Source organism: Haliotis rubra, unplaced genomic scaffold (genome assembly GCF_003918875.1).
Source record: "Haliotis rubra isolate DU_JTF1 unplaced genomic scaffold, ASM391887v1 Scf643, whole genome shotgun sequence".
Taxonomy (NCBI): Eukaryota; Metazoa; Mollusca; class Gastropoda; order Lepetellida; family Haliotidae; genus Haliotis; species Haliotis rubra.
This window is the reverse complement of record NW_025767350.1, coordinates 258,402-330,490: the sequence shown is the minus strand read 5'-3', so window position 1 is coordinate 330,490 and position 72,089 is coordinate 258,402. Positions and strand designations below refer to the sequence as shown.

Sequence of the window (72,089 nt, the reverse complement as noted above, 5' to 3'; positions counted from 1 at the left end):
AGTTATGCTCTCTGTCAAGTGGATGACACGATAATTGGCAAATTGGTTTAGTTGCAACAATTCCCTCCATGTTTGAATGGGTTTGGCAATACAGAGGTAATCCCGGTCCAATTTCACCCATTCGCTGCACATCAGAGATAATCCTTCTCCAGATGTCATTCTTTCTGGCCAACAACTCAAAATTGCCTATAACATACATTCCCATCCTTGCTCTTGACAAAGCCACACAATCTCTGTTTCCAATCCTTAGAAACCCAACTTTTTCCTCGACATTATTCCTTACTAGTGACAGGAGGATAATATCATTCTCTTCAGCTTAATAATTGTCCACAGTCGTGACAATGACGTCATGAAACTCTGACTGTGGGAATTCTTTTCTTATTTTAGAAACTTGACCCAAATACGCACTTAGAATAGTTATCTGTGACTTCTGATAGCCTTGCAGGAGGAGATACCTGCAAAGTCTAACTAGGTAGTGTACCTCAAATTCATTGAAGTGACTCATTGAATCTTCTTTGTTGCCTTCGTTTTCAGAGTGACTGATGAAAAACAGGTTCTTGGCATTACCTTTTATGTTTTCAATGGTGGAAACTTTGGGATGGTCATCAAGACGAAGGTAAATGTGTCTCATCAGTCTCGAAATACAGGGCCGCATTCGATGCTGAATTGTTAGACAGTTGATTCTGAGTCCATTGTTAACCATTCTCTCAAATAATGAAAGTTCAAGTTTGTATCTTTTGGCTAAAGTATACACATTTGGATTGGGACGAAGCTGCTGGTGATCTCCAATCAGAATAAGATGTTCACATCCCGGATGTATTGATGTAACTGTATGACTTTCAAGAACTTCTGCCGCCTCTTTAATGACAACAATGCGCGGCTTAAGCAACTCCAATAGTTCATAGTTCTTTGCGGCCCCTGTTGTAGTCATTCCAACTACCTTTGCTTCTTTCCAAATATCCGCATCAATCTTTCTTTTCACATTTTCGTACTCTGTCACCGTTTCTTTGAACTGGCAAAGCTTGTCTTTCAGCTCATCTATCTTCCTTGTTGCAAAAAAATCTTGTAATAACTGTACCCGGTACCAATATAGATGCCGTCGGTCGTTCCATTTCAGTTTCCAAATGGTGATCACAAAATATTGGACAATTGCGACTGCAAGGTGGGGTGTATGTGCCTTTAATTTCACTCATATGCCCGCAATCAAGCATGCATTTGTGTTCCTTTGTGCACTGGATATGTAAACGTCCTCCCCAACATTCAAAGCATGACCCATCACAGGGATGACCACATTTCAGGTTCGTTTTGCACTTTGCTTCGCACTGAAGATTTAGGAGATCTCTATCGTCACACAGAATGGACTTTAGATGGCCACAACTCAAGAGCTTGAGTATGAATGTTTTACACCTACACTTTGTGCCACACCATTTGCTACATCTGTGTCCGCACGGTAAGATTTGCTCACAGTTTGTCTTGCACTGTACACCTATAGGATCAGCAGAGCACTGAACGTATTGTTCATGTCCACATTTGGGAAGAATTTTAGGAACTAAGACTAAGCATTTTCCACAGATTTCATGACATTTCTTCTTGCATGGATGTCCTTCTGGGCATACTTTCTCACAGTCGTGTTTACATTTGATAAATCTTGAATCATGGTAACACTCAGCTTCTTGTTGATGACCACACTTTGGCAAAGTCTGAGATACCATAACTTGGCACAGTTCACATCGTTCAAAGCATTTCAGTTGGCACTGGTGACCCCACCTACAAACTTTTTCACATTGCATTTGACATTGTTCTTCTTCAGGAGGTACACAACAATATCCCTCCTTAGGATGGCCACACTCTGGCATCACTTTGAAGACCACAAACATACATTTCCCACACGTGTCAAAACATGGCTTTGACAAGGATGTCCAGCTGGACATTTTTGGAGACACGCTTTCTGGCATTCATATAAGTTATGCTCTCTGTCAAGTGGATGACACGATAATTGGCAAACATGTCCACAATTAAGTCGGTATCACACCTTTGCAGGCAACCTCCATCAGGAGCAGCATTGAAGTCCTCTGGTTTAGTTGCAACAATTCCCTCCATGTTTGAATGGTTTTGGCAATACAGAGGTAATCCCGGTCCAATTTCACCCTTTTGTTTCACGTCAGAGATAATCCTTCTCCAGATGTCACTCTTTTTGGTCAACAAATCAAAATTGCCCATGACATACATTCCCATCTTTGCTCTTGACAAAGCCACACAAACTCTGTTCTCAATCCTTAGAAACCCAACTTTTTCCTCAACGTTACTCCTTACTAGTGACAGGAGGATAATATCATTCTCTTCACCTTGATAATTGTCCACAGCTCTGACTGTGGCAATTCTTTTCTTATGCTAGAAACTTGACCCAAATACGCACTTAGAATTGTTATCTGTGACTTCTGATAGCCTTGCAGGAGGAGATACCTGCAAAGTCTAAGTAGGTAGTGTACCTCAAGTTCATTGAAGTGACTCATTAAATCTTCTTTGTTACCTTCGTTTTCAGAGTGACTGATGAAAAACAGGTTCTTGGCAATACCTTTTATGTCTTCAATGGTGGAAACTTTGGGATGGTCCTCAAGACGAAGGTAAATGTATCTCATCAGTCTCGAAATACAGGGCCGCATTCGATGCTGAATTGTTAGACAGTTGATTCTGAGTCCATTGTTAACCATTCTCTCAAATAATGAAAGTTCAAGCTTCTATCTTTTGGCTAAAGTATACACATTTGGATTGGGACGAAGCTGCTGGTGATCTCCAATCAGAATAAGATGTTCACATCCCCGATGTATTGATGTAACTGTATGACTTTCAAGAACTTCTGCCGCCTCTTCAATGATAACAATGCGTGGCTCAACCAACTCCAATAGTTCATAGTTCTTTGCGGCCCCTGTTGTAGTCATTCCAACTACCTTTGCTTCTTTCAAAATATCCGCATCAATCTTTCTTTTCACATTTTCGTACTCTGTCACCGTTTCTTTGAACTGGCAAAGCTTGTATTTCAGCTCATCTATCTTCCTTGTTGCAAGAAAATCTTGTAATAACTGTACCCAGTACCAATATAGATGCCGTCCGTCATTCCATTTCAGTTTCCAAATGATAATAATAATAATAGTGGGTATTTGTAACCGCGCCTATATCCGTGCATTCAATGCTCGCTCAAGGCGCTACATCACACATATTATTACCCCGGATAACCAAAGCTGCCTGTTAGGCGCTAGAAGGTTATAGTCACATGACTTATCCCACCGGGTACCCATTTTCCTGCTGGGTGAACAGAGACAATGTTGAACAAACTCACTTGCCTAAGGTGAGACCACATGTGTCACATGTGCTTCGTTGTGGGGCAGGACTGAAGTCCTAGAAACTCTCAGGAGCCAAACTGCCAAGCACAGTCACCCATCCAAGGACTCTCCGAGCTCGACGGTGCTTAACTTCACCTGATTTGTGACCTGAGCTTTGAGCACAGGACCACGCGCCACCACGAATTGGATGTCCAAATATTCATCCATATCATCATATGTTCCATGCTGCTTGTTTTTTCTGAGGAATGGTATGTTTCTCATGTTTAGATCTTCCTCTCTTGGAAACACAGACAAGGTCCGGAAATCATCAGGTGGTTTGATTTTCTTTCGCTGCTTTTCAGCCTTTTCTTTTTCGTTGTCAAGCCTGTTCAGTATTTGTCCTTTTATATCTGAAGTTATTTTCATTTCTTGAGAAAGATCTGTATTCCATATTTCTGTTTCTGCAGTTATTGTTTGAAAAACGTTCTGTATATGCATATCCAGACCCATTGTCAACATGACACTACTTGGAATGCGACTACTAATATGTCGCAAAACAATGTATAAATCCTTTAATGTATGTGTCGCCTCCTCTCTAGTGCAGTCTCCATTTGACATTTCAGTCAGCATATTCGGTACAGTCTCATTCAAGAAATTGGAATCCTTCACAGCAACCAGTATCTTTGAGACATTTTCAGATGAACTACTCCTGCATCCTTTAGCTTGAGTAGAAATGATCAGTGCGGTTCTGTCTAACTATTCGTATTTGAGCCTGTCTGAAACCACCCCCAAGTATTTGCTGTGTAGTTCGCGATACTGTCCGAGGAGCGACAGTTTAATTGTTGAAGACTTTGAAAAGACATCTTTTCATTTCCGCAAAATCCAGAATCATTATCAGCATCTTCAGCAGCATCACTGCCAGTCATTTCTTTCTCCACACGTGAATCCGAATCACCTTCTATATTCTTAGCTAAATTCCTTGTTGCCTTATTTCCATGATCATTGTTTGGTACCTCATTGATTTCAGATTTCTTGCTGTTTGTTTCAGTGGGCGCCTGTCCTTTTTGCTCTGTGGGAAGTCTGTAATCATCCACGCCCTGTTTACTTATTTCACAGCATGGTTTTGACACAAGCTTACATCTTTGATATTTTTCATCATGTTCATGCACCCCAAAGGTATTGAAACAACCCGATCCCTCCGGTACGTCATAAAGCCATTGATTGTATCCTCGAGTCTTTGTGCAGTACTTTGAGTAAACCCTGGTCTGGCCCTATCATTCATCCTAATATCATTTAAGCGATAATTCACATCAGATCTCGTCATGGATTCGTGAGGAACTTGTGTTGAATGCCTTTTTTGACATTCAGATCTTTCTCTGGAAGAATTGTCATTGGTCTGGTGTTCTAACAAAGGATTCTCACCTAATCCACACCTCTTTCTCATATCATCTTCATATGCCACGACTTCAGACTCTGCAAAAGATGAACCGAGAGATGTTTCTGACTTTGTTTCGCCAACGTTTCTTCTCCTTTCTTCCTGATATTTGATCCTGCTGTTGATCTTCTTCATGGTATCTCAAAGCCCTGTTTCTGTCCATTGCATGACATCCGACGTGGTACAGGAATCACCTGCAGAAAATATTTTTCATTAATTTCTTGTTTCTGTTCCAGGTGATGGGATGTTATATGCTACTTTTAGTCAAGATTACCGGAAATGGCTGTTGGATTAAAAGCAACCCGCTTACGTGCTCAAAATGTAGTTGGACAGATTTCTAGTATTTGCACTTTCGACAAATCACCCGCGTCAGATCAGAGAAAAGAATGTCTCGAATTTTCTATGGTACCCATCAGCAGATCCAACTGGCCAGATCTAAAATGTGCCATGTTCTGAAATTTGCGTAGACACTTTTAGCAAAGAGTGAAATAGTCTGGAATTTGCATATATATCTTGAGCAAATCACCCCAGTCAAATAGTCAAAATCTTAAACATGATATTCATTGCGTTCAATTAAACAAATTAGTTGATATCAACACATTATCTTTCTGAACAATATACAAATTTTACACAATCTGTATCTCAAAATGCGTGCTCAAAATGTAGTTGCCCAGATTTCTAGTATTTGCACATTCAACAAATCACCCGCGTCAGATCAGAGCAAAGAATGTCAGGAATTTTCTATGGTACCCACTAGCAGATCTAAAATGTGACTTGTTAGTGCAGGGGCTTGTGTAATTCGGTGGGAATTACATGTTAATTTTTGGAACCAATGATAATTGTAATCACTGTTGTGTGTGGATTCAGGAAATCATGGTTCCATTTTTTCTGTTTGCTATAAGTGACATTGTGGGGTGATTGAATATGAGTTCCCAAAATTGCTCGCGACACCATTTCCAGAAAAAACATGCTTTCATAAACCTATCACAACATAGTCATGTAGCATATCAAAAGGCAGCTTATAATGTATGACATTGAGATAACCACATAAGATGCTTCTAATTTCAATTTGGTGACAAAAAATATGACATAATCAAACAGATTAATCAAATATTGTCTTTCGTTCATCTGACACCAACATTGTAAATATTGGCGTATTTTAATGGAAACCATTTATTCAATCAATGTATTCTTCAATTTCATAATATATACTACCATGACACACATATGTACGTAGTAATTATAGTTCCCAGATAAGGTTAATGTGACTATCATATAGTCGTGCACAAGAGTCAAGTCAGGCCTACCAGTACAGTCCGAATTGACATACTGACACTCGTGCCTGGGTAATATCACGATAAACGATAACTACATAATACAAGTGGGGTATGCAAGTGCAATAAATAATGTGCACTAGTATATTTATTTTAATTTTCACATTGTTAAGTAACTTGCATAGTCAATGAATCCGTCATTTACCTGCAAGAACAAAATATGCTGTTGAAATACAAGCTTCGACATTATTTGTCATACAAACACAAGCATGAATTCTTTTTTCTCTTAATTTGGAAACTAGAAGGGCTCTCGTTAGAGAACATGCCTCCGCCTTGCACAGCAATTTCCTTTCACTATTACATTTTTTAAAGTAATACTATGTACTTGTACTTTAATGTACTTTCACCAATCCGTATGCAGATAGCCCTTGTGTCATACCTAACATAACCACCAAGATTCATTCAAATCCATCCATAACTTTATTAGATATTATTCATATTCTCCATTTATTCAACATTGCGAAATTTCCAAAGTACCTCTGGGTACATGTACTTTAACATACACTCTTAAAAAAAAAAGAAGAAACGCAAATAAACTTTGAAAAAATGAAAGTTTGTACGCAAATGTCAAATGATTGTCATGATGAGCTTGACTGGTATGGAACACAATCAAAAGCCGCAACTATTGCTTTTTCGCGTGCAACCTAAGACTATAAAAGACCCAAATGCCATCGTTCCGCCCGGGACAGAGCACCAGAACGGTTTGGAGCCCGGAGAATGTCCGACCAGACAATCAGGAACCGTCTCCGAGAGGTAGGTATGCGTGCCAGACGTCCACAATTTGCCCCCTCTCTGACATGATTATATCAACGTACGCTAGTCAGGTGGTGCAGCACGGTGCAGCCATGGAACCTTGGAAACTGGAGGCAAATGTGGTTCAATGGTATCCCCTCAAGCAACGTGACGGAAGACAACAGACCACGCAATGAATATTTTGCATCCAACTGCATCAGGCAAGTGGACAGATTTGGTGGTGATGGTGTGATGATGTGGGGAGCTATCTCATGTACCTGCAAATCGGAATTGGTGCTCGTCCAAGGCAATCTTACGGCCGCGAGATATACCGACCAGATTCTCTGTCCTCACGTGCATCGTATTGTCGACCGCCAGAGGGAGCTGTACCAACTGGAAAAGGCCAGACCTCACACAGCACGTGCTACAGTGGCCTACCTGGACAATAACAACATCAATGTGCTCCCCTGGCCCTCCAAATCCCCGGATCTGAAACCAGTTGATTACCTGTAGGATTAGATAGATAAACGTGTACGTCAACGTCGTAATCCGCCATTGAAGCTTTAACAGTAACTGTTGTTCAACATGCTGCAGGAGGAATGGAGAAGGATTCCACAACGAAATATCCTGGTTCGATCTGTGTCAAGGAGGTATCGTGCAGTTCTAGCAGTAACAGGTGGCCATACAAGGCAGTAACGTCAACGTCACCTCGTGGACAGCAGTAATGACTATGATGACTATCATTCTTGCGCAATGTGCACGCGATACCAATGTATTGCTCTACATAATTTCAATGTTGTACCGTTTATTTACATAATTGAATAAGACTTCATTTTTCAATGATATTTTGCTTTTGCGTTTCTTTTGTTTTGAAGAGTGTACTTTTTCAACATCTAATTGATTTGTCCTGGGGACATACTCAAGAGATTCAGAAAGTTTCAAGAAATCCATCAAGTAGTATTTGATGAGTAAAGATGGTCACACACACACACACACACACACACACACACACACACACACACACACACACGCACGCACGCACACACGCACACGCACACGCACACGCACACGCACACACACACGCACGCACGCACGCACGCACGCACACACACATCACATGGTACATTTTTACATACTACATGCCTATGTTGTGATAGGTTTATAAAAATATGTTTTTCTCACATTCGTGTTGCAGCTCGATTATGGGTACTGAAATTCACTTACCCCAGAATGACACTTATAATTATCACAATTATCAGTGGTTCCAAGAATTAACATGCACTTCCCACGGAAAGCATTTTTGCTACATAAGCCCCTGCACTATGTTCTGAAATTTGCGTAGAAACTTTTAGCAAGGAGTGAAATTGTCTGGAATTTGCATATAGATCTTGAATAATCACCTTAGTGAAATATCCATGATCTCAATAAGTACATTTGTAATGCGCCAAATCCAAACACAAAGTGTATGCTCATAGCGCTACATATATAAGAGATTCTGACATCACAAGTTCAAGAGATTGCGACTAGAAATGATTAGAGTCTATAGAGCGGAGTGTAGAGAAATGTTTTGAGACTGTCTGGAGTTTATTCCAGAGAGTGGTGGCATTGTAAGTAAATGATCTCTGACCACATCGTCTCAGACGTACCGTTGGAACAGAGAAGAGATGTTGTTGGGCAGATCAGAGGACACTGGATGGGTGGTAGACTTGTGTGAGTTCTGACAGGTAGGAAGGTGCTGACTGGTGATAACACTGATAGGCCAGTGCCAGTACTTTATACTGAACACGTGCATCAACAGGTAGCCAGTGCAGTTTCATTAGTATGGGCGTGATGTGAACAGATTTCTTAGATTGTGTAACTATCTTTGCGGCAGAATTCTGAATGCGCTGAAGCCTGGACATCTGTTCTTTGGTGATGTTACATAAAAGACTGTTACAGTAGTCCAGCTTGGATAGCACTAAACTCCTGACAAGGATATGGACAGTATCAGTAGACTGCAGGTGCCGGATGCTGCCGATGTTGAAATACGGAATTTACAAGGGTCTTAGAGTCCCGTACACCCTTTCAAAACACCTTGTGACGAATTTATTACCCTTAAGATCTTTTTATTTACCTGATCTTTAAACAACAACATTCAGTCATCGGCAGAATGAGACGCAAAACGTTTGGCCACGATTTTTTCATGAACGGTCATAAAGGGCGATAACTCGGGATACCTTAGTTTGATGATAAAAAATATTCAATTTGAGGTTTTGTTAAACGACATTTTTTTTAATATATCTATTGACACAAACAAAATTTTAATAATACATTATGGCAACAATTTTACTACTCTGTTTATACTCATAATTGTATACGCTTAAAATTTCGAAGCGATCAACCGTTTGGCAGTCACATTCATCTAGGATCAAGTTCATTCGTACAACCCGTGTATAGTATCACATGACGGGGTGTACGGTTCGTACACCCTGGCAAATCCACCTACATGGTTTGGTATGCTTTGGCTATCGACCGATCAGAATTCGACAAATTTATCTTAAGGGTAATGAGGTTTGGTATGTTTTGGCTATTGACCACTCAGAATTCTACAATTGTATCTTAAGGGTAATAAACATGCATACGTGCATACTCTATTGTTATTATCAGTATTTTCTTTCACAATATCTTCATGCTGTCACTCACACAGTGAGAGGAATAAATTGACGCGTGACTCGGTGAGTTTCCGGAAAGCATCCTGCCACGGTGGCTTCCAAGAACTGCTACTTCTTACAGTTACAATATGAGGCATCTGATCTACAGTGGGACTACATGATCTTACATAGTTTTAGGGGGAGCAGGGGTAACCTGGTGGTTAAAGCGTACGCCCTTCACGCCAAAGACAAGGGTTCGATTCTCCACATAGGTACATTTGTGAAGCCCATTTCTGGTGTCCCACCGCCAAGATATTGCTGAAATATTGCTGAAAGCGGTGTAAAACTAAACTCACTAACTCACATAGTTTTGGCGAAGTTTTGCCACAGACCCGATCCAAACATTTAGTGCAGACCAAGTTTAAAACGTACGGCCATAGGGCCCAGAATGTTTGTCTACAAAGCCACTCCCATTCATGGCGTAATATACGTAATATCAGCCATTCGATTTCACATACGAATTACGAGTTATGCTAAAGCACTCTATACATACCTGTTGTGCGCGGTCGCAAGAGGAGACCTTCTCCAATGCTGACACAACTGTTGTGATCAACAGGTCTACAAGGAATATCAGTTCGGCCGTGTATGTTTTCCGCGAAGTCAACTGACACTCTTTTCAAGGAAGCGGAGATTGACGTCATCTCAAATACCAACGTGACATCTGTTTGGACTTAATGTCAGGTACAGTATCAATACCACCCACAGAGCATGTTACCATGCATAAATACTCATGCAATTGCGTGTGCTTAATAACGCACAGTCCTATGGCGGACATCGATCGCGTCTCTCTTTCATTTAATTGTGATAAACACATTAATACGTAAGGCGATCGAACAGTTTAAGTATTATTCGGCACAATTTATGAAATGACACTCATCGGTATATTCATATTTGCTTGTCTTATACTGACTTTGCACTCACATGTGCGAGTGAATTAATATGGTTTTACACCACTTTTAGCAATACATATGACGACAGGTCACATCAGAAATGAGCTCAAATAATATAAATATAAATAGGTTTGAAAAGTAAACGTTGTTCGAGATTGCGCTCGCGTGGTCCTGGATCTGCGTACGGCTATGAAATTACACAGAAATGTAGAATATTAAATTTCCTATCCGTTGGTATAAATATAAGCGCAAATACCTCGGCGGTTTGAGAAATAGACACTGCTAAATGTTGTCCCAAAGTTTGTAAAGCGTTAAAAACAGTAATTTTCTCCGCTCTTTATCATGCACCGATAAAAACAGTGTGCTACGATTTTATTAATTTGGCATCTATATGGAAAATGTGAGCGAAGAAAATACAGCCTGATATCTGAACAACATAAGTGTATATGAAATGGGTTTGTGTGCTTATGCATAACGTTATACGCTCAACATTAAAAATGACTCGCAATCAATGTCGAAAATGGATTTCCTTGTATGACGTCAAACGACGACATAGAGGTCATGCACGTATAAAGATAAGGGGCATAACTCCTCTATTCTTAACACTAGGTCAATGTAACTCAGATCACTTGGATAGAATTTGTTGTGGATATGGACGCTATATTTTCGTTATGTTTTGTTCCCCATGAACCAAACTATTCCAATACAAAGTTCCCCAATGTGAGCGGATACGTTTTGGTAGTGTCACAATTTATATAGAAAATATGACAATGTACTACATGAGAAAGCACGTAATAGCGATTTGGATGGCCCAATCCAATATGTAAATTAGTTTTTAGATTCACATATTCCCTGTTTCTGTAGCTGTAGGTTGACTAATATTGCATCATTATTAACCGAGTACTAGCCATATCTTCAAATGTAATGAAATTACTGGAAAGATTACAGCATTGTATTTGACGTCATTGCTTGTTTTATATATTTTGCGACGTCGGAAAAAGACGACATTGGTATGCTGATTAGTATATATCTCACCTAATTACCATTAATTGTATAAAAAGGTCTCGGCTTCACGGGTACACGGGATTTTGCGAGGACCCTTCCATTGATTCAGGGATCGTTTGTACATAAATCTGAGATGTAAGAAATCAGAATGATTCTGACTATATGTGTATTGTTATATGTTTTCACTGTGAGTGAGAGAAGAAGCCAGAAATGCTGATAATTACCGTTGTCGTTCTGCGTAATTTTGCATCAGTTTTGGCATCACGCTGCACGGAAACTTTCACAATTTCTTCTGAATTACCAAATCATCGCATTGTATCTATTATGAATTTTCTATTTCTTGCTACGGTACTCTTTCCATGCATATTCTACAGCTATTGAGCCATTTCAAGCAATGAATAGACGACTGGGTGTCGGAAAAATACAGAAAATCGGAATTTGTCACTGTTTACATTTCAAACACGCGTAGTCTTTCGAGCACAGCGTTCGTTTTCACACCTTATCACTAATATATTTTGTTTTGGTGACAAATATCATTTATAATTTGATTCTAAGGTGTGTGGGGAATTCAGTCATGCATTTGTCGCAGCTGGATATGAAATATACGTGATGTAATAGGCGTCTCAATACCGGCCTTCGCGAAACATGATTTTGTAAACAGTATCCAATATGGCGGAAAGCGCTCTTTGGCGTTCGTGTAGGTGCATTTTCGAAAACATCCCAACCGATTCTAGGTTCATCGGCAAGTTTCAGAATTATCATTTGTGGTTTCATGAAAAACTGACATAAGTGATCATTAATATGCTATTTTTGAAATTCAATACTCCCAGTAATTATCCGATTTTCGCATTTCAAAACATAGAGCAAATGACGCTGTGAATCGCGATTTCGTATCTTGTTAAAAATGGCGACATTTACGATAAAGCCTATTTTGAAAAGTTATTTTAAGCACTTTAGCTTGGTGTGACATAATAGTGAATGGTATCAAGAAACAGGGAATCTCCTGCGGAATTAGAAAATGTGAAGTACATTTGTGTGCGTGATATATATCATGAAGATAAAGTGTCTGAAGCGTCCGAAAAATAATTTATCAACTGACATTTTGGATGTGTCGATTAATATACTCCCCATCAAAAGTTTAGACTCACCAGTGTAAATGTAGCAACTTACTTCAGTCAGCTGTTCTAAACTTGATTTTGCAAAATATTCCATTCAGTCTTAAGGTATTGTTTACACCAGAACTATTGAAAAACAAATTCGTAACGTTGAAAAGATTATTACCATGAGTTCAGTAAAAGATGAAAATCAGTGAAAAATTGGCGAATTCTTAAAATAAAATTTACACCAAAAACGCAGCTGTTCACATGAACGATATTTACTAATGATTTTAAGCAATTTGAAGCATGATCCTCGTACAATTCATCTGCATAAAGCTTGCAGTTGGTTCCCCCATGTTAGTGGAGAAATTCATCTTCGATATAACCATATATATATATATATATAAACACACACACACACACACATATATATATATATATATAACACACATATAGTGAGTGCTTTAGGTGAGTCTAAACTTTTGAAGGGTAGTATAGATTAAAATAATTGACAGTATTAACAATCTGAAAAACCGTAAATCTCGAAGTAAGATCTTCGTAGCAATCTTTACTATATACTGTTAATTCTAAAATAATATTTAATTTAATGCATTTCCGTTAAGATCCGGGTTAAAATTGATCTTCGGCAAGCCATGCATGTTGTAATCCAGTGATCAACATCATGAGCATCGACCTACGCAATTGGTATACGATGACATGTGTCAACCAAGTCAGCGAGTCCGACAACCGGATCCCCTTACAACAAGCATGGGTTAATAAAGACCAGTACTAATGGTTGGTGCTTATGATGCAGTGGGAATGGTGCAAAGAACTTTACTTTCGGAAGATGAATCTGGCATGCATCTTTCTAGGCTCGAGTGAGTGCAAAGATGACGAAAGTCCACAAACACATGTGTATTTATATCTATATTGATATTGTTATTAATACCAACGACTCACTACTTTTTACGTAACTCCAACAAATACTATTTAGTGAGTGCGTGGGTGTTGTTTTACCCCGCTTTTAGCAAGATTCCAGCAACATCACGGCGGGGGACACCAGAAATGAGCTTCACACATTGTAACCAAGTGGGGAATCGAACCCGGGTTCTTCGGCGTGACGAGTGAACACTTTAGCCACTAGGCTACCCCACCACTCTAAAATGAAATATTTAAGCGCACCAAGTCACTAACTCGCGGGGCGGTGGGGTAGCCTAATGGTTAAAACGTGACGCCGAATATCCTGGTTCGATTCCCTACACGGGGGACAATGTGTGAAGCTCATTTCTAGTGTCACCCACCGTGACATTGCTGGAATAAGTGGCGTAAAACCAGACTCATTCACTCCCACACGTGAGTGCGAAGTCAATATAAGACAAGCAGATATAAATATATTGCTGAACGATATTGCACAAACTTGTGCCGAATAATACATAACCGGTTCGATTGCCTTACGTATCAATGTACTTATCACATTGTCACTCCCCATATAGAGAGACGCGATCGATCTCCGCTATACGACTGTGCGTTATTGAGCAAGCGCAATCACAGGGGTTTTTATGCATGTACTGCACTTGGCATTAAGCCCAAACTGATATCACACCGGTAGTACTTGAGATGACGTCACACTTCGCTTCCTGGGAACTTGTGTCAGCTGAGTTCGCGTATATCGTACTTCCTCTTATAAGCGCTCGGACTTTTCACCAGACCCAGCCTAATTAGAGGCCCGGCGCATTTGCGGTTACTGGGTGAAATTACCGTAACTGTTAGTGAGCTGCTTTACCCTCGGCGCTGAGCGGCTTTACCCTCGGCACTTATTACATTTCCAGCGCTTATTAGAAGAAATACGGTAGGCGGCCGAAGTGACAATTATTGTCGATCTGTTGATCACAATAGTTGTGTCAGCATTGGAGACGGTCTGCTCTTGCGACCGCGCACAACAGGTATGTATAGAGTGCTTTAGCGTAATTTGAAATACGTTAGTAAAAGTGAATTGCTGATATTACGCCATACTAATGAATAAGAGTGGCTTTGTAGACAAACATTCTGGGCCCTATGGTCGTACTTATATAGTTTAGACTTGGTCTGCACTGAATATTTGGATCGGGTCTGTGGCAAACCGTCGCCCAAACTATGTGAGTGTGTTTAGTTTTACACCGCTTTCAGCAATATTCAAGCAATATCACGGCGGGGACACCAGAAATGGGCTTCACACATTGGAAACATGTGGAGAATCGAACCCTGGACTTCGGCATGAAGAGCGTACGCTTTAACCACAAGGCTACCCCTGCGCCCCCTAAACCTATGTAAGATCATGTAGTCCAACTGAAGATCAGATGCCTCATACTATTACTTAGAAGCGATTGTTGTAGTTCATGGATTCTAATGTTAAAAAGAGGGGGCTGTGTGTGTGTGTGTGTGTGTGTGCGCGCGCGCGTGCGTGCGTGCGTGCGTGTGTGTGTGCGTGCATGCGTGCGTGTTTGTTAAGCCAAGTGGTTAAAGCCTTCGCTCGTCACGCCGAAGACGTGGGTTCGATTCCCCACGTGGTTAAAAAAATGTGTGAAGCCCATTTTTGTTGTTGGAATATTGCTAAAAGCTGCATAAAACTAAACTCGCTCACTCACTCATTCACCCGTTAACCTATGTCTGATAAGCTGCTGTTCTGATGTCAAACAATTCAAAACGAGTACACGAATGCATCCTTTGTTTGACATGTGTTTCAGATACACAATGTGTAAAATTAGATATTGTTCAGAAAGATAAAGAGTTGCTATTAACTAACGTGTTTCACTGCACGCAAAGGTTATACTAACATTTCAACATGAATATCATGTTTAAGATCTTGAATATTTGACTGGGCTGATTTGCAAATTCCAGACAATTTCACTCCTTGCTAAAAGGACAGAACATGTCACATTTTAGATATGACCAGGTGGATCTGCTGATGGGTACCATAGAAAATTCCAGACATTCTTTGCTCTGATCTGACGCGGGTGATTTGTTGAAAGTGCAAATGCTAGAAATATGGGCAACTACATTTTGAGCACGCAAACGGGTTGCTTTTAATACAACAACCATTTCCGGTAATCTTTACTAAAAGTACCATATAACATCCCATCACCTGGAACAGATTCAAGAAATCAATGTAAAATATTTTCTGCAGGTGACTGCTGGACCAAGTCGGATGTCATGCAATGGACAGAAACAAGGCTTTGAGATACCATGGTGAAGATCAACACGCTGTCCGAGAAGGAAAGGACAGAGTGCCCCAGCGGTACAGCAGGATGACATATCAAGGAGAAAGAAGAAGAAACGTTGGCGAAACAAAGTCAGAAACATCTCTCGGTTCACATTTTGCAGAGTCTGAAGTCGTGGCATATGAAGATGACATGAGAAAGAGGTGTGGATCCGGTGATAATCCTTTGTTAGAACACCAGACCAATGAAGATTCTTCCAGAGAAACATCTGAATGTCAAAAGAGGCATTCAACACAAGTTCCTCACGAATCCAAACGCTACATGACGAGATCTGATGTAAATTGTCGCTTAAATGATATTAGGAATGATGATAGGAAGACAGGACGAGGGGTTTCTCAAAGTACTGCACAAACGACTCGAGGATACAATAAATGGCTTCAACCAGAGGGATCGAGTTGTTTCAATACCTTGGGGGTGCATGAACATGACGAAAAATATCAAAGATGTAAGCTTGTGTCAAAACCAAGGTGTGAAACAAGGAAACAGGGCGTGGCTGATTACAAACTTCCCACAGAGCAAAGAGGACAGGCGCCCACTGACACAAACAGCAAGCAATTTGAGATCAATGAGGTACTAAACAATGATCATAGGACTATGGCAACAAGGAATTTAGAAGATGATTCAGTTTTACGTATGCAGAAAGGAATGACTGGCAGTGATGCTGCTGAAGATGCTGATAATGATTCTGGATTTTGCAGAAAAGAAAATACGTCTTTACAAAGTCTTCAACAATTAAAGTGTCGGTCCTCAGACAGTATCGCGAACTACACAGCAAATACTTGGGGGTGGTTTCAGACAGGCTCAAATACGAATAACTGGACTTTAGAGAGCACCACACTGATCATTTCTATTCTGGCTAAAGGATGCAGGAGTAGTTCATCTGAAAATGTCTCAAAGATGCTGGTTGCTGTGAAGAATTCCAATTTATTGAATTGGACTGTGAATAACATGCTGACTGAAATGTCAAATGGAGACTGCACTAGAGAGGAGGCGACACATACATTAAAGGATTTATACATTGTTTTACAACATATGAGTAGTCGCATTCCAAGTAGTGTCATGTTGACAATGGGTCTGGATAAGCATATACAGAACGTTTTTCAAACAATAACTGCAGAAACAGAAATATGGAATACAGATCTTTCTCAAGAAATGAAAATATTTTCAGATATAAAAGGACAAATACTGAACAGGCTTGACAACGAAAAAGAAAAGGCTGAAAAGCAGCGAAAGAAAATCAAACCACCTGATGATTTCCGGACCTTGTCTGTGTTTCCAAGAGGGGAAGATCTAAACATGAGAAACATACCATTCCTCAGAAAAAACAAGCAGCATGGAACTTATGATGATATGGATGAATATTTGGACATCCAATTCAGGCTTTTGAGAGAGGATTTCATTCAGCCACTCAGAGAAGGAATACAGGAATACTGGGATTACCAGAAAGATCGAAGCATTAGGAAAAGTATCAAGGTTTATAAAGGTGTTACCATCAAAGGTGTTGTGTGGTCATCAGATACGGCAATACTTCACACACTTTCATTTGACACTAGAGAACTGAAAGAAATTACATGGGAAAACACCAAACGTCTGAAAAATGATACACTTGTGTGCATATCTTCAGACAACTTCAAGACATTTATTAATGCAACAGTTCAACAAAGGAATTCAGAGGAACTTCAAAAAGGCAATGTCACTGTGCGTTTTGAGATAGATTACAGGGCTTCTTGTAGCCTGTTGAAAGGAGGACCATATGTCATGATAGAAACACCAGCTTATTTTGAAGCGTACAGGCCTGTTTTAGAGGCTCTCAAATGCGTCACTGATGATTTGCCATTCACAAGATACATTCTTAAATGTGAAACATGTACAAGGCCTCCTCTATATATGAGATATTGCAGCACACCAATCGACTTTTCTAAGGTTGTCAAACAACGTGGAAAATCAAATTTGCAGAAATCAACAAGAAAAACTAGACCGACACTGGTGTCAGAATTAAATCCTGATGAAAATGGAAAAGTGGATGTTGGATCAGAGGAAAATGGTCAAGGTGTAAACGATGACACATGGCCGAATGCTGAAGACCTGGAATTAAACGAATCACAGCACAAAGCATATATAGCTGCCCTGACAGAGGACTTTTCCATCATTCAAGGTCCTCCAGGTACTGGGAAAACATATGTAGGTCTGAAAATTGTGGAAACATTACTATCAAATATAAACTTGTGGCACAGAACCACAGGTGAGAAAGATGTGTCTGAACATGGTGTAACAAGTCCAATACTGTTGGTGTGTTACACCAATCACGCCTTGGATCAGTTTATGGAGGGAATATCACGATTTATGAAAAAAGAAGACCACAGAAGCATTGTCCGCATAGGTGGTCAGAGCAAAAGTGAGACAGTAAAGAACTTCAACATCATGCATAGAAGATTGGAGAGGGAAAGCAGAAGGTCTCTTGCGAACATACAAAATCAACTGACAATATGTAAGAGAGACATTCAGAAATGCGGATGGCAAATAGTCGTCTTAAGGGAAGGAATCATTCATGAAGATGTTTTGAAGCCCTTCATAAAACAACACTTCTGTCATCTCACAAAGCAGTTTGAAAGAAGACATTGCAATTCTGCTATACTTAATTGGTTGGGATTTGGTATCCTTACAAAGCGCAACAAACGATTACAGAGTAAAGCTGGTGTGGTTCCAAATCCACAAGAATACTATATTCAGAACCGCCAGTTACTTGAAACTGAAAACAGAATGTTTGCTCTGACAATAACAGACATAACTGAATCTGTTTCAGAGGGCGGCGATGGTCAAGATGAGGAAAATATAGGACATGCTTTGGAGAAACTGTCCAAAAAACAAAAGGAAGACATTCTTAGAAATGTACAGGGTTTACTAAATAATAGAAGAAGCATGACAACCAAGGAAGTACAAAATGTCACAAACATCTGGAAACTGAAATGGAATGACCGACGCCGTCTATATTGGTACTGGGTACAATTATTACAAGATTTTCTTGAAACAAGGAAGATGGATGAGTTGAATGACAAGCTTTGCCAGTTCAAAGAAACGGTAACAGAGTACAAAAATGCGGAAAGAAAGATTGATGTGGATATTTTGAAAGAAGCAAAGGTAGTTGGAATGACTACAACAGGGGCCGCAAAGAACTATGAACTATTGGAGTTGGTTAAGCCACGCATTGTTGTCATTGAAGAGGCGGCAGAAGTTCTTGAAAGTCATACAGTTACATCAATACATCCAGGATGTGAACATCTTATCCTTATTGGAGATCACCAGCAGCTTCGTCCCAATCCAAATGTGTATACTTTAGCCAAAAGATACAAACTTGAACTTTCATTATTTGAGAGAATGGTTAACAATGGACTCAGAATCAACTGTCTAACAATTCAGCATCGAATGCGGCCCTGTATTTCGAGACTGATGAGACACATTTACCTTCGTCTTGAGGACCATCCCAAAGTTTCCACCATTGAAGACATAAAAGGTATTGCCAAGAACCTGTTTTTCATCAGTCACTCTGAAAAAGAAGGTAACAAAGAAGATTCAATGAGTCACTTCAATGAATTTGAGGTACACTACCTAGTTAGACTTTGCAGGTATCTCCTCCTGCAAGGCTATAAGCAGTCACAGATAACAATTCTAAGTGCGTATTTGGGTCAAGTTTCTAGCATAAAAAAAGAATTGCCACAGCCAGAGTTCCGTGGTGTCAATGTCACGGCTGTGGACAATTTCCAAGGTGAGGAGAATGATATTATCCTCCTGTCACTAGTAAGGAGTAACGTCGAGGAAAAGGTTGGGTTTCTAAGGATTGAGAACAGAGTTTGTGTGGCTTTGTCAAGAGCAAAGATGGGAATGTATGTCATAGGCAATTTTGATTTGTTGGCCAAAAAGAGTGACATCTGGAGAAGGATTATCTCTGACGTGAAACAAAAGGGTGAAATTGGACCGGGATTACCTCTGTATTGCCAAAACCATTCAAACATGGAGGGAATTGTTGCAACTAAACCAGAGGACTTCAATGCTGCTCCTGATGGAGGTTGCCTGCAAAAGTGTGACTACCGACTTAATTGTGGACATGTTTGCCAATTATCGTGCCATCCACTTGACAGAGAGCATAACTTATATGAATGCCAGAAAGCATGTCTCCAAAAATGTCCAGCTGGACATCCTTGTCCAAAGCCATGTTTTGACAAGTGTGGGAAATGTATGTTTGTTGTCAGCAAAGTGATGCCAGAGTGTGGCCATCCTAAGGAGGGATACTGTTTTGTACCTCCCGAAAAAGAACAATGTCAAATGCAATGTGAAAAAACCTGTGCGAGGGGTCATCAGTGCCAACAGAAATGCTTTGAACGATGTAGACCGTGCCAAATTAAGGTTCCTCAGACTTTGTCAAAGTGTGGTCATCAGCAAGAAGCTGAGTGTTATCTCGACCCAAGATTTATCAAATGTAAACACGACTGTGAGAAAGTATGCCAAGAGGGACATCCATGCAAGAAGAAATGTCATGAAATTTGTGGGAGATGCTCAGTCTTAGTTCCTAAAATTCTTCCCAAATGTGGACATGAACAATACGTTCAGTGCTCTACTGATCCTATGATTGTACAGTGCAAGACAAACTGTGAGCAAATCTTACCGTGTGGGCACACATGTAGCGAATGGTGTGGCACAAAGTGCAGGTGTAAAACATTCATACTCAAGCTCATGAGTTGTGGCCATCTAAAGTCCATTCTGTGTGACGATAGAGATCTCCTGAATCTTCAGTGCGAAGTAAAGTGCAAAACGAACCTGAAATGTGGTCATCCCTGTGATGGGTCATGCTTTGAATGTTGGGGAGGACGTTTACATATCCAGTGCACAAAGAAACATGAATGCATGCTTGTTTGCGGGCATATTAGTGAAATTAAAGGGACATACACCCCACCTTTGCAGTCGCAATTGTCCAACATTTTGTGATCACGGTCAGTGTGGAAACAAATGTGGTGAAGAATGTACGAGATGTAACAAGAAATGCACTTCACGCTGTCCACATTTTCCGTGTCGCAAATCATGTGGCAATACATGTCGACGTGAACGTTGCTCCAGACCATGCAAAAGACGGCTCCCATGCAAGCATCTGTGTCCTGGATTATGTGGCGAGAAATGCCCAAACATTTGCAGAACATGTGACCCAGACGAATTTTCATTGATGCGCATCGCCTCTAGACACAGACCAAGCTTTGTACAACTTTCTGACTGTGGACACATGTTGGATAAGAACTTTCTGGATTTGTGGATGCAACCATTTTTCAACGAATATGGGGTAGCTGAAATAGGTTATAGAAATTGCCCCTATTGTGCAGACCCTATAAGAAACAATCCTAGATATAATCAAATTCTAAAATGCATGCAGGCTGATATTGTTGAACTATCCACTACTAAGACAAAGGAAGAAGAGATCTTTCAACAAGATATCGAGAGAGCCATGCCCCAAACAGAATTACATCACAGTGGTTATTTTGGAAGATCTAGATTCAGAAGGAAAGATGAATTTAGCTGGATAACTGCACAAATTAGATTCTCACTGTTAGATGATGTACAGAATATTGATGAAATCATAAGAAATTGGGATGCGTCTTCGTCACATGTGGAAGTGATCAATCGGTGTTCAGAGGATATGAAATACTTAAAGAAGTGGATTTGGAAATTGAGGAAGTTTTTCAGTGAACAAGAAACATCTGATGCAGAAAAGGAACTGAAACGTCAGACGTTACTCTTGACCCTTCTAAAAGTTCTGGAACATGCTGACATCATCAACAGCAAAGAAGAGAACTTTTCTTCTACTGATACGGAAGTTGAACCTGGTTCTAAATTACCTGATGTTGAGCGCCGTGCTGTGGAAAACGGCATTAGACTCTTACGGCAAGAAGGGCCACTCAGTCCACGCGTATTATCCAAGATAGAAACCCTCACAGGGACATTGTATGTGCCTGGATCTCAGGATCTACCATTAAGGCTTCATGTCCAAGATATTGATCTACCCAAACCTCTCGTTTTTGGATGCTGGTTCAAATGCAGAAACGGTAAGTTTTATAAGCGTATGTTTATGTATCACCACACGAAGGAACACTATTACCCAAGTTTAACCATGTAAGGAAATAAACGCATCCACGACCGTGACATAATCAGGTTAGTAACATATGGCGTGGAGATCCCCATTTCCAGTTTCGGCTCACTACATTGAATTTATATCAGCTAGTTACTTGGCAAAGGCTTACTGAGAGTAACATGACATAACAAGTCAAAACATTGAGTACACAACAGTCTCGTTTCCTGCTGACTGGGTTACGTCCTATTGCGCAACTTAGTACAATAACCAGTCCAGGATTGTGAGATCGACTCATTCAACTGGATATACAATATTTATCAGTATTATTTCTTACATCTAATCACGTGTATATTACAACACTACGCTCCTTCTAATCCTTGCAAACACATCGTGCAGCATGCTCTGTGGTTCAACGTGCTCTGACAAACGGAAATATGGAAATCATGGAAATCTCAAAACGAGGCTCGACCGCTAGAAAAGTTTGGCTGTCTGGTACGAACTTAATATTATTTAAATCACATTGTACGTTGCAAAAATACACTTAAGAAGCGCAAACAATACATAACAGGTGTAACCAGTGTGCCAGATAAATAATGAATCATTGTACGACCTCTTCTAACATGGACAGTCTGTGTCGTCTTAGTTAACGGCATGCTGCCTCAACATCGACATAAAATGTAGAAATACGATTTTATTAAAGTTTAGAATTGAGATTATTTGGGAAATATCATTTTCTTATGAAGCAAGGATTCCAAAATCAATGTAATCATAGTTGTTTGTAGTGTCTCTTTTCTCTTCACATGAGAAAATTCAGATCGGCTGAAAAGTAGGTCATTGTCTGAATTGGTTAATGAGACTAATGTTTCAGTTTGTATTTGAGTACATACTAGGGCGATCAGATGTCGTACCCGTATGATGCACACTTGTCCTCACTTTGTGAATAGTCTATCTACTGCATCTCATGGCTTGTGCAACATAAACAGTAGACTTGCCAGTCAGGAGCATGTCAATTGCTCCTTCCGGTTCATCATTTGTAAGGCTTGAAATGATAAACTGTTCATATTACAATCATTGTTAACGTGGTATTTCTAATCGGCGGCAAATTCTACACACGTGTTGGTGGTTAGACACATGAAATTGTGGTCACGACCCCACCCCACCCCCACCCCCTCCCCAGTTGAATATAGCTGATATAAATGCAAACATACAATTAACAAACAAACAAACTCATTTTTTTCACAGAAAATGGCTCAGCTCTTGGAATAGTAATTGATATAATAACGTTTGTTATGCATTTATTGTTTCTGAAATGCTCACACAAATATATCTTCTTAAACAGGTCACACATTCTTTGAGGGCAACCCGTACAAGAAAGCTAACCTGGATGAAGTCAAGTGTCCTGAATGTATTTACGGTAAATTCAGCAGTTGATTTCTTATATTGAGGAGTAAGATTGAACCCAAACTCCGAGATACCATAATCGTTCATTCTCATTTTCGGGTTATGATCACAGTAGTATCACATAGTATCACAATAGTATCACAATAGTATCACAATAGTATCACAGTAGTATCACAATAGTATCACATAGTATCACAATAGTATCACATGCTTGTCATTAGACCTGTGAACAGAAATCTCGCTAGATTGTTTACTGTGCTTGGAGTCTACATACATTCGTTTTATGAACCCCTAAGCTGCGTTGACTCGACGACAGCTTCAGGTGTTTATGCCAATCAGATGTTACTGTAAATTCAGCATTTGGTTGCTTATATCGGAAGAAAGGTTAAACTAAAACTCTGAGACAACACAATCGTTCATTCACGCTCATTTTCGGGTTATGCTTGTGATTAAAACTGTGAACAGAAATCTCTTTGAAATGTTTACTGTGTTTGGAGTCTACATACATTCGTTTTATGAACCTCAAAGCGGCGCTGACTCGACAACAGCTTCAGATGTTTCGGAAACTTGTTTGGCAATATGTGAATGTATCTTTTCATGGTTGCAGAATAAATCAATGCTGCACGACCAGAAGGTGAATTGATCACGTGGACTGATGAGGAGGACCACACCTGAATTTGTAGGCGCACCTGTTGTTTCCGGTATTCTCAGAAGGCATTTTGGGTGTTCCGTTGTCACAGACTCCAAAGAATCATGGTTATATATCACTCAGTGAGCACAGTTTTCACTAAACCTCAAAGATGTTATTCGGTTATTCAAGACCAAGTTGAGGTCGACAGATTTTATTAAATATAATATTCTCAGGAGTCAGTTTGGGGTATGTTGCATGTGTGCTGTATAGTGGCGCTGTATACTGTTAAGGTAGCCTAGAAGTTAAAGCGTTCGCTTGTCACGCTCAGACCCGGGATCGATTCCCCACAAGGGTACAATGTGTGAAACCCATTTCTGGTGTCCCTGCCCTGATATTGCTGGAATAGTGCTTCAAGCGGCGTAAAACTAAACTCACCCACTCACTGTATACTTGTGTTGAACAATCATCTTCTAGTATTGTTTTACATACATGAATTAGTTTGGACTAAATAGTGTACGTTGTAAAGGCAATGCATGATTTTGGTCCAGCAAGAGTTGCTATAATAAGTATTGTATAATGTTGTATAGTAAGATTTGTGATGTAGATACCACAAGGATATATTTGCCACATCTTGGTGTTGTATAATCCAGTTCTAGTGGGATTAAGAAATGTAAATATCTAAAAAATGGTTTTGATGCTAATATTTGCTATATCCCTTTGTAATATAACCTATTTTTGTAAGATATGTGGTATAAATATATAAAGTGTGTCTTAATGAGAAAGTTTGCTGTATGTAAATGTTGTATAATGTTGCCCAGTAAGATTTGTGATGTAGATACCACAAGGATACATTTGACACATCTAGGTATTGTATAATCCAGCTTTATTATAATTGGTGATATAATCAAAAGTATGCTTTTGACGGTACCGTTGGCTACATGTAGGTGTTGTATAATCCAATTCTAGGGAGATTAGTGATAGAAATACCTGAAAAATGGTTTTGTTGCTAATGTTTGCTGTATCCCTGTGTAATATAACCCAGTCAGTTCTAGTAAGATAAGTGGAGTAGATCTATGAAGAGTGTTCTGATGAGAAAGTTGCTACATGTAAGTGTTCTATAATGCTTGTCTCGTAAGATTCTTTATGTAGATACTACAAAGATACATTTGCCATATCTAGGTGTTGTATAGTCCAGTTCTAGGGAGATTATTGATGTAGATGCCTCAAAAATGGTTTTGCTGCTAATGTTTCCTAAAACCCTGTGCAATATAACCCAGTCAGTTCTAGTAATATAGGTGATGTAGATATGTGATGAGTGTTTTTATGAGAAAGTTTGCTATATGTAAGTGTTGTATAATGTTGTCTAGTACGATTTGTGATATGGATACCACAAGGATGCAATTGTCACATCTAGGTATTGAATCCAGTCTTATCAAAATTAATGATGACAATGCTTTTGATTATACCGTTTGCTACATGCAGGTTTTGTATAATCCAGTTCTAGGGAGATTAATGATGTAAATAAACATCACAAATTGTTTTGACGTTGATGTTTGCCATATCCCTGTGTAAATATTATCAAGTTCTAGTACCATAGGTAATGTAAATATATGAAATGTGTTTGGATGAGAAAGTTTGCTACATGTAAGTGTTTTATAATGCTTGTCTCGTAAGATTCTTTATGTAAATACTACAAAGATATATTTGCCATACCTAGGTTTTGTATAATCCAGTTATAGGGAGATTAATGATATAGATACCCCAAGGATGGTTTTTGTGATCGAGTCTGGGCCAGAAGATCCAGTGACCAATGTAAATAGTGTACAATGGAAATGCAATGCATGATCTAGGTCTAGTGAGAGTTGATATGTAAAGACTCAAAGCATACTGCAGTACTGTTAGGATTAGTGATATCAATACTAAAAGTATGTTTTGGATGACAAAGGTGAGGTGAGGTGAGGTGAAATTGGGTTTAATGTCGTGCTGGAGAATATTTCCGTCATATGACGACGTGCATGCTTGTACTAGCCCAGACTGAAGCTGGTTTTATAGTGCTAGCCCACTGAGATACCATGCCGCAGTGAAGCATGAATACCCCACTCAGACACTTTAAACTGACTCCGAGCCGACCAGTCCTTGTACCCATTAATGCCGAGCGCTAGGCAGGGAACAACAAGTACCATATTTTAACGTGTTTTGGTATGACGCGGTCGGGGATCGAACCCGCGACCTTCCGCTCTCCGCTCTCCGGGCGGACGCTCTAACCACTACACCACGGAGGCAGTCTGGATGACAAAGATTGCTACATGCAAGAACTATGTGATCACAACGTGAAAAATCCCCAGCACCCAGACTACAATAAACCATCTCAAAGTCTTTTCATGCTTTAAGTATAGCTGTAACATTAATTTTGATCATTTTAGAGCTATTGAAACAAGAATACCTTCTTAAAACAATTGCCCACTAGAAAGTGTAGAAAAACAGCTATAAAATTTAATTTTTCCCTTAGACGCAATGCATATTTCAGAGTAAATGTCTTCCTGTACCTGTAACTAATCAATAAACCTTAAATATTTTTATAGTTCCTGATAGAAAGCAGTTATTAGAATGTATTTTGTGAAAAAAGCAAAAACTACTTTTCCCAAATTTTTCCCACCCTGACCCCCTTTGTGGGGGTCACTGCGGGAAAAATCCCCCGCACCCAGCCTGCAAACACCTGGAATTTGAATGTGCATATGATAAGCTTGGGGGGGGGGGACACCTATATATTGATATGGGGGCACCTATATCAGCCCATGGACTACTAGTAATGCCTCAAGAATATTTTGATTGCAAATGTTTTTCACGTGTTGTTTAATGCACTTCAAATGAGATTAGTGATGAATATATATACCTTTATAATGTTTTTAATGACAATATTTCCTGGTGTTGTTTAATGCGGATTAGTGATACAGATACCACAAGGACACATTTGTCATACCTAGGTGTTGTACAATCCCGTTTTATTAAAATTAGTGATGTCAACACGTAAGGTATGCTTTTGATTACGCCGTTTGTTACAAGCAGGTGGTGTTTAATCTAGTTCTAGTAAGATTAGTGATGTAAATATATGAAATGTGTTTTGATGAGAAAGTTGCTATATGTAAGTGTTTTATAATGCTTGTCTCGTAAGATTTTTTATGTAGATACTACAAAGATACATTTGCCATATCTAGATGTTGCATAATCCAGTTCTAGTGAGATTAGTGATATAAATACCTCAAAAATGGTTTTGATGTTAATGTTTGCTATATCCCTGTGTAATATAACCCAGTCAGTTCTAGTAAGATAAGTGATGTAGGTCTATGATGAGTGTTTTTGATGAGAACGTTGTATGTGTTGTATGATGTTGTCTGGTAAGATTTGTGGTGTACATACCTTAATGATGCAGTTGCTATATCTAGGAGTTGTATAATCCAGTTTTAGCAAAATCAGTGATGTTAATGTTTGCTATATCCCTGTGTAATATAACCCAGTCAGTTCTAGTAAGATAAGTGATGTAGGTCTATGATGAGTGTTTTTGATGAGAACGTTGTATGTGTTGTATAATGTTGTCTGGTAAGATTTGTGATGTACATACCTTAAGGATGCAGTTGCTATATCTAGGAGTTGTATAATCCAGTTTTAGCAAAGTCAGTGATGTTTATGTTTGCTACATCCCTGTGTAATATAACCCAGTCAGTTCTAGTGAGATAAGTGATGTAGGTCTATGATGAGTGTTTTTGATGAGAACGTTGTACGTGTTGTATAATGTTGTCTAGTAAGATTTGTGATGTAGATACTTCAAGGATGCAATTGACACATCTAGGAGTTGCATAATCCAGTTTTATCAAAATAGGTGGTGACAATGCTTTTGATTGCACTTGCAACATGCAGGTGTTTTATAATCCAGTGCTGGGGAGAATAATGATGTAGATACCACAAGGGTGGTTTTGGTGATCAAGTCGGGGCTAAAGAATCCAGTGACCAACGTAATGAGCATCGACCTATGCAACTGGTATACGATAACATGTGTCAACCAGGTCAGCGACCCTTACGACAAGCACGGCATTGGGTTGCTGAAAACCAATTCTAACCCGGATCTTCAATGAGTGAGTGAGTTTAGTTTTACGCCGCGCTCAGCAATATTCCAGCTATATGGCGGCGATCTGTACATAATGGGAACCGATGACATGTGTCAACCAAGGCAGCGAGCCTGACCACCCGATCCCGTTAGTCGCCTCTTACGACAAGCATGGGTTGCTGAAGGTACATTCTAACCCGGACCTTCACGGGTCGGATCTTCAGGGGTCGGATCTTCACGGGACGGATCTTCAAGGGTCGGATGTTCACGGGTGGGATCTTCAAGGGTGAGATTAGTGATGTAGATACCCCGAGAATGGTTTTAATGATAATGTTTGCTATACCCAGGGGTATCAAGATCCTGTTCTAGTGAAATAAATGATGTGATTAAAGAAAGTGTGTAATGTGTAGATGTTCTGTTGTGCAGTTGTAGTGATACTTAGATACTTTGATTCTCGAATTCGCTATATCTCAGATGTATGAAAGTCCATTTATGGTAAAATATCTGAAGTATATTTTTGATGACAATATTTGCTATATGCAGATGTTATGTAATGTTGTCTTAATAAGTAAGACAATTTTCGATGTTAAAGATTGTTCTATCCAGATGTTGTGCAATGTGGCCTAGGATGGTTATATATCTCTATTTGAAGTGTGTATTGGATGTCAAAGTTTACTGTATGCATGTATTATCCAACTTTATTATGATTATTGATGTAATTACGATATTTTCATGTGTAACATACAGTATTTTTTGGTTACAAAGTTACTACATGCAGATGCTATATAATGCATTTCAAGTAAGATTAGTGATGTAGATACTTAGTAAATATTTTTGCTGATAAATTTTCTATACCCTTTTGTTAGTCTTGGTTTTGGGAGGTTGGAGGTGTACATATGTTCAGTGTGTTTTTGATTGCAAAGTATTCCAACTCAGGAGTTGTAAAATCCAATTTCATTAAGATTACCTCAAAGGATAATTTGATTGAAAGGTTCCTATATGCAGGTTTCAAGTAAATCAGTTCTAGTACGATAGTTGGGTTAATATACAGAAAGTATACTCTTAATGACAATGTGTGCTGTATCAGGTGTAGTATAATCAGTTGTATCAAAGAAAGCGGTGTAAATACTAAACTTATGTTTCTTATGATAAAGTGTGCTATATGCAGGTGTTAAATAATACAGTTCCAGTAAGTAACGTAAATAATTTAAGTACGTTTCTCATGATAAAGTGTGCTATATCCAGATGTTCGTTAACCCCCTTCGAGTAATATTATCATATAATGATGAAGTGCTTTAAATGCGGCCGTTGGATAATCTCATGCAAGAACGAGTTCTGGTGAAAGTATGTAAATGTGAAAAAGATGAATAGAATTCTCTGGGTTTGTTTGAGCGTTCTGTTGCTTTGTGTATGTACTGTATGTTGTCTATGTTGTTGTCTAAATTTTATTTACTCTTTTGGTCAGGTGCACCGTAATAGTTTTAATAACAGCTTTGTCAATATTAAATTTGCAAATTCCTAATATCAGTTGACAGCCAAGATAGTTTTAATGCATTGTCTGTCTGAACATGTTTCAGGCAGAATTATTTTGCATTTGGAGTCCAATGGAAGAGTAAATAGTTCATATGATTTTGGAGAAGATTTTGCCGCCAGATATGACTTATTGCCAGAATAACTTATATGTTACTTCAGCCTCATGAATGTAGCTGTTATCCATGACGTCAACATATGCATGATCTGATAAAGCACACACAAGTGTTTAATGAGCATCTGAAAAACATGAAAGAATGGTATTCGATTCCCTGAAATTGAAAATTAATCGCTGCATATTAATACGTATAAATATCGCTCACAATTGTATTGTTGCGTCGTTAGAAGTGGTGGCGTCATTCAAATCATATTGTGACATGAAGTCGGAATGACGTCACAAATGATCAGTTCCAGATGCAACCGTGGGAACCAGCCGAAACGGTCGGCTGATGACACTTCACTGCCGTACCCGTACTCGATGTCAGTGAGTGCAGACAAAAAAACACGTGTGGACCTTTTGGTTTACTTTTGTGTTCACAATGTCTATAAACGATAATATTTCATTTGAAACCTCCGGCCAACGCCGTTGGTTCCAAATGAATTCCCGTGCTTCAAATACTCAATAACACCCGGAAATTGGCCAACACATAATGTTTATCTCCTAATTAGAAATGGTCTGAACATCTTTATTTGTGTCAGTCTATAACATGCAATATTTTGCTCATGTTTATTTTGCCTTTTTATGCCATCACATGTTTAAATCAAATGTGGCTGATATAATTCCGCTCTAACACAATGAAACACGATCGATTTTGATGATATCTTGTGGGAGGCCTTAGTGAAACGGATCAGATATAACGATATGTATTAAAATATGTATTATTGATAATGATGACAACAAAGCTATAACACATTAAATGCCCTCTGAAGTTGATATGTGTCCATCCTGGACTTCCTCAACATGAATGTCTTGAGGTGGAGTCATTAGTTTGTGACGTAAGAGACAGAATATTATGTGCTTCAATTGTAATTGTTTCTCAGTGAGTGTTGTTGTTTCCCAATTAGAATAAGTGTTGTTTCTCAATTAGTGTGTTGTTTCTCAATTAGTGTTGTTGTTTCTAAATTAGTGTTGTTGTTTCCCAATAAGACTAAGTGTTGTTTCTCAATTAGTGTTGTTGTTTCTCAATTAGTGTTGTTGTTTCCCAATTAGACTAAGTGTTGTTTCTCAATTAGTGTGTTGTTTCTCAATTAGTGTTGTTGTTTCTAAATTAGTGTTGTTGTTTCCCAATAAGACTAAGTGTTGTTTCTCAATTAGTGTTGTTGTTTCTCAATTAGTGTTGTTGTTTCTCAATTAGTGTTGTTGTTTCTCAATTAGTGTCCAATTCTTTCTATGTATTGTGTTACAACATTTTGAAAATAGCTAAAAAGGATATTTCTGAAAACCTCAATAAATGCCTGACTTTAATCTGTACTTACAACGATGTTGGTTTTATTATTCATTGGAATAAATCTTATCAACGTGATTAGTATGTAAAGTACTGAAACCAGTAGATAACTAATGTGAACATCGTTTGATCAGGTTACATTAGCTTGTATGTATTACTTTGATATATAAACACGTCTTTTAATAAGAATTACTCACAACCCCACGGATGTGCTGAGGTAACCTTACCAGCTGCAGACGTGTATTGTACATATCACTTCCCTTCAACTGGTTGTCAGTTCCTCAGACAAATGTGAGAGGGAGAAAAGGGCTCCGTTAAGCGTTTGCTTACATGTCATTCAAATCGGAATGTTACGAATCCATGTGTTATTCAGTTCAGTTGAGTTTTTCAATACACGATTCCTGTACTTAATTATTTGCAAAATATCTGGAAGGCTACATGTGTTTGCAACCTGCTAAAAGCTGCATTACCTATAGGTTCTTGCACTGTGTTGATCTCCTGGTTGGTTCTTTCGATTCGTCATGCATATCTGTGAGCAAGTATTTCAAAGATACACGAATTATACTTGTTTTCAAAAATAGTTTCGTATTTTGAACAAAAACGCAGCTTGAACAATGAGGACAATTTTTATGGATATACAACTTCTTTATTCTGTATAGGCGACATAGATTCTAATGTCGCTGTCAAGCAAGTGGTGTTAGAATCGACATTAGAATCTATGTCGACACGTCGCCTATACAGAATAAAGAAGTTGTATATCAGTAAAAAGAAAATTGTCGCCATTGTTCATCTCCTCAACTTCTAGAATGCAAAAGAAGAGAAAACGCAGCTTATGCGGAGGTCTGGAGACGTGTCAATGCATTAACACCGTGTACAGAAAAGTGATCTCACAAGGGCATCATACATAAAATGTGCACACTCACCAATGCGTTATTGTAAAGAACTATGGTAGCCTTTCCACATTCCATAAAACCATGCCGGTATTTAATATCATAAATACACGTTGATAAGCTTACAGTGACACATAAAAAATGGTTGGTTGGTTGTTTAACGTCGCACTCAGCAATATTCTAGTTCTATGGCGGCGGTGTGTAAAAAGTCGAGTATGGACCAGACAATACAGTGATCAACAGCATGAGCATCAATCTATGGATCAAAGAAACACTCGGTCAGATAAGACCTGGTAATACCCGGCTTAGACTTAACCTACACTTGTCGTAAGAGGCGACTATTGGGATCGAGTGGTTCGGCTCGCTGACTTGGTTGACACATCGTAACCCAATTGTGTAGGTCAATTCTAATTATGTCAATCGCTGGATTATTTGGTCCAAACTCGAGTATTTACATACCGCCGTCATATAGCTATAAAAATCGTGCAATGATCTTCACCGTTAAACCCCGCATCACTTCATGCCACCAGTATACAACTGTTAAGGTAAGAGTGATATTCGCTATCACATGTCAGACCTTTTGTTGATATATAAGCCTAAAACAATACCATTTCAAGTATTTGTCTGTAACCTCTGACAACCTCCATAGTTAAAACATGACACTTTTTGTTACCTTGCCTGACGCTCGACATTAACGGGATATAACAATGACTACACGACTCGATTCAGTATGGTGCGTCCATGTCACTCTGCTCAGTGGGATATAGGACTAAAAAACGACTCAAGTACCGACACATACAAGCAGTCAACACATATGTCTGTGTGTATGCACGACTCTTGGAAAGTAAACAATCTCACCTACAATACCCCGAAAAGATTGTACCCTGAAACAGGTCTATTTATAGTAAACTGTTTTCAGTATGCAGCATTGAGTGTTGTGTCATATGTCACGCAGCGGCGAGCAACCAAGAAACGTGAAGAGATATCACTTGTACTGTAATCTGATAACAGCCCTATGTAACCAATACATATCGATTGAGTCGATTGGGTCAACATGACCGGCAGTTGTTGACACCGCAAGGTGGTAACCCGTATTACGTTATGGGGGCGGTAGGGTAGCCTAGTGGTTATAGCGCTCGTTTGTCACGTCGCAGACCCGGGATCAATTCCCCCACATTGGTGTAGTGTGTGAATCTCATTTCTGGTGTTCCCCGCCGTGATATTGCTGGAATATTGCTGAAAACGATCTAAAACTCACTCACTCAACCCACTCACTCATTCCTTATGGGGATGATATGGCTGCACTCTTCCTGGAACATAGCCTGGAGTTGTTTACCAGAATAGGGCTCAAAGTGAATCGTATGCTTGTATTTCATGATATGACTTCAAGTGATAAGGATCGGACGGTTTGTTTTTAATGCCGCAAAATATTGAACCTATACTGCTCACAAAAAGTAGGGGATATTGAAAAGATAAGACAAATAAAGGCAAACGTATGTTTAATTGTCATTGGGAAACAATGTTCATGTGGAAATACGGATGTCTAGCAACAGTTTTCAACAAATTAACTTTGATAACTATGCCGATGTTCTTTGTAGACAATGCGAAGTTCACCAGGGGTGATAACCCAAATGTCACAAACTGGTTAATAACGGGTTGGCCAACCATTAGCTGCCAAACAAACGTGACACCGACGTCATAATCCTAATGAGGTGACCAATGTCAACTTGAGGAATCCACTGCCATTCACTCTTGGAGTGCCACGCCCAGTTCTGCCAAGTCCTGACATGGGGGTGCCGCCCCTGCACTCGTCGTCCGAGCATGTCCCACACATGCTCTATGGGGGAGAGGTCGGGGGACATCGCTGGCAACGGAAGAGTTTGGACTTGGTGCTGCCGGAGATGGTCAAGGACAACGCGAGCACGCTGAGCCCTGGCGTTATCATCCTGGAGAATGAATGCTTGTCCGTGGCGGCGTGAAAACGGCAGTACGTGTGGCGTGATGATATGGTCACGGTAGTAGACACCAGTGACTATCACTTGGCAGATGTGGAGATCGGTCCTGCCCGTCATCGTGATCCCACCCCACACCATAACAGACCCCCTTCCGTATCCATCGTGTGGAATCATGGCAGCTGGCTAGTGGCGTTCACAAGGGCGTCGCCAGACACGATGACGGCCGTCATTGAAGTCCAAGGTGAACCTTGTCTTATCATTTGCACGTGTGAAACATGGTGTGCTTTTTCATACCCACCCCCAGGTGCGTTTGGGTCCAGTGTTTTCGGATCTCAGGACACCTGGTGGTTAGTGTGCAACATGCTAAGGTGGGCCAATGGTTATCCTCAAACATACCTAAAGTATGATGTCTTATAGATGTCCAAGATATCACTGTAATTTTAAGTTTCAACTTCACCTTTACTGTACTCTCCCTTGTGCATTGTGATGTCACATGCTTTGTGACGTCATAACGCAGTTATGACGTCATAGTGTCGACGTCATAGTATCAACTGTCACTTCACCTGATGAAGGGATCTGTAATAATCCCGAAACGTTGTGTGGGAAAGAATAAAGAAGCTTTAATCCATAAACTATCTTGGATACCTAAAGTACTCGGAGAAATCTACATTCCTGTGTTTTTGCCGCTCTGTTTAACTACAATATCCACTACTTTTTATGAGCAGTATATATGACGGTTGTCCATACGTAATCGAGTCTGAACCAGACAATGCAGTGGTGCACGGCATGACCTTCGATTTACTCAGTTGGTATACGACGACAATCACCAACAATGTAAACGAATCTGATCACCTTGACAGACCGCGCGAGACACGCTCTGTATGTCCCTGGCAGGGCACTTTTAGATAATGCACGTCGAAAGCTTATACAGTATGCGTAAAATTTATGAATAACAAATATATTATAAACTGACATTAGCTGACATAATTATTGACGAATGCAGCATTTGCATATGTTGCCAATGTTAGGATTCAGAAAAAAACCCACGAAGCGTGGTCGTCTGCTCCCACAACACAGGTACGCCGCCATATTGGGAGTTACTTTCACACTGTTTACTTGTCTGGGAGTTTATTGTCATTCACAAAGATTTGATCCGTCTATTTTACACAAACTGGACTTGCAACTTTCAGTCTTCAGTCTATAGAGCTTTTAACAATAAAATACAATGCTTAAAAGAAATCCTTAACCCAGTTTTGCCCCGTTGTGTTTGTGGGTATTGGCAGTTTGAAAGTACACTAAACGCCAAAAGAAACGTTACCCTCCTACATTTATGAATTACTTAAAAACTATCAAAGATATGTTAGAAGGTATTAGTTTACAAGAAAGCTTAACAACACAGCTTTATGCAAATCACGAAAACCATTTCTCAAATGCATTCATATTTAGGTGAAATGCATCGTTTTCAGAGGAGTTAAATTGTCCTATTTTCGTCCATGCCGAAATGAACCAATAACAGTGATTTAGATGTCCAAAAGAAAGGTTGAAAAAAAATTCTGCTTTGAGACAAAGATAAACCATTTAAAGTCACCATTTTTTTCAAATATCAAAACAAGAAACCACTGCTGTAGAGTGTGTAAAATTGTAAAACAGTAATTCCTAGGATTTCAGTATTTTAAACCATTTTCTGCTGATTTGCATTAGTGGAAACAAGTAAAACGTGTCTTTGATATTGTGAAAAAATGTTTAGGAACATCTACAACTATCTTTGTTAATATTTTTGCTTGCAAAGTAACATTGTTCCATTTTCTGTTTACATATAGCAATATCAATCAACATTCAAGCAGTATTTACATCCATATCATATGTAGAATGATTCTATAGGGTATAAAGAGAGCTTAAAATGTATGATATGATACATAAGTACGAGAAATATGCCACGATTAACAGGTGAAGAGAGAGAAAGAGCCATTGGGATGGTGCAGATGGGGTCGACATACAAGGTTGTTGCCAGCGCCCTCGGATGCCATCGTATCACGGTTATAAGACTTCTTCAGGGCTTCAGACAGACTGAGGTCCCCGTAGACAGACCAAGAAGTGGACGTCTACGCATCACAAAGCCAGCTGAAGATAGGTACCTCCGTCGTTAAGGAAGGGTAACATTTCTTTTGGCGTTTAGTGTAAGTGTAAGTGTGCCAACCACATCACCTATATTTTCAATACATATCAATTAGGTCTTACTGTCCTCTTTTTTATGAAACGTGACATCAAGTAACACTTCTTCAGCAAAATGTGCCAGTTTTTTACTGGTTTGCGAACTGACTGAAGAATAAGCCTCAGCTGTTCCATTACACTTTAAGCTATGATAAAGAATGTTATGATTTAAAACTGGATAATAGAAGGTTGCTTAGTCATCATAGACAATGTAAAGCACGCCATACTTAAACTCAGTATAAACAGGTTTTGTATAAGTCAACAGTTGGAGGTAAAAAACAGGCAGGCAATAAGTAAGATGGGATAACTTATGCTTTCTGGCTTCACAGAATCATCATCGTAAATTCTGGTGCTGTTTGAAGCGTTTGCTTTAGAGTTACTTCGAGTTACCCGTATGCCTAGTGATATGTATCCACGTAAAGCATATGAAATGTTGTACTCCTTGAATAATGTTGATCGCCAACATGTTTTATTAAGCTACGGTTTTGGTTACGTTTGGGTGTTTCAAGGTGTTGGCAGTGTTGAAGTAGTTTTGTCGGAATTTAAGCAACGTGTTGCTGATATCCTAACTCAGGAATGGAAACCTAGCTTGCAATGTAGTAGCAGATATGACAATTATTCTTCATTTAAACTGAAATTTTAACCTGCATTGTATTTGACGCATGGTGACTATTCCTTGTGTCGTCGCGACATGACGAAACTTGCGTATTGGCATGGCCAGACTACAAGTTGAACTGAAGAGGTGGAAATGTTATGTGCGCTTTCCAACATAAAGCGTATTTCGCACAGATATTTAATCAACAGAGAGTGCAATACCAATATTTATCATCCAAAACTGTGTTCGACAGGAGATATCGCTTGTGTAAGATCATATGATATCTCCTAGGAGATATCGTTTTGACAGTAGATTTTGTTCAATGCCCTGACAATGCTATGACGTCATCAACTTGATGACGTCACAATGCTATGACATCGCTGCACTGCAAGTCTAATGGGAGTACAGTGCTGAGAGATGTACATTTTTTCAATTGAAAACTAATGAAGAATGATTTTTGATGATAAATAGAATCTCACCCTCGTGTCTACTGATATCAATTATATCAACACTTGTTGATAAAGGTAAAAATATCCTCGACAAGCCTCGGATATTTGTAACTTTATCATTGATATATAACTGATATCAGTAGACACTTGGGTGAGATTCTCTATATAACTTGATACCGTGGTGGGGGGTAGTATAGTGTAAGGGTGACATGGAGCAGAAGTATCATGTTACGTGGAGTTACTCCCCTTTGACCATTTATTGACAAACTGCATTGTACTTTGTCATAGGCGGATCCAGGAATTTTTCGGGGGGGTGGTGTGGTGAGGAGAGAAAGATTTTCGGGGGAAAAAAAAAGGAATTTTCAGGGGATTTGGTTCAGGGGGTTCGAACCCTTGGATCTGCCAATGCTTTGTTGTTAAATGCAGTATAGACTGAAGACTGAAGGTGCCAGTCAATATTGTGTGAAGTGATAGGATGGAATCTTTGCAAAAGACAATAAACTCCAAGTCAAGTAAATGGCGTAATGTTAAGTCCCAATATGTCGACATCCCTTGTGGGAGCACAGGGACGTGTCACGCTTACAAACAGTGTTAGAAAGACATATAGGTATATAGACCTATATGTCTTTCTAACGCTGTTTCTAAGCGTGACACGCCCCTGTGTGTGGGAGCAGACGACAGAGTTACATGCTGTTTTGCTGTATGAATAGACTTGTTTCAGGGTATGACCTTCTCACACATCTTCAACTACTGGGGTCAGGCAAATAATAGCATCAATGTATAGTTTGTCACTGAAAGGAGAGGGATGTAACTAGGCCAACACACCAAGTTCGTTCCAAGTGCTTGTATATAGAGGTGTTTCTATAACTAGAGTTGACGTTAGTATCAATGCCAACATTAACACTCAGCTGGGCGTTAATGTCGACCTAATGGCCCGAACAGTAGATCACATGTTACATGTCTCGTGATGTGGTGACATCACAGGCTGGGTAATCTGCAACGTATTTCTGAAGCTGATGTGAAAGGTTCAGAGTTCAACGTCACACGTAACAATATGCTTTTGGGTTTACACATACCTAAATACAAAGGACGGTGGGGTAGCCTCTTGGTTAAAGCGTTTGCTCGTCACGCCGAAGACCCAGGTTCGATTCCCCACGTGGGTACAACGTGTGAAGCCCATTCCCGGTGTCCCCCGCCGCGATATTGCTGGAATATTGCTAAAAGCGGCGTAAAACAATACTCATTCACCCCAAAAATACAATGGATGAGCTGTTGATTTTAAAAATGGAATGCATTTGTGGGGGTGGGGGTGATAGGTAGAGTGACAGAGGAAGAGAAATTGAGACTGATAAAGAGAACGAAAGAATGAATTAGAGAGGGTTATTTAGCGATTTAAGCAATTCTGAGACTAGCAGCGGTCTCCCAGCAACAGACAGGAACGATACCCACTGTAACCTTTTGCCTTGACCCTGATTCAACTTCACATATAAAGCTTCGTATCGAACAAGTTTGTGTTACGTAGTGGTAGGTAGATATCCGGATTAGAACTGGTCTTCACCAACCCGTGCTTGTTCTAACAGGAGACTAACGGTATCGGGTGGTCAGGCTCGCCGACTTCGTTGACACATGTCATCTTATCCCAATTGCGTAGATCGATGCTCATGACGTTGATCACTGGATTGTCTGGTCCAGACTCGATCATTTACAGACCGCCGCCAAATAGCCAGAATATTTCTCAGTGCGGCGTAGAACTAAACTCAGTCACTCACTCTTCTGTTGATGTTTGCTCTCGTGGTCGTCTCATTTCCAAAATATAGAAGATGGTGTATTTTGTCAGATCAGAATATGGCAATTTAAACTTTCAATATGCGCGTAAGGTTGATAGCCGATATATATGGAGATTGTGCTGCACGATTTGATCTAAATGAAATCAATCTTTGAGTTATTTAAGAAAAGAGTGCTTAGCGTTACACTCTTAGTGTTAAAAATCAAAGTAACAATGCTAGATTTGGTAAATTCCAATTTTACCGCTGACGATTTTAAACAAACATGAATCTAAACAGCCGTCTTGCAGACCCTTCCACAACCTTCTTGGCAGCACTTCTTGTCCGCTGTACACTCGTCATCACTCACACAGTTGATGCCAGGACGGAATATGCAGAACCCGAACATGTTCTGGTCAGCCTTTGGGCACGAACCTTCGAGAAGAAGCAAGAGAAACATGGAATTCAACCTCAGTTTCGGTGTGACGAGCAAGCACCTTAACTGCTGGACTCACCAATCCACATAAGACAAATCTGTAAGAAACATAAAGTGTCATGTGTTTCTGGGTTATTAGACACCCGTTCAGTGTTCTTGCGGACAAATCGTCCAGTGGTCAGGCTGTACCAGCTTACAGAGTGATACACGTTATTTAAGTCCTAGGGGAAAAGACCCGTGTAGATCCGGGTTAGAACTGATCTCCAGTAACCCATGCTTGTCGTAAGAGACGACTAACGGGATCGGGTGGTCAGGCTCGCTGACTTGGTTGACAAATGTCATCGATTCTCAAATGCGTAGATCGATGCTCATGCTGGTGATCACTGTATTTTCTAGCTCAGACTCGATTATTTACAGACCGCCGCCATACAGCTGGAATATTGCTGATTGCGACTGAAAACAACAAATCAGCCAAAGGGAAAATCACGACTGCCATGAATTTTAGACTTGACCATGACTACCACCTTGTGTTTATCCTCAACGAGTTTAGAGGATATTTCCCTTTCATTTCATTCTTAACTCTTTTGGGTGGCTTAAAGTCTTTTTCCTTAGTTTTCTTTGGAGGAGACTTACCTGCGTGAGTTACCTCCCTTTTACCGTGAGTTACTGGATCTTTGCACTCCTTTCCACAACCTTCACTGCAACACAGCTTGCCTGAACATAGATACAAGCTACATTAGTAAAGAGGCACACATATTTCTGTTAAATCATTAGGTAAATATAACGGTTACTGTGCTTTGTCAAAGCATAGTAGTCAAGTATGTGCATTTATCTGGAACCAAAAAAAACCAACAAAAATGTACGTTTTTCTGTGACTAACTTTGATCATATCGCCGGAGCATATGTTTTCGGGCGTTTTCCGTTTTCGTGCGGGCGATGGGGAAGCCTAGTGGTTAAAGCGTTCGCTCGTCACGACAAACACCCGGGTTCGATTTCCCACATGGGTTCAATGTGTGCAGCCCATGCTTGGTGTCCCCTGCCATGATATTGCTGGAATATTGCTGAAAGCGGCGAGAACCCGGCCTCACTCACTCACTCACCTGTCCCAATATTCAACGGACTTCTCCACATTAACCTGTACATATTTTCCCCCAATATTTATTCAAATCATATGCACAAAGAAAGAAATTGAATAAGTTGGTCTGATTCAACTCCCCTTGCAAATCTTAATTATGTGACTTCGCCTACGTTTGTTGTGGGAGGAAGATCCAATGTAATGTTGGTCAAACCTGGAATATTATTCATGGGCTTGAACCCCTAAGGGGAGCAACTCTGGACAGGGTCAATCACACACTCTAGTAAATAAGAATGGATTTACAAACTACATCACACAAGATCAGACTACCCTTTAAGACAAACCTACCGTCAGAACACTCGCTGTCTTGGATACAGTTGACGCCAGGGACGAAAAGACAAATACTTATCATACCAGAAGGGGCGGGACACGAGCCAGATGCGCGCTTCACTGAAAGACAGACATACAGGCAATAAATAACAGTTCATAACATGTAACAATCCACGGTGAGTTAATAAGTATGCAATGGTGAGTATATAACTGTACACTATGAGTTATATAGCCATACATGGTGAGTTTGTAACCATACATTGTCAATCAGTAACTGTAAATGGTGAGCAAATAATCATAAATGGTGAGTATATAACCGTACATTATGAGTTATAAAGCCATACATGGTGAGTTTGTAACCATACATTGTCAATCAGTAACTGTAAATGGTGAGCAAATAATCATAAATGGTGAGAATATAACAGTACATTATGAGTTATAAAGCCATACATGGTGAGTTTGTTACCATACATTGTCAATCAGTAACTGTAAATGGTGAGCAAATAATCATAAATGGTGAGTATATAACAGTACATTATGAGTTATAAAGCCATACATGGTGAGTTTGTAACCATACATTGTCAATCAGTAACTGTAAATGGTGAGCAAATAATCATAAATGGTGAGAATATAACAGTACATTATGAGTTATAAAGCCATACATGGTGAGTTTGTAACCATACATTGTCAATCAGTAACTGTAAATGGTGAGCAAATAATCATAAATGGTGCGTATGTAACAGTACATTATGAGTATATGGCCATTCTTGGTCAATCAGTAACTGTAAATGGTGAGTAAACAGCCACACATGTTGCGCAGGTAACCATGGTGAGTCAGTAACTATACATGGAAAGTGACCATACATGGTGAGTAAGTAAATATACAGGGTGGGTAAGTAAGTATACAGGGTGAGTAAGTAAATATAAATCCTATCCCTCATACAAAATCACCTGCATTACCAGGATATTGTGAACAATATATCTATGAATACTCCTTCGTCTTTGAAACGATCTAGTTTCACATATGGATACAGTGAATGTCATCATATATATCTTAAAAAGATAGTGTTGTATACTATACGTTTGCTGACCACTTCCAGTCTAGGTCGAGATACACCGATGTATGTCATGTATGAGGCATTCTATCGGCGTGGCATAACGTGGCTTTTCGATGACACAAATCAAATCTGCTTGGATCACAATTGGCCAAGAGTTATCTCCCTTTAACATACTATCAAACTATCATCTCAGAAACATCGGAAAGATCCGTCCATACCTTACCAGACCTGCTGCACAAAAACTGACTGTTTCTCTTATCTTATCCCGATTAGGCTATTGTAAGTGCTTACTTGCCAACACCACTAAAAAACAGATCAAAAGACTTCAAACCCTTCAGAACACTGCTGCCAGAATCACATCCAGAGCGTCAAAGTTTGACCACAGTTCCCCAGTACTGAAAGAGCTCCATTGGTTGCCAGTTTCTTTCCGCATTGACTATAAAATCCTTCTGTATGCCTACAAGAGCTTTCACAAAATTGCTCCACCATACTTCACTGAACTACTCAACATCTATCGTCCCCTGAGACCTCTGAGATCACCTAAGCAAAAACTTTTGACCATTCCAAAAAATCAGACCTCAACTTTTGGCTAGAGAACATTCGAAAATGTAGCTGCAGAAAAATGGAACAGTCTACCCGTCTGCCTCACCACTTTTTGATATTTGATATTCTATTTCTGATCATTTTCTTCTCCCCTTTAGTGACTCCATCGACAGACAACACTTACAATCTCCCACATAGTATATGTTTCCTTTTCAATATGTAAAAAGTGAGTGAGTGAGTTTAGTTTTACGCCGCACTCAGCAATATTCCAGCTATATGGCGGCGGTCTGTAAATAATCGAATCTGGACCAGACAATCCAGTGATCAACAGCATGAGCATCGATCTGCGCGATTGGGAACCGATGACATGTGTCAACCAAGTCAGCGAGCCTGACCACCCGATCCCATTAGTCGCCTCTTACGACAAGCATGGGTTACTGAAGGTTCATTCTAACCCGGACCTTCACGGGTAATATTTAAAAATTGGGCACTCATTCCATAAACAAGCAGATCAGATCAATGAAACGTTGAAACCTTTGAACATCAGTTGAGGTTTCTGCTAAGCACGGTGAGGCCATGTTGATTGTTTGACTATTGTATGAAGTTTTATGTTAAAGCCAATACACGGTGTTACCTGGCTGGAGGTGGAGGGGGGCCTTGCAGACACTGCCGCACCCCTCGCTGCAGCACACTTTACCTGTACAGAAAGAGATAACTTGTTGCAAGGTCGCTTAATTATACATTGAATTTATCATCCATATTTCATGTGCAAAACATAAAGATTGTATTTCATTAAACAATATACCGATACATTAATGACAAATAAAATAATTATTATCAATGAGATATGTATGAGCACTACTGATCACCCATACATTAACAGCTCATTTAAATAATGATGAACTATGAAACATCACTAAGAAAGTATCCTTCGCTTCCTCGTAAAGCTGTTTCTTAAATAAATAAATAAATGTAGAAGCTGTTTTGGCACGTTAAATGTACAAGCAACAATGACTTAGATAATAAAACCAACGCTAGCATGGTAAAGAGTGAGTGGATTGGGTTTAACAGTCATGTTTTCAAATCTATAAACATGATCAGGGCAACCGGGATTCGAACCCATGATCATTGGCCTCATTCGTCACCACTCGCCCCTTTCCGTAACCCCCAAGAAGATCGCTATTCGGCTTGTCCCGGAATAACACGAGTTGGTCACGAATGGCATTGGCCTCTGTTTCATCTAAGGGACGCAACTCTGCACAGCAAAACGACTGGCGACCGAGCTCTAGCTTAGAATAGAGAAGCTCAAGACCTACCATCAGAACACTCGCTGTCGGTGATGCAGTTGATGCCTTTGATGAAGACACAAGCACCTCCTAATCCAGAAGATGGGGGGCAACTGGACGATTCCCTTGCCCCTATAAAACAAGTGGTCGTTATTACTACACAAGCAATATTGCTGTTGATTAAATAAAAAAACTGACTTAAAAAATAATAACGCTAATCTGAAAGTTGGTATGAGCAAAGCTTGTTTTTGGTTTAAAATATTTAGAACTGAACTTCTATGAGAAATTTTCCTTCTTGAAATAGAAGTAGTAAAAGAAAACACTTACGCAGACTAACCAGAGCGGGCGAGGCTGCAAGAAATAAAACGCAAGCAATAAGACGTGTAAACAGTCGAATATAGATCAGACAAATTAGTGATTGATATAATGAGCACCCTTTAACTGGAGCAGGATGACACTGAATTTAACCAGTTGACCAAATGATCGTTATCTCAGCATTCCCTTACGTTTGTTTGTTTGTTGTTTAACACGGTAATATTGCATCTGTAAGACGACAGCCTGTAAATATTCGAGTTTAGCCCGGGGCCGTGGGGTAGCCTAGTGGCTAAAGCGTTCGCCCGTCACGCCTAAGACCCTGGTTTGATTCCCCACGATATAATGTGTGAATCCAATTTTCGGTTTGCCCCGCCGTGATATTGCTGGAATATTGCTGAAAGCGACTTAAGATTAAACACTCCCTCACTCACTCGAGTCTAGACCGAACAATCCAGTAGTCGATATTATGAGCATCGGTCCACTTCTTCTATTACCCATGTCACCGAGCTTCACCGCCAGCTCCGTATGGCTGCCGGGACGGTATGCTAGCCTATTGGTTAAAGTGTTCGCTCGTCACTCTGAAGACTCAGGTTCTATTCACCACATGGGTACAATGTGTGAAGCCCATTTCGGGTGTCCCCTGCTGTGATATTGCTGGAATATTGCTAAAAGCAGCGTAAAACTAAACTCACTCACTCACCATATGACTGCCTCTAAGGATAAGCTTACGTTATTGTGTGTCTATTCTAAACCAAAGGGGATTCTCTGATGACATGTCAGAAATACTGGGGATCCGAAATCTCTATTTACACGATTAATACACCTCTAATGGGTGGCGAAATATGTACACCATTTTCCCTAATTAATTAACCTAAAAACACATACACGTTTAAATTCTAGAAATTCCACAACATGGCAGATTCGCGGTTTCTGAGTTTCTGTGATCGTGTTTGTAATACTAACAGTAACTGAATAATGTCAGTAACTGAATAGTGTAATGTCACTATGAGTAAAGCGTACATTGCATTAATTAGGTCACTCTGTTTCGTCGTCATGTAAATGTTAATAACAGTTATTAAGTAAATGCCAATTGGTCAACACATTATCGTTCCTGGCAGTATCAGACTAACGGTATTTTGTCAGGACCTAAAACTGCCATAAAATACAATACCCGAAACCGCCACGACGAAAAGACCAAAGCACACGACCGACTTCATGGTGATATCTGAGACCACTTGTGTCGTGCAAGCCTTATCAAACAAAAGGTGCGGCCGCAGATATATGTCGCGATCATCCAACCTAATTAAACGAACAGAATGTACTTGACAGAGATTCGAAAAGTAAAATAAATTTCATTTGTAAGTAAATAAATGATTGTATTCCAAGTTTCAAATATTTAAAAGTGAAACAAACCATTGTGCCAAGATGAAAGGACACGTGTAAGTACCTCGATTTATCCAAAATTCGAAACTATAGAAGAATTTATGAATATATAATTTAGACATATTGTAAAGGGACCACACATTTACTTCGATACAACCGTAAGTTCGACACAAAGGTGTTTGAGTGTATTTCACATTTTTGCTTTATATCATATCGCTTGCAAAAATATATGCACACCCCTTCTGTATTTTCATGCTTTTCGAAATTGCATCTTTCATTATTTTGGGGAAATAAACACATATGGCATTGAAATTAGTTTCATGAAAGTCTCTTATATCACCGATACGTAGAGAAAGGTGAATTAGTTTAGTTTTACGCCGCACTCAACAATATTCCATCGATATGGAGGCGGTCTGTAAATAGTTGAGTCTGGACCAGACAATCCAGTGATCAACAGTATGAGCATCGATCTACGCAATAGGGATACGATGACATGTGTCAACCAAGTCAACGAGCCTTACCATCAACGCTTGTCAGAGAGATACACAAAGTACATGTTTTCGTAGAAGCCCCGATGGCGGAGTGGGTTAGATCGCTGACTTTGTGTGCTGGCGATTTGTGCCTCACTCTGAAAGCGTGGATCACTGTGTATTCATTGATAGAAGCGTTCGTAAAATATGTTCTATGCGCGTGAAACACAAACGCTTCAGGTGCTGCTTGAACACAGAGAATCACATCATAAGTGAAGTTAACTGAGGGTGTCTAAGACATTGTGATAATATTAGTACTTGCCGTCGCCAAAGGAATGGTCATATTATTGTATTTATGGAATTTGTCATCATAAGGTATAGAAAATCAGTAAAAGGTCATCCGAACCATGATAGGTTTTTGGGTGAGGAGCAAATTAATTGTTTGCTACAATATCGACAATAATAATAATCATAACAGTTATGTTTGTGTGGTATTCTTCAAACAACGTACATCCATCCCCCCAAATAAACGACAGACGCCCCCTTAACAAAAAAACCCAAAAAAACAAACCCCAAAAACAAAAAACAACAACAACTAAACAAACAAACAAAACATAAAAGAAACAACCAAACCCCCCAAAAACCAGAACAAACAAAATAATTTAAAAAAAGAAAAGGAAAAAGTAAAGAAGAAAAACCAAAAAAACCCAAAACATGACAAACAAAACAAAACAACATGAACAAATAAAATTTATGAGTGGTCATTCTTTTCCTTTTCCATCGACAAAATATGGTTCACACTACAACGTTTATTTATAGATTGATAGCAGTAGTCTAGCGGTCAAAGTGTTCGTCCGTCACGCCGAAGAATTGGGTTCGATTCTCCCCATGGATGCAGTGCGTCTCGCTCTGTGGATGCTGAAATATTGACAACATATTACTGAACTAATGTAAACATATTGCTATAATATTGTTTAAAGCGACGAAAAGCCATAATCACTGACTTACTACTTAAAACAGATCTAGTTTACTCGCACCAGACACAGACATTTAGATCAATGCTAACGGGAGCCAGAAGGTATTAAGGTTTAAGTCAGTGTAGTTTCTGAAGATTAAACAGCATTACAACCTGTAACCTAGATATGTACCGTTATCTTAAGTGTTAATCATATTTTCGGTTACATTATCTGTCACACAACATTATCTCTGAACGGTTCTGTTTGTGGTAGGTAAACATGTTTATACTGTTGAACCCCTCGAGTCCGGATCCTCCTCTTACTGTCAGGAGATTTGCTGTTATGAACGTATACATATCTATAAAAGGCATTGCTATATACCTATATTTTCTTAATCTGGAACCCTGCTTATCCGGACGAATTCGACAAGATCTGTCGCGCCCCGGTCCGGATAACAAAGTCGCACTGTTTATGTATGTATGTAGGTTTAGTGCATGTATGTAGGTATTTCAACACTCATGTTCAAACAACACTAATTTTTCCATGAGGTGTTTAGCACGGATACCACTTTCAAGCGGTATCTATGCGAAATTCAGTCTGAAAGGGCTTTATATACTCATGCCAATAATGGTTGTCACCCCCTTCAATTTTTTTTTATTGGAGAGGGGTGTGGGGTGTGAGAGTGTGGGGTGGGGTTGGGGTGGGGAGGGTCGTGACAACCATTATTGGCATGAGTATATATCATCCTACAAAGCAAACTATTTTGTAAACATTTTAAAGTATTGTTTGGTGACGAAATAGTGTTTTTATATTCCATGATATGTGATATTTTTATTCACTAGCATTTAGAAACGTACATCATCGTCATCAACAACAACAACATTCGACATCATCGAACAACCACTTCTCGTCTTGTTTATTTCATTTGTAAGCACCGTCATGAATATGCTATTCTCCTTTTTGTTGTGTACGACATGAACAGCTTATTATCAATACTCACATAAAATCGGTTAAAGTGTTCCAGTGTGACAATATTCCGTTTCACAAAATCATTATGGTAATACAAGCATGCGTAACTGAAGATATGCACTCTACCTGTATGTACAGAGTCCATCTCGCGCTGAGCAGTCGATATTGCGTTGACAAACCCATTGTATATCATCCAGAAGAAAGATAAAGATTTTACAACGACAAAATAGAATAAACTTTCACTTATAACAAGTATTTCAAAACTTTTCACAATGATGAAATATAAAACCAACTGAAACAAACCATATGCTTTTAGCTTGTAGTAATACAACATGACACGCTAAATAACAAACACATTATTCTCATTATTCAAGATTTAATAATCACGTACGTCTTTCAATGCCTCGTGAAATTTGACACCGTGTCTTAAACACCACTTATTGTCGCCATACAGACTATCACATGAACCCTAGACACAGCAAAAACTCTTGCCCTCGCAACATTAACATCACATAGAAGTACAAACACACAATTATCAAGCTCACTTGAAAATGATAGGGATATTTTAGTCGTCATAAATTAGTCTTCACTGAAACCGTGGCATTTATGACAATACTGCTTCACCGCCGAGAAAGTTAATATCAGAGCGTTTCTTATCTACATGAGTATATCTCGAAATCAAGAGCGATGTCAACGGCTTTGTCAATGTCATAACAACTCGTATATCTACATTATGGCAATCTGTGGGTACATTTTGACAATTTATATGTTCATATGAAGAATTTCTATAGATTGTGAAGTAGTTGTGCTCGACCTTTCTTGCTATATTTCTCGATGTTATGTCGACTGGAAGAGCTTATGGAGAAGTGTTCTTGTGTCTGGAATGTAAATTGTAGGTATAACCGAGTCTTGGGGGTTGGCATGGGGTATAAGTAATGGATGATATATTCCTGTATGTTACTGATAGAATTACGACCCTTCTCCTTAGTTGTTTAACGCCGCACTCAGCAATATTCCAGCTATATGGCGGCGGTCTGTAATTAATCGAGTCTGGACCAGACAATCCAGGGATCAACAGCACGAGCATCGATCTACGCAATTGGGATACAATGACATGTGTCAGCCAAGTCAGCGAGCCTGACCACCCGATCCCGTTTGTCACCTCTTATGACTGACTGACTGACTGAGTTTGGTTTTACACCGATTTTAGCCATATTCCAGCAATTTCACGGCGGGGGACACCAGAAATGGGCTTCACACATTGTACCCGTGTGGGGAAACGAACCCGGGTCTTCGGCGTGACGAGCCAACACTTTAACCATTAGGTTACCCCACCGCCCCGCCTCTTACGAGAAGTATGGGTTACTGAAGATCAGCTCTAACCTTCACGGGTGCCAGCTGGGGTTGGGGTGGGGGTAGGGGATATGGTGTGTGTGTGTGGGTGTGTGTGTGTGTGTGTTTGGGTTGGTGACCGACATTTCTTCGGATTAAGGATAGGAATTTGTCTCAAAAATGTGCGATACTTCTTTTACTTTGATGGGAAACCCAACATATTCCGGTATTGTTTTATAGGATATTTTATATAGCGCACATAACCACGCAACTAGTCCATGCTCAAGGCGTTGGAGTGTTCCCTTGATCAACGGATGGTTGGTTTTTTTTGGCATTCTTTTCTCCCTGGGGAGTTATCACACACCCTCATCATCACAAGGTACCCATTTGCAGCTGGGTGAACTGGGACACATAATCACAGCAGTTTGTCCAATGACACTGCACATGACTATACCCGCAACTAGGTGTCTGCACGTGTTCGGGTGTCCACTATCTGGTCACCTACCATCGGATGAGTGGGTTCTTAACATTAGCAATATCAACTATATGTGAAGTTTCAGTAATACGTATAAGTCATGTTCGTTTTTTTCCTTGAAGATGCATTACAATAGAGTTCTCGTGTGGCTTACAATGAGACATAATAAAAATAATAACAACAACAACAACAACAACAACAACAACAATATATACTCATGAAGGGGGTGACAACCTATACTGGCATGAGTATATATGCCCTTCTGACACTCTGGGTAAGGCTAGAAGGCTGCAGTGTTGGGGAGTCTACATATTCTCCGGAAAGTTCTTGCTGGGTTGGACTTGGCAGCGTTTCCTGGGAGAAGTCCCACTCACTGTCTGGGCTGCGTGTAGAGGGTTGCAAGGGCCCTGAGCTGATGATGAGCCTTACCAGCCTGGCTGTGCCAGGATCACCCGAACCCTCTCTGCTGCATTTTGTATGTTATGTAAAACATAACAATAGTTACATTATTGCGTGCAATACATACACCAGTGTTAAAGGGGTGTGCGACATTATTAAATGACTGAATGTTGTTTAACGCCGCACGAAAACACGTCTTTAATCAACTCACCAGACAAACTAATGATTGATGTTATGAACAACGTCCACGCAATTAACTAAATTAAGCCCTCTATTTGACCACCTCGTACTGCAATCATAGGTTTCTACGGCTTGTTCTAACCATGAACCCACATGGGAATATCACAAGACATTTACCAATAAATATTTAACACTACTTTACAAAAAATGCTGAAATTTCGTTTCCGTAGATATTTGAATATCAATGATATAGATAATAGTGCCCGATGGGTGACAGTGACAGTGAATGAGTGAGTGAGTGAGTGAGTGAGTATGGCTTAAGGCCCCTTTCAGCAATATTCCAGCAATATCACGGCGGGGGACGCCAGAAATAGGCTTCACACATGGTACCCATGTGGGGAATCGAACCCGGGTCTTCGGCGTTACGAGCTAACGCTTTAACCACTAGGTGACAGTGACAGTTATCACAATATACATGTACTAGTATGTCAATAATGACTTATCATACAAATGCATGATATCGTTACTAATGAACTGACGCCGTAAAATACATTGAATATATTTTAATTAATTATATGAAACATATACTAAAATATATTTATATTTTAATGTTAATCCCGACATGTTAGTTCGAATGAGTGAATGAATGAACGAACGACTGACATACTGACTGAATTAGTAACTGAACACATGAAACGATTACTGTGTGGTTCGATTTGCGACCTGCCAATAATGGCCATATCGACCGTTGTACAAGACACAAGAACCTGTCTCAACACACCACACCCATATAACTCCTGCAATATGTTTAAAACCCTTTTTCGATAAATCCCTGTAATTCTTCACAAACATAATATGAAGAAACCGTCATAAAGGGAACCCTAAAACCACACTTAATTGCACCGCCCCACCCAGTATCAACCGTTATACCAGCCATCACTTTAGACGACAGCGGTATGTATTTGCCTTGATATTAGGCCGACAGAAGGACAGACAGGCTACACCATGCACGGGCAATTAATTCGTGAAGTGTCCACTATGGTTGGTCACTTCAGCTACCCGTCCAGTCTGAGCGACCCCAGACTGGTCATATTTTCAAATTAGGACCAATAGTTTCACGATCTTGTCGTCGTACCCGAGACATTATTGACAGTTCTAAGGCTGTTCGTGTCTGGTCCATTGTCACCAGCGATGGCGTCAAGCCACCCGATTTCAACTATCATACTTAAGGGTGCTTTGCGCGCCGAAGACGAGGTATTTTAATATGAAATGCTTATTATGATGTTTACAGTGAGAAGTGGATAATAGACAAAATATCTGTGACCCAGGAATCGTGTTTACTTATTTGGTGGGCGGACGGAAGGTGTTGAATAAATAGAGTTGTGAGCTTTTCATGAATGCGTTTCCTTTTGACGAGTAACTGTATTGTTTAAGAGATGTTTAATTGTGAATTCGTTATCTAAGGCGTGTTTTAGAACTCCTACATATACAACATAAGAGTGGTGTTGGGAGAATCGCCGAGGTGCTTGTTGTTAGTTGTCTTGATAGCGATGACACGTAGGAATATATTGTACAGTTACAACCTTGCTAATCTGGACAAAGGTATACCCTTCTCCGGACTGTTATGTCTGGTGAGATTAGGTGAGGTGAGATGGAACAAAATACCCCGAACAAATAATATATCAATTTATAGCGATAACCGTGAAGCTGCTTGTACTAGTACAATTTCAGCCGGATTATAGCGCTAGGTCACTTAGTTACTCTGGACCTACCTCTTCTTGTTGCGTGTAGAGTTCCGGGCAGGGTAACACGGACCGCGGTTATGCCATGAGAGTTTACACGCACGCACGCACGCACGCACGCAGAGTATTCATATAAATGTGCGTATGTGTCCAGTACGCCAAGAAGAATTCACGGGGTATGGATCAGATACACCCCACACACACACACACACACATTCAGTCTCTCACACACAAACACAGTCAGTCTCTCTCTCCCTCAGACACAGACACACACAAGCGCACAGACACACACGCACGCACACACATACACTGTCTCTCTCGGACACAGAGAGACAGACAGACACACACGCACACTCAGTCTCTCTCTCTCTCAGACACAGACACACACAGCAGACATACTTAGTCTTAGTCAGACCAGAGACCACATAATACACACACGCGCGCACGCACGCACACGCACACAGACACGTATTACTCAATTATAATACATGTAATTAATTAATTCCGACTTTGGTATTTGATTTGGAACTTCAGCATACGGAATAAACGTGATTTCACAAGATTGCATTCTATGAAAATGGGCATTGTAAAAGTTTATATAGCATCCCTTTTAATGATGCGACCACAGCAATCTCGAGCTCGTTCCAAAAAATAAGATGTTGGAAGGATATACATTTTTATTCAACAAATGTATAATCACACTTTCACATGTTTTTACAGCGACTTCGAATACATCAACTTCGCTCAATCTGTACGTGCTGTTATCAAATTTACATGCAAGTCGTGGCATTAATAATATACCCCACGCGAAGCTCGTGCACATTTGAAAAGTACCTCACAACGTAGACAGCCCAGCAGCACGATCTGCAGGCTATTATACAGAAGCTCGTGGTTGTGGTGAACTAGGATTTATAGCATAAACCCTCTAAAACTGCGAATAGAATGAAATTTACATGCGTGCACGTGCTTTGAGAGGAAAACAAACACACCTCACACATCAGTGTATTAATGCACGTGCAGTGTGTAAGTAGCATGTTCTTTAACTGGTTGTGACAATTATTTTTGTTACATGTGCACGTGAACTGTTTGACACTTCACACCACGCCAGAAACCAGTGTGACATAATCATGTCAGATAAATATTGCACGTTGTGTTATTCTGAATACAGAATACAGAATAAAGAAAAACGAACGTGCTATAACCAACCGTCAATTTTAATATTCATCTATTTAATTCTTATCACGTTGAGGCAGGCGCGAATGTTAAAGGAGAGATGTATTTCGTGACAAGTTTACATTGTTAACAAAAATATTTTGGATTGTTATTGATTTAAAAACAACAACACATCAATATGTACTCCATACACCGGAGCAACTACCAAACATATTTTAAAAATACCAAAAACGTTTGATGTGTACATAAAGTGGATATCGCATCAAAACACACGCATCAGTATGCATAAACACAGATCTACTCTCTGAATCTACGTGTTTCTACCCGGCACCTCAGTGGTCTAGTGGATGGAGCGTTGCCACGAGAGTGCAAGGACTGTGGTCCGATCCCCAACCCCGATACACAATGAAATGTTAAAACGTGGTACTTGTTGTTGCTCTGCCTTGTGCTTGGAATTAAGAGGATACAAAGGAGTGAAGTGCGGCATGCGATATCTTACTGGGGGTGGTGGGGGTGCAATGAAACTGGCACACACGCACGCACGTACACAAGAGCAAGTATGTAAGTGCGATAATATTGAACACAACGTAAAACCTATTTCGTCCTCTATCACATCACTCACCGCGTCTCACCAAATTATAACATACATAAGAACTGCACTACGTGTAATTTCCTCTCACATTAAAACCGACTACCAAATTTTAGATTTTTAAACACACGTTTAGACAGTGATTTAGTTAAACACTGTCACATTTATTAACTTTTTCTCAGTTGAAATGAATCGATTGCATAAATACTGTATGTTTATTTAGTCACATTCTCACATTCTCACATCGGTTCTTCTAAACAAATGTTTCTAGGCGTCCCAGGACCATACCTACATATAGTTAGGCAACGGTGCTCTAGTAGCACAAAACCAAACTCTTGATACTTGGTAACCGTAATGCAAAAAGGAACAATCATGCAATAAGGAATTTCTCCAGATATATATCCAAACAGTCCAGGATGTTTAAGCAGCAAAATCTATACACTATGCACAAATATGTCATTACTACATCACAAGCTATATCTTGTTTTATTGATATAGGAAAAAGAAGGGTCTGAGTGGAACTCCCTGTCTAACACCTGTTCAGTACCCGTTATAGGTTTGATGAACAATATGCGACGTGTTAGACGCAATGACAAACACCAATTAAAAGACTCAAAGCAAGTGAATACCTTCCTGGCGACCCTCAAAGATCGGATGTGAGGTATTATATTTACAGCGAGCGGTTTCTACGCCGTCGAGCTATCTGGCAGCAGTTGTTTGGACCACACCCACTGGTACTGGACAAATGGATTACCAATACCTAGATACCTAGATAAGTCATCTCCATTTCAACTATCGGTAATTCTGTTTGAAGTTGCGGACAATTTATCTTCCACAAACACTAACGTTAAGACATGTTCCTTTAAAAAAATGAAAAGAAGTAGGGCCAAAAATCTTTATGTTGCATTTTATGGCTTCTAAGAAGGGCTTTAATGGTCATATATTTGCACAATCCCACGCCATGTAAAGCATTATACCTAAAAGGGTCTTAAATATCGGAGTATAAAGACGCAATTAAAGGATTATATCACATTTATTACAGAAACAACTACAAATCGTTTCTTCACTGGATAGATTTAGAATATAAGGAAGTGTTGCCTGCTCAGAACAAGGCTATCTGTATCGCATGAAACTTTACAGAGAAAGCAACACGGATCTGATGGACGAGCTTAATTCGAGGAGTCCTAAGAGATCGTAAACTTTATGGATTATCCTTGACGAGGATAATCCGGGGAATGAATACCCGGATTATCGTGACAAATCTAGATGTTTGAATGACGAAAGTTTAATTGATCTCATAGCTCTTGGTGTAGTCACCCGCGCTGGCTGATTTCAAAAAGATTCTCCAATTTCTCGGCAAGGAACATTTGAATGAAGGCAGGTTCGTTTATTTCGCATTGACCTCATCGATTTGTCGAGTCTGACACTATTATTAACAGGAGCTTATGGCGACAGGGGGTTTACAAAAGATTAATAGAATAAAGCATTTAACATGGCCTCCCTATTGAGAGACCTCAATCCTAGACATTGCCGACAAAAGTCTTCGCTAATGACTCTGTGTAAATACACTGTCAAAGAAGTAGTCAACCTTCTCTTTGTCCCAGTTTATGAGACTGTTTCAGACTAAATGCAAAATGAGCCTTGTCGACGTTTCCACTTAATAAATGACGGTATATTAATTTTGCAGAAAATGACTTGTTTTGATAATTCTTCATCCAGGAACAACTAATAACTCTAATATTCACGATATTCGATCTCTGAAACCAATAATTCGCTCATATCTGTCCAATATTTTTGGCAATAAGATAAACTTTGCATGTAAATTGCGATCGGGCATTGTCACTTCACAACATAGGATTGCATGTTGGCATGGGTGCGTCCACACAAGGCTGTCAAGTCACAGCCCCACGATATAACGGTTAATCTCGTGGAAGGTTTTTCTCATGAGAAAGGGTTGCGTGGATTTTAAGACATTAAGATGCACATTCTGGCAGTATTCCGCAACTACAACGATAACCATCTGAATGCTTAAACGATTCTGTTGTCATGATTTGTTTTTCAATTTTATATTTTTTAAAATTTGTTCATATATTTTGAGACAGTAGAATGCATAATATAAACAAATTATTCAGTCAGTCTTTCTAAACTACAACTACCACCATGTATGTTAAAAGATTCTTTAGCCTTGAAATTGATTTTTGTTTTCATATTATTTACATTTGCTACATGAAAGTTGATATTATGGTAAATTGTGAACGGTTATCAGAAAGACTGTTGTCAAATGATAGTAAGGTGTTGAATGAAACATTTATACCCAATAAAATTGAGCTGAAACTTAACACCCTTTCATATGTTTCTTGTCACAATGGCAAAAGGAGCAGGGTCGGGATTCACGAAGTGTTCGTAACGTTACGAGCTATCGTCACAATATAGTTCACCGCAGCCTTACGAATGACGTAGTGTAACCGCCGGCGAACGCTTTGTGGATGGGGGCCCGGGTTGGTAAATCTTAGTAAAGTTATTACTTGTTATAACCATGTTGATTATTGAGTGTAGACGTACGACGTGATCTCACGGGGAACGGGGGAAATGACATGAGATGAAATTTATTGGGTTAGAAATGGCCTCCCCAATCATTAGGCGTTACTGTTTGCTTGCCTTGAGTTGTCTCCCTTGATTGTCAATGGATTCGCGCCATGTTAGGCCGATGATGTTCTGTTCGAATCTGACTTCAAGATAATGATATTCTTGTAAGTAACTCGGGCGTAAAGGGTGCCCAGTCGCTTAATGCACCTTACGTTTCAGGGTCTCGACCCACACAGCGTTCGTAACGTTACGGCCTGTCGTAACTCTATAGTTTACCATAGGCTTACGAATGTCGATGCGCTACGAACGCTTTGTGGATCGGGACCCAGACGTTTATTCAGCATCTCAAGGCCACAGGCGTTAACACATAAAATGTAACGGTTGAAAAAAGAGGGTTTGCATGCTTTGAATAGAAGCAACCTTAGAAAGGACGCATTTTATAATACAGGTACAGGCTTCTCTTGTGTGGGAGCGGTTTGCACGTGTTGTGGTTAAAACATGTGGCCTTTGTTTGTTTGTTTGTTTGTTGTTTAACTCAGCACTCAGCAATCATCCAGCTATGTGGCGGTCCTTTGTAAATATTTACAGAATTTAAATAACTAACTTAAGGTATACAATTAGGAAATTTCAAAATGAACCTTTTTTGCAGTGATTTCTATATGAAAACGGTTTTGCCCCTTTAAATCGATAAACACGTAATACTTTTAGGTAAACAAGAGCGACAATACGTTTCCACAATAAAAAAAACTCCTAAAAGCAGAGTGCATTATATGATTACAGCTATACCATTAGCATGGGTTTACGAAGCGGTATTGACACCAGGTGAGCGTATCCTACCGGACAGGTGGCGTGCGTCACTCTAGTGGTCAAGTGACGGGAAGTCTGAAGCGTAAAGAATACATATTTAAATACACACCTGGAAAGGATTAATTACCACTTACCCTATAACACTATATAAAGCAGACCTTGTTTTAAAAGTTGTGTTCAACGAAACGTACTTGTTTTTGTATGTCATGCTCATAATAAACAGATAACAGAAAGAATTGATCTGTTGGTAGCGCCTAAGATGACAATGGTTAAGGACTATTAAACTATTTTTATTTTATCATCGTCTTTCTGCGATTTGACTCAGTTGTTGCGATCATCTAAAGGAAAATACTGGATACTTAGAATTAGCTTTCAACTGGTGTATATTCACAAAATCAGATCGATGCCATGTAAATATATTTCCTTAAGATACATTTTGATACATGGGATAGAAATGCAAAGGGTAGTGAATGGCATTGTTGCAAGGTGTACACAATGTATAGGCAATGTGTATTTTGTGGTTCAGTGGATAATTGGTGTGTATTAGATGTTTTCATACGTTAAACTGGTATTTTAAAGTTGATTAAACTGAACAATCACAAATAAATGACTTTTCTTTTCTCAAAATTCTGAGTTAAAACAGTTTCCGCGAGCTTAAATATATTGCTACCCAAAGTTTGGAATACATTTCATAATCTGTACATATGTCTACGTGAATGTAGTATACATGGATGTTTTGATATTACCTGGCGAACATATAAACGCCCACGAATTATTCTTTTCTTTGACAACAGGTTGGGTTCCTAGTAATAGAGGCCAGAATCCGACTTTTTTCAGACCCAGCTCAGCAGTGGCACACGTGACTGGGATAAAGCGTTTTCGTAATCCTGAGCAATCGAGTGGTCCTGGTAAACATCCAGTCTTTTCAAATATAAGTGATTAGCAACAATGCTTGGGTGTTTCTGTCATAGTATAGCTATCATATTTCATTCAATATTTGCCGCCATTTTTCAATGGCATGTGTCGTCAAAACGGCGGCCTCAGACGTTTTGGACCAACAATGTTGACACGTCCCTAAATACACACATATGGTCTCAGCGACAAAAGGAAAACTATGAAATAATGAATGTCACATTGAAATTCTTGACAAGTTTAGTAATGGATGAAAATTCATGGCAATTCACTGAGTATTTTCTCTCTGATAGGTTTATGACACTGGAATGTTTGAGAATAACGATTACCCGACTAATGTCGTGAATTCAAATACGTCTTGCGATATTCCTGAATAGATATATCCCCGTCGTGTATGGTATGACAGACTATGGAGTGTGTGTTGTCACGCGGGAGTGTTTCTTATGCGAAAACGACGTTCCCACATGCGTGCCAGTTTAATATCCCAACCCTTGAAAGCGTTCGTTAGTCTAAGGCTTCGCCATTACGTTATTATAGCAACAATATTTTCACAGCGTTATCTTGTCTTAGATACACGAGTACAATTTGTTTGTAGGTTTTAGACTATGCACACACTGCGAGCAATAACTGTTATGTTTATTGTTATGTTTATTGTTATAATAATAACCATTACAACTACTTATATTTACGGCCTAACCAGCTTTCACATAAAACCTGTCCACAGATTACCAATTTATAACATCTCAACAATTAACTGACAGAGGTCAGGTTACTTCAGATTTTAAAGAGTCGTAAACATTTCAAGGTATTAATATATTACAACGTTTTGTAAACTTGTGGTAGTTATTTATTCCACACGCATCACGTATATCCAATAAAATGACTATATTTGTGAATCTGATTTAATACATCGGGTATTCAAGAGGGCTATATTGCTGGATACGTAATACATTCGACACGAACAGCTAGAACGTGGAGTATATTGGTGTAAAACAAACTATAAACAGGTTAACTGTTAACATTATAAACGACTCAGATTTGGATAAGGTTGGGGAGTATCTGGGTGGGTTTGAATGTGACAGATATGCTGTTGTCATCTGATTATTCAATTCAAGTCAATTGTTTATTGTTTTCAAGCCTAGTTGATCCATAATACGGTACATTAATATCAATATGTAAGTACACACATGCGTATCAAAGGAATTCTCCTCGTATACGAAACACATTGTATAAGTATTTTCATAAAATGAAATTATAATCATTTGACTAGTGTTCTCTGATGCCATGGAACTGAAACATGTAAATCTTCATTAAACTTTTATATAGTTCGGAGAGTGTTGTTGCGGACCGTCAAAGTCACATGTATCATTATCCGTATCAAAATTTGAGTGGTATTTGGCTCTTCCTTCAATGAAGTGGATCGTACATTGTCTCTTTGCGTGGCAGCCCGCACCTCAGTCTGTTTGTTTCTCTGACTGTGAGTCTGAAAATTCGTCGGTCTAACCATATATCTGTCATTACGTCGAAAATACCTGAAAGGTAGCATCTCAATGTGCGGACGGTTGGCTCTCATGTCAAAGTTGTTCTCTTTACGTCAAAGGTCCTGGTTCCTATCCCTTATTGGTGCAATGGGACACAAGCCGTGGACTATCTGAACAAACTGCAGGATGTACATGAAAACGTGAGAAATACCTGACCATCCTTATCTGACTCAAACAGCCGTCAATCCATATATCCATTGACTATTCATCCACCTGTTATTTTGTCTATTATCACCTGCTTAGCTAACAGTAATTATCAACACACACATCATAAATAATCTGAACAGTGGGCAAAACTGTAACTAAGATATTTGGTAACAATTGTCTTATCAGGAATCAAGGCAACAGCAATTAACCTTGCACGGTTGTATTAGATAGTATTAATCATCTATCTCAACACGCCATGCCAACTGCAGGTGCACAGGTGCAGTATCATAGATTCATGATAAATATGTTTGTCTGTTGGGAATGTTACGTTTCTTGATATTAATACACCCATCATGGCAATATATTCGAGTTATGGCGTGTCAAACCCCCAACGAAACATTAAGTGCAAATTCGCTTCGCTTCCAGTACTCATGATCATTTCGAACGACACAGAGTAAGAGGCGACTAACGGGGTCGGGTTGTCAGGCTCGCTGACTTGGATGTCACATGTTATCACATCCAAATTGCGTAGGTCGATGCTCATGGTGTTGATCACTGGATTGTCTGGTCCAGACTCGATTATTTACAGAATAGTTGTAATATTGCTAAGTGCGGCGTAAAACTAAACTCACTCAACGACACAGGTGAATGTTGTAGTCGAGAGCTGAGGGCAAAAACGTTGAGGCTCATTGCTGGTCTTAACTGGACAGTTCGATGCTTAAGTTTGAGGAAATGTTATGGTGTCGAACTAACGGTAAAATGTTGTTCTCAAGGCTCATGTGCAACAAGCCAAATGTCAACACTCAAGGTACTAGTCCCTTCCCTACCGGATAAATGAAGACTTTTAAGGCTAACGGTTCATTAATGGTTCATAGTTTGAGCTCAGGGCATACAAAAGGACATCACTCAAAGTTCACGTCTTGTACCGTCCAAGGCGAAATAGAAGTTTAAGGCTAACGGTTCAACAACGTTCTCAGCTTTCAGTGAAGCCCTCTGTTAAGGAAGGGCTAGACTGTACTCTCTGTTGGGCACTTATGGTCAAGAAACTCTACAAATGCCTCATACAACGCTGAACCCATGTTTATATAATTATGATGGGTATGTTTACTACAGTACCATGACATTTGAGTTAGTAGACAAAATAGTAATTCTTTTCTTATTGGTAGTTGATCATACAATGTAGAGTTTGAACCTCTCAAGGCACATGATTCATAACTCACCTTCGCTCACACTTCAAATTTCGTGTTTAACAGCCAAAGACATAAGGTTCACCGAACCGCTTATTATGATGAGTGAACTGAGTTATACACCGATTTCAGCAATATTAATATTCCAACAATATTAACGCGGGAGATCCCAGAAATGGGTTCATACGCTGTACCTATGTGGGGAATCGAACCCGTGCCTTTGGCGTGACGCTAGAACCATGAACGGGCATAGCATCAGCGGTAATACCAAAGGATACTACTCACGGTTCATGACTGAGTGTTTTCTGTAGTTCAAGTACATGTGCATACTGATTTTCTTCACGATTATAGTGATACTAAGATCACTTAAACTTCAGTCTGAATGATCATATCGTCCTATTTGTAAGTCGCTAAATTCAGGTTTCCTGAATGCCCTGGTGCCCGTTTCAAGGTCAATATCTACTGCTACACACCCGTGAAGATCCGGGTTAGAATTGATCTTCAGTAACCGATTCTTGTGGTAAGAGGCGACTAACGAAATCGGCTGGTCAGGTTGACTATGTTGACACATATCATCGTATCCCAGTTGTGTAGATCGATGCTCATGTTTTTGATCACTTGATTGTATGGTCCAGACTCGATTTTTACAGACTGCCGCCATATAGTTGGAATATTGCTGAGTGCGGCGTAAAACTAAATTCACTCACTCACTCACTCTACTGCCAAACGGGTATTGTACAGCTACAAGATAAACAAAACCTCGTGATGATGTAGAATATTGGTAACCGATCAGCTGGACAAATGAAATAATGCTGACAGCGGATGACAAAGGAGTTCTCACAATGCAAAATCCATTAAAAATACACGACAAGTATGAAATCACGAACATCTTGAAAAAGAATTGGACTTTTATTCTAGATTCATATCTAAAGCATTTGATGACATGTATGTATGAAAGCAAACATTTCGTTATTATCACAGAACTATCTCCTATTGATGCATCGTTTTGAATAAGCAAGCAATTGAATTCAACGTCACGGTCGTTTTCAGACAATCTACAGAGAACGTTTTACTCTACCATGATCAAAGTGAATGCAGCTCCGAGCAATGTGTACCATCAAAAATGATAAAGATTATCAGGACAGTAATATTCTTATTTAAACTTGTTAGTCATTAACCTATTTCATATTCTGTAAAATGTCATCAACCAAACGTTTGTGGGTGGTCTAGTTGCTATGTTTTCTTTGTGTAATGTATTTTCAAGGAAAATAAACATAGCTCTGTTGGCAGATAAGATTTGAGAGACAGTTTTAAGTCCTTTTAAAATTTGAACATGGAATAAAATATTTACTTTCATGACGTCCATGTTTAAAAATAAACAGGTAAAGAAAGATATTTGTAAATGTCATACAATAAATGAAGTGATTAATAGAATTATTTACTGTTGAGAAAAAGATCGCCCACCTTTAACACGTGCTACTCATATGATATCTCATATTTTTTCAAAACAAAACATATAAATGCTTTGCTACGATGGTACTGCGATTATGACGGTCAATACACCTATGCAATAAAATGATGTTATCAATTGCAGAATTTACATGTTTTCATATATTAGAATACCAATGAGCATTTGATCTGAGTTTAGCTGTTACAATTTCGCGTCAAAGTGTCCCATAACAGACTAATACAGTCGTCAAACATTTGACAAGTGTCATTTGAAAACAAGAACGAGAACTATAAAGGATTTGCATCTATTATCTTTGAGAACGATAGCAGAATTCTGACAAAGACATGAACGAGTATGGACGGAGTAAACAACCTTGTTGAACACCATATTTAGTAAATATGAACAAATATTATCCTCCGATGACTCTTGGCCTATTGCAAATACGCTATGCTTTCTTGCTTGTTCTAAATGTTATCCGACGCAATACTATGCACAAAATGACTTTTTTAAATGTATTTATTCAATCGTATTTATATTGTGACAAGGTAATTTGATATGTTGTCCTGTTTCGTGCGTTGTCATCATGTTTACAGTTTAAATATAGTGACATTAGCTCGTGTACGCTCCTCACTCCGAAAACCCTTATAAACTGTCTGGAAACTAATCGTGGATATCCCAGTCATGATTTTGCTGGAATATTGTTGGAGTGAGTGAGTTTAGTTTTACGTCGCTTTTAGCAATATTTCAGCAATATCACAGCGGGGAAGACAAGAAATGGGCTTAACACACTGTACCCATTTGGGGAATCGAACCCGGGTCTTCGGCGTGACGAGCGAACGCTTTAACCATTATACCACCCCACAGCCCCGAATATTGTTGAAGGGCCGCACACTCACTCACAGCAAAGGTCTTTGTATATGCGCTATACTACAAAGCCAACCTGCCAAAAGCAAACACACATTTTATGCGATGAGATATATATAATCAAAATTTGTCAAGATAAGATTTAATGGCAAATTAGAGAAAAAATATGAAAATTCACGTGAAATAACATCTAAATTGTTTTGCATGTTTGCCTTTTACTTTGATCTTAAAACCGTTCGGTAAAATTGCATTTTTTCAACTAACTTTTCATTTTAATTACATCGTTTATAAAAAAAATCCACATGTTCTATATGTGAAAGCTCATTTAGTTATTTAAATAGTTACACATGTGTATGTCAAGGGATGAATATATGCTCTGTCGGGCCCAATCCGTAAACACCCTATTTTTGATAATTGTTTCCTATGTAAACAAATCTGAGGAGGTATCAACAAAATGCTAAAATCATTGCAATGGCTGGCTCTATATGTCAACATTATTTAAGCAATTCCTACAAATCTTAAACCTCTAATTCCTCTCTCCTTGCTGTTATGCATGGAATTTCAATTCAGGTCTGATCAAAATTGTTAAGAATCATGTCTGAGAAACCTTTTATACCTTTTTTATTCCCAACAAAAGGCCTCTTTCAACAATTCAAGCAGTCGTTAAACACTCGACAGAAAACTAATCGTATTTTGAAAGTTTCTCTCCTGAACCAAAGGGTCTTTTAAAGAGTTCCGTTGATTCTTATCGTCTCACTAGCGGAAACTCGAAACTTGGAGTTTGCAAATTATTAGGCAAGAACTGCCCTATCACGATAATCGAGACTTCTCTAACCTCCGTTCAATACTTAGAGATCAAGAAACGTGCTTGTCAAACGCCGAATATGGACTCAATATTGACACATTTCTGAGACTATTCCCAAGTTAGCTTTCCAATACCATCGAAACGTTGCTGGTTTTATGTTACTCAGTCTGCCGTGCGGAGTGGTGTAACATGTTCAATGTAGTCCGACTGGTGGAAAATGAGAGATGAATTAGTTGAAGAGGGACATATGTTTGCAATATTTGCAGTGCTATTGTCCTAAATGAACTTAAACTAAAGGCCATAGATTTCTGCACCGGAGGTTACAAGACTTTGGACGAGATACCTCTTTGTGACATTATCTATTCTCTTCTTCGCTATGTTTGAACGTCCATAGTTTAAAACACTCATAAATAAACCTGTTTGTTCATCGTGCCCTAAATTACGACGACACATGAAGTGCACAGTCTGTTCACTAATTGAGTAAATACATTATTTTATGATTGTTTAATCTGAAATTCAACTAATCCGAAAGAGTAATATATTAGAAAAACAAACGCGATGTTCTAAGTCTGTTGATCGGTGTGGCTATTAATTGAATCAATGAATAAGATGTAATGGTTTTAACAAATGTACATACCACTAATCCCGAGTGCTTTAAGTCTGTCACGAGATTTTGAAGACTTTGTGTGTCAAATAGGATTTCAGTTTTAATGCTTTTTTCTCCTTTGTCTCGAAGAGTTTGATCGTAAAAGCATAAACGAAACGTCTCCATATATTTCAACACCGAAAAGAAAGATAAACAACGCTGGAGAAAAAATAATGCTTGGATCCTTTGTTTTGTTGAAATAATCTTGAAATTAATTGATTATGATTGATATTTAGGATATCGATTGAAAACCAAATTGTGTGAAATGGAAAGGGGCGGAAAGGAGACTGGGGATAATGTAAAATGTCAGACGTTTTCAAGGACGTTTCATTGCTCGTCAATGGCTCTCATTGTGAAAGCGTTTTTGTTCCGTGTCTTTGAAAAGCCATAGGTTCTTTGCCATTGTGTACAATCAATTGGGTCTTATTGTGTCGTGCATATTGTTATTGGTTTAGTTACCAATTGGATAAATCGTGGAGTGTTTTATGTCCAGTGAGTGGGTGAGTGAGTTTAGTTTTACGTCGCACTCAACAATATTCCAGCTAATGCCGTAAGAGGCGACTAACGTGATCGGGTTGTCAGGCTCGCTGGCTGCGTTGACACATGTCATCGTATCCCAATTGCGTAGACTGATGCTCATGTTGTTGATCACTGGATCGTCTGGTCCAGACTTAAATATTTACAGACCGTTATTGACCGTATTGATGAGTGCGGCGTTAAAAAACAACCCAACCCAGCCAACTCTGCGATTTAAAGCGTGCATGGAAGGCCAGTGTACCCAATCCTCTCCCATTCTGGTCTTTTTGATAACAAATATATTGTGACGGGCAACAGACTACAAACGCCTTTGTAGACGCTAAACCGTCAACCATTCTTAATTCATAACAGCCACAAAAAGAAGGGAACGTAGTCTAAGCTGTATTAAGACATGGTGTGGGTCAACTCACAAACTCTTCGTGGGGTACAACTATTGTTAGCAACCTCTACTTTGTGTCCAAGACGGTGAATACATGACCCTAGTCAAAGACTACGTGACAGTTGTTAGGCATAGATCTCAGTAATTGATTGATTGTTGTTTAACGCCGCACTCAGCATTATTCCAGCTATATGGCGGCGGTCTGTAAATAATCGAGCCTGGACCCAACAATCCAGTGATCAACAGCATGAGCATCGATCTAGGGAGCCTGACCACCCGATCTCGTTAGTCGCCTCTTACGACAAGCATGGATTACTGATCTTGGGTTTGTTAGACATAGAGCCCAGAGACGTATATGCTGTAGCTGCTCCCGTGGCGTTTGCAACGCCAAGACACGCTTTCAAGGACTAATATCATCATTATTTTTCTGTCTGTGTTTTTTTATGTTGTTTTTATCATCCGTCTGTCTTTCTGTCTGTCTATCATTGTGGCATGTCATTGACACGGCAACCTTTCACTAACCATTGTGGCATGGCATAGACACTACAATCTACCTAGTTATCTTTCTATCGGTCTGTCTATCTTTATATCTACCGGTCTGTCGTTCTGTCTATCTATCTACCTATCTGTCTATCTAATACAGCTACATATCCTGCAAATGTACCGCAATTTCCAAGACAATCGGATTGGAGACTATTTTCTACACAAACATGACAAACTGGAAATATACACCCCAACCCGCTGTCCTAAAATGAATATAATTTTATGCCTGCCAATGGATATTTAGATGTTTCAGTAAAGGTTTTGAACGTAATGCTGGAGCAGTGTTTCTTTTGTTAACTTCCTAATTACCATGACATCCACCATCAAATAATTTTGGAAGTGCCACAGTGGATAAATATTTGCAGTACTAACATATAGCAAAATGCATACACCCCTTTATGCCATATCGATTGTACTGTTATTTGCTTTTTCAGTGAGAAACTAGTTCGAATTGGATTCCCACCTATGACTACATAGATGGTCTTTGTGTAAATCATTTCTTCTCAAAGGATTTTAGCATGTACAATGTCGGATAGGGTAAATGTGGGCACAGTTTGAAAGCAAGGGCGTCGACTAAACGCCTATGAGGTGATTTACAGGGTTGTGTGCTCGTTCCTTGACTCTTAATATCAGTCGCGAAAGACGCCAACTGTATGCCTAGCCATAAATATTTCATTTATTCCACGAATCCACTGAAGTGGTTAGAGATAGTTCGGTATTTCACAAGTGTCCATGTGGGCGAGCATGGGATAATCGCTTCATCTCGCGGCGAAATACGTCGCCTACAGCAACACAGGCTGGGTTTATGTAAGAATACCAAAAATCATTCAGTCCATGAAAATGTATACTCTCGTCACAAAAGAACCACTCCATTCGTTAAGACTCGTGACCACTCGGCCCGGATGAACAATACCGAAGTCAAGATATAATACTGTGGTAAATGGAGGGCCAGCCGGCTGAAGTACCCCTCTACACCCCTACGAGTAAACATTCAGCTCAGTCGACGGGAAAAGTGAAAGGGTAAAATGCCTTGTAAAACACACCTAGACAACAAGTCTGTCTCTTCATACCATCGCCGTTCGCTGATCTTGACTTGTACAATCAGTAATTGAGCGACTAAAATGGGGTTGAAAGAGCCACCGGGAGTACTAATTGATTCTACGAGAGCTTTACGCCATCATAGCAGATGGGCCTGGTTCGTAAGACAGCCTAAGTGGTTTCGAGAAACCCCCATCTGGTGTTTTCTCTGTATTCCCATTCATGTGTATATCAAATCTTGATAACTCTCTGTATAAATGCCTTTTTCAGAGCTGTTCATCCACAATGAACCTCTTTTCTAATTGCACTTTTTTCCAAAACCAAAAGTTACATGCGACTTGGTGTTTAACAAACTTCAAATTGAAACAAAAAATATTTAAATCACAGTCCTTACGAATCTCCACTAACATCAAGGTGAATGAATTATTTCGTGCCATACTATGTTCATACATGTTTCGGGGTGGCTCCAATCTCTTTCAAGATCTCGGTTTCTCTTTCCCCTCCTCTTCTCTCCTCAGCTATGACGAACAATATACTGACCATTAACTTGACCATTAGGGAAAGGAAAAAAATATATTGTTTGTATGCATTTGTCAGATATATGACACAGGGTTGGCCCAGCCGTTAACTGTTTTCTGTGCAGACCTGCTTCATTTGTAGAAGCCTATGATCGTGAGTTCGATTCTCAAACTCGCTCTAATTATTTTGCAGGGTTTGTCAGCATCAGCTCCGTGATACACGTTAAAGACCAACATCCGTCAGGTTTTACCTCCCACATCAAGTCAACGCGTATTGACATTAAACGGACACATTGTAAGATCAAGCCGAGACGTTCTGACATTAAGCATAGACGTTGTGATGTCAAGCCAATTTCTAAGACGTTCTGGCCTCAAGCCGAGATGCTCTGACATCAGGCAAAGACGTTGAGACATCAAGCCGAGACGTTCTGTCATCAAGCCGAGATGTTCTGACATTAAGCCGAGACGTTGTGACATTAAGCGGAGATGCTCTGACATCAAGCAAAGACGTTGAGACATCAAGCCGAGACGTTCTGGCATCAAGTCGCGATGTTCTGACATCAAGCAAAGACGTTGTGACAAGCCAATACATTTTGACACTTTGTGATATAACAACGACTGCATGATAAATGTATTACTTATTGGTACCAGGAAGTGAGAACTTCTTCTACTTAAAAGTTATATAAACAATTCAAGGACAATTTTGGTTTTGAAATGTATCTAGTTAATGTTTTAAATTGTAAACACAAATATCCACTCAGTAAATTAAGATTATCATCCCACATATAACTAATTGAAACAGGTAGATATAGTAGGAGTAAAATCCCAAGGGATAAACGACTATGTATAAACTGTAATTCTCAAGATTTAGAAGATGAATTTCACTTTTTACTTCAATGTCCATTGTACTCTCATCTGAGATCTAATCATTTAAAGAAATAATATTGTAAAAATATTCCGTTTATAAATGTATACAGTTATTATCTTAAGAAAATATCAATATTCAGCGTTCAATAAGTAAATATGTATATCAAGCTTTTCAGTTAAGAAACAACAGTTAATGCATTTGTCAATCGTTAATCTCACCACCTAAAACTGTATTTATAATATTACCTGTGTGGCCAAGGGCCAACTTGGCTTGCGCAATAACGTCTGTCTGTATGCGTGACATAACTGAAATACATCTCAAGGAGGCCTTAAAACTAATTCGCTCTTCAAATACTTACACATGCAGCTGACCAAAAATAAAGAAATATACATTTTTAAGAATATCCTTTTAGTCTCTGCTTTTGTCAAAACTTACAAAACTATAGAATGAAGAAGTCGACTCGAAAATGAGGAATACAAAATCAGGAATGTTTGTCCGCTACCTTTGTGAGTGATTGTGATTCTAGATTATTATCTGCGACGTCTAAGGGTTCTGCTACACAAAATCACAATGAGTTCTTCGGCCACCTCAGCAAGTCATGAGATCTTTAACAGCTGTAGATAATATTGTGTGAGATAAATATGTTCTGTAAATCTTAAAACCGACCTGCATTTTTAATGATTACAGTTGTCTTTTAAAGGTGTTGACATGATGAATATGCCTCAGAAGGTTCAAGAAGGCGACAAACAGATTGATACGTTTGGCTTCCTGCCTTGTGAATGGAAATGGTAATGTTGGCCCAAACGTGCGATTTTACTGCATTTTAAGGCCAAGCCAAACTTCATGGTTGCATGATGAATTTTGTTTTATATACTTCGTATCTAACGTTACTCCAGAAGTAAAAGAGATAACATTTGGTTGTTAGTAACCTGACGTTGTTGATCACACATTTCTCAGAATTGTTGTGTTTCCTTAGGAGAATCTTTTGTATCCTCTCTAAAGTTTGTTTCCTTAGGGTGGTGAGACAGTCTGTGAGAAAAGTGTCTTTCCATTGTCATTGTTTCCCCCCTAGTTTGGGACTGCTTCCTGTGAATTTTGATTGCTATCAGAAGGAAATACGGTTTCTATTGTGTACATTCTAAATTTTACATCCTCTTAGAAGACTCACAACAAGGCACCATGTAATAGGCGAATGACCCATTAAACTCGAAAGTGGTAAGCAACACCCCTTAAGAATAAGGGTCGATTTTTTTGTGAGGCGCCACAATAAAGATAATGTTTTCTCCTCGCAAACAAGTTGTACATTTGAGAAATTGCTTTAAATCCGCTGTCAATGACAAAGCATTACGAAATAAGGCCCACACTCGGCGCAATTGTTTGACATGAAGTATAGCGTAACTCCTCCACTCATTTGACACTAATCCTGTCGTATCTTATGACAACTAGACTTGTGTGTGGAGCTTTGAGAAGCCCCAGCGCCCTCTATAGGCAATAAAAGTGGATTACCCCACTCGTAGAGCGGCCATGGGGTTGTGGCGCCAGAACCAAGCAGGAACTGGTCCAAGAACACTTGCCCGGTCATCAAACTATTGGATTACTCGTTTTGAGATTGTGTGTACACACTCCAGTCTTTGAGTATTGTGGCCACGATTGCTCCTCTTGAGAGAGCCCCTTCAGCCATTGTTGTCGCCATTTTCTTTCCACTTGTCATGTGACGTTCCCCTTCACATTCGACCATGATGAAAATTGAATGAAGGGCCTATTCGGTGTGATGTACTTTGGTTCTAACGCAATGGTTAGGACGGCTCTTGAACGTAGGCTCGCAATAGCCAATCCTTATTTATCACTTCTTACACCCCTTTCAAAAATGGCCTTTAATTACGGCATGAGTGAGCTTATGGCGGCTAGTACACGAACATACATTACGCCAGTGTATATCGAGTCTGTATACCGAATACATCAGCGATCAATACTTGCTTCCCTGAGATGTGGCTCCCTAAAACTTGAGATCGAAACGAACCGATACTGCTCCCTTCCTTTTCCCACAACACTACCCTTTTGCAAACATTTTACAGACCAAACTGAAGACAAAACACTTTCTTTTACACTGCGCCCTTTATGATGATATTCGTACGTTTTATTTTCAAAATGTTTTATCATACCACTGTAGATATTACCTTTTTAAATAATCATAGCAGTTTACGACTTTTAAGCATGTGTTTCAAAATGTTTATGCGTAGGAAATTATTTTATGTAAAATTGTGCCATATATTTAATATTTTATATCATATCATATACATTTTAAATATTTAAATGGTTAAAATATACCTATACAGTATTATGTATCATTTTACCTTATTTTATAGTATTTTGTATTTTGAAAAGTCTTTCTAATAACCCTAATGGGTGGCATTTGTGCTTTTACGTTGTGCATCTTAAACAAAATTGTTGTACAAATGGTGAAACTTTAATAAACTATGTTGTATTGTATTGTATTGTAGTCTATGACCCTTCCACTCCCTTGTTTCTACATATATAATTAGACCAACCAATACGGTGCATGCTCCTGTAATATATAGTGGCGAGATAGTGGATCATATGTTGGGTTGGGACATACTATACAATGATGAACAAGAAAGATTAAGACAGGTGTCTGAAACAGAATGGAGGGTGAAAACTATATTTCATCCAAAACTGGCCTCCCATGGATATATCGCTTGGGTGATATCAAGCAATGTCTCTATGGAGATACCATTACCATGAAGTTGGAGCTGAATTCTTTTCCCATCATTGTGATGTCATTACTGACCACAGTGACATGAGTATTCTCGGCAATAGTACACTCTTTCTACCAGAAATAAAACAACGTATCATCGACGTAGATATTCAAAAACAGCAAGAAGACATAAAAACAACTCTAAACTATCTGGATATTCTACCTACAAATCAGTTTTGAATGTCGAACAATATCTAACTCATATCAACTTAAGAATATACCGTCAAGCTTTATCAAGATTTAGATGCGGGTGCCACAACTTAAGGATTGAACTTGGACGAAGAATCGGAATAGATGAAGAAAGCAGATTATGTGCACACTGTACCCGCTACGGAATAGATGTAGTAGAGAATGAAGTCCATTTGTTACTTGTATGTAAAGCCTTTTCAAATCTACGAAAATCATATATTCACCCTGCATACCATGAACATCCTTCTGTTGCAGCATTTATTATTTTTATCAATTCCACATGTACTCAAACATTGATAAATTTAAGTAAGTATGTACTTTCGCCTTTAAACTTTACATATCGGTACATCTATAATGTTATTATCATGCATTATGTATTACTATAATACTACCTTGTGGAATTTATTTGTCATTTACATACTGATGTATAACAAAATGTGTATATATGCTGTTCATGTACGTCCTATGGGCCTGTGGCCTTTGACTTGAATGAATAAACAAAACAATGAGCATTCTCCCTGTCATTGAAGATGGTCAGCAGCAGATTCGCTTTCAGGTAATGCTTATTACAGTTTACAAACTAAAAACGTTGGCCAAATGATTTTTAATGCAAAATATAATGATCTTACTCTCGAAACTACCAAATAATTCAAGACTCGAACCCAAATATTGATATTGATATTGTTGTCACAACGTTTTGATAGACATTAGGGTGGCATTCCAAAGTTTGACCATTGTATT

General features: G+C 39.3%; 3 protein-coding genes and 2 long non-coding RNA genes across 5 annotated transcripts in view; 2 read left to right on the top strand and 3 right to left on the bottom strand.

Annotated features, from left to right (window-relative positions):
* LOC124256916 (NFX1-type zinc finger-containing protein 1-like) overlaps positions 1 to 2,100 on the bottom strand; it is a 10,616-nt gene extending 8,516 nt beyond the window's left edge. The window contains exons 1-2 of the mRNA XM_046690887.1: positions 2,033 to 2,100; positions 482 to 1,046 (exon numbers count right to left, since the gene is read on the bottom strand). Of these exons, the coding sequence (XP_046546843.1) occupies positions 482 to 1,046; positions 2,033 to 2,100 (633 nt within the window). The remainder of the gene's footprint in view (positions 1 to 481; positions 1,047 to 2,032) is intronic.
* Positions 2,101 to 14,411: 12,311 nt separating this feature from the next.
* LOC124256929 (NFX1-type zinc finger-containing protein 1-like) lies at positions 14,412 to 24,136 on the top strand. The gene is given in 5 exon segments (XM_046690898.1): positions 14,412 to 14,446; positions 15,667 to 20,725; positions 20,727 to 21,846; positions 23,212 to 23,286; positions 23,881 to 24,136. Coding segments are annotated over 4 exon segments (6,228 nt in total). The 5' UTR covers positions 14,412 to 14,446; positions 15,667 to 15,697; the 3' UTR covers positions 23,886 to 24,136.
* A 4,016-nt stretch (positions 24,137 to 28,152) lies between these two features.
* On the top strand, positions 28,153 to 31,007 carry LOC124256932. Its single transcript, XR_006893131.1, has 2 exons — positions 28,153 to 30,772; positions 30,835 to 31,007. It is a non-coding gene; the product is annotated as an uncharacterized LOC124256932 (long non-coding RNA).
* Positions 31,008 to 33,991: 2,984 nt separating this feature from the next.
* Positions 33,992 to 34,558, bottom strand: LOC124256927. The gene is made up of 2 exons (XR_006893128.1): positions 34,472 to 34,558; positions 33,992 to 34,222 (listed from the first exon to the last, which is right to left on the bottom strand). It is a non-coding gene; the product is annotated as an uncharacterized LOC124256927 (long non-coding RNA).
* A 4,530-nt stretch (positions 34,559 to 39,088) lies between these two features.
* On the bottom strand, positions 39,089 to 45,185 carry LOC124256923 (WAP four-disulfide core domain protein 3-like). Its single transcript, XM_046690894.1, has 7 exons — positions 45,059 to 45,185; positions 43,900 to 43,923; positions 43,603 to 43,704; positions 42,921 to 42,983; positions 40,704 to 40,805; positions 39,914 to 39,994; positions 39,089 to 39,279 (listed from the first exon to the last, which is right to left on the bottom strand). The coding sequence occupies exons 1-7, from the start codon at positions 45,102 to 45,104 to the stop codon at positions 39,137 to 39,139; spliced, it is 561 nt and encodes a 186-aa protein (XP_046546850.1). The 5' UTR covers positions 45,105 to 45,185; the 3' UTR covers positions 39,089 to 39,136.
* Between the last annotated feature and the right edge of the window lie 26,904 nt (positions 45,186 to 72,089).

What these genes read in the sequence shown, in the direction of transcription:
- LOC124256923 (XM_046690894.1), bottom strand. Translation starts at nt 45,104, where the DNA reads ATGAAGTCGGTCGTGTGCTTTGGTCTTTTCGTCGTGGCGGTTTCGG. An exon ending in AGACAGCGAGTGTTCTGACG is followed by an intron (nt 39,995 to 40,703) that starts GTAGGTTTGTCT and finishes ATCTATGTTCAG; the next exon opens with GCAAGCTGTGTTGCAGTGAA. An exon ending in AAGGGAGGTAACTCACGCAG is followed by an intron (nt 39,280 to 39,913) that starts GTAAGTCTCCTC and finishes TTCTTCTCGAAG; the next exon opens with GTTCGTGCCCAAAGGCTGAC.